The sequence below is a fragment of the Magnolia sinica genome, chromosome 9 (assembly GCF_029962835.1).
Source record: "Magnolia sinica isolate HGM2019 chromosome 9, MsV1, whole genome shotgun sequence".
Lineage (NCBI taxonomy): Eukaryota > Viridiplantae > Streptophyta > Magnoliopsida > Magnoliales > Magnoliaceae > Magnolia > Magnolia sinica.
In genome coordinates this window covers 38,563,599-38,635,687 of record NC_080581.1, presented here as the reverse complement: position 1 = coordinate 38,635,687, position 72,089 = coordinate 38,563,599, and the positions used below count along the sequence as shown (strand labels likewise).

The window sequence follows — 72,089 nt, the reverse complement described above, 5'->3', positions numbered from 1 at the left end:
AACTTACATATATTTTCAAAGATAGTCTCAACAAGCAGAGTCTAGGGTTGAAATTTCACCTAAAATTTCACTATTAATTATTTCTAATTGTTAAAGCACACGAGAGATGTTGTTTCTGATCAACGAGATGTATTTGAGGATTCGAAATACAAAATCCTAATCTCAATATGCTCCATTTAGTACTGGAATTTTTTTCTCAAACCTTTATACATTCGCTTCTAGTTAGTGCTAATTGCTAAAAGTTATGAGAAATATCATCTCTAACTAATGAGATTTCTTAGTGAATTTTCATTGTTAACTCCTAGTGCGGGTTTTAAGTGTAGGGAGTGCTTAAATTTGATCTAATGTACAATGTAATGGGTAAGGAACTGCTTACAATGCCTAAACTCATTTCACCTATTGTCTACTGAGTGTCTTCGCAATGTCATTTCAACTAAGGAAAATTATGGTAAAATTCAAATCCTAAGTTACTAAAAAGTTCATTGGAGGTCAAGTTCAAGGACCGTTCTTGTTTAGTCTAATATACATCATAACAGATTGTTTGTTCTCCCATAATTCCTAAGTTTAGTTCTAAGTTCAAACAATCATTCTAAAAGTTTTTAATGGGGACCTACGTTTTGTTTCTAGGTTTCATGGTTATGCAGTCAATCTCCTAGAGAACTTAAAATATTGAGTCTCTATCTTCTCAAATGTCATAATTCCAAAGTGATTCCAACCAAGTTTGAATGCCTATTCTAATGATTTTAAGGGGACCTAAGTTTCATTTCTACGTTCAAACAACTAAATCTGAAATTTCCTAAGGTCCTAAACTTTTACGTCCCTAGGTTCGCAATTTTACTTCTTCTGAGGGAATTCTATATAGGTTCAATTAGCTATTCTAGTAACTGGAGCAGCATGTGGCTTACATTGAACACCCGGTAAAGCTCATATGTCATGGGTGGATTTTATGCATCATGGCATCATGGTACCCACGTACATCCCTTAAATTTTGTCCAGATTGCTCTTTAAATTGTACATATTATCAAATCATTATATTAAACATCAACACATGAATTTAAGATGGATTCTTATAATTCCTCTAAGCTCAAATGACGGCCCACAAATGTGTCATATCAATCTCAAGTATGGTTAAGCAATTTGGAATATTTAAAAGTTCATTCAACATTCAACAAATATTCTACATTGTATGGTGTATAAGACAAAATAAAATGTAATTTGACGGTTCATGTCATATCTACTAGAAATATACCTATATTTAAGCAATCACAAATGTACCATAAGGGGATACAAGGCTAAATTCTCTACACATGGTTAATTAGAATTAGAGTAATAAGAATTTAAGCATTACATCATATACATTAATACTAAATATCAAGCACTTGATAAATTTGAGCGAGGTTCGGATAAAATGGAATAAACCTCAACTAGAATTAAGCGCGGCAAGCATGGAAATGATTAAGGCAAACATGAAAATTCAGCGATGCAACCTATAAATTGAACGAAGCAAACTAGAAATTCAACGAGGCAGCCTATAAATTGAACGAGGCAAACTAGATATTCAATGAAGGAAAAGCGAAAGTTCAGCGAGACAGGCTAGAAATTGGGCGAGGCAAACTACAAATTAAACAAGGGAAAAATGAAATTGATCGAGGGAAGTTCGAATTTGAGCGACACAAAATAAATAATTGAGCAAGGGAAGCCTGGAAATTTAGCGACGCAACCTAGATTTTGAACGAGGCAAACAAGAAATTCAGCAAGGGAAGAGGGAAAATTGAGCGAGGTAAAGTATATATTGAGCGAGGCAAACTGACATTTGATCGAGGAACGCTGAAATTGAGCATGGCAAACTGAAAATTGAGCGTGACAAACTAGAAATTGAGCAACACAAACATGAAATTGAGTGAGACAAGAATGAAATTCATTGAGGCAAACATGAAATTTATCAATACAAACATTAAATTGAGCGAGCTTAGCATGAGATCGAGTTGGGCAAACATTAACTTGAGCAATTCTACCATGAAATTGAGTTAGGCGAACATTGAATTGAGCGAGCCTAGCATGAAATTGAGTTGGGCAAACATTGAATTGAGCGAGCCTACCATGAAATTGAGCTGGGTAAACATTGAATTGAGCTAGCATAGCATTAAATTGAGCTGAGCAAACATGAAATTGAGCGACTCTAAAATGAAATTGAGTGAGCCCTAAAATGGAATTAAACAAGTTTCACATGAATTTGAACGATCAATGCATAAAATTGACTAAGCCTAACAAATGAAATTGTAAGAGCCTGACATAAAATTCACCGAACTTCACATAAAATTCGATGAGTAGTCGATCAATTGTCGTTGACTTCCACTCGTCTCAATTTCCGTGAGTTCTTTCTTCAAATTAAAGTGTGCAATGGCTAAGTTTGACCAAGCACCTTTGCTGAATTACAAGATGAATTTCCACAGGTACTTAGTTAATCGTTGTTCAATAATACAAAGGAAAGAATCTATAAACCACACTAGGGTTTTGTTTTTTTTTAATATCTGTACCTCCAGCAACCGTAGCCTCGCTCAATGCAAGTTGAGGACGAATGCTTTCAAATGAGGGATTAATTTGTACCTTTCCGAAGATTGGAGGTGCAACCACTTTGAAGGATTCTACGTAACCCTCACCAAGATAGAAAATGCCAAATGTAGAATGATAATACGGAGATGATAAAGTTCGAATTTTAGTAAGGAAAATGATAAGTAAAACGGCCGTGCGTCGGTTTTTCGTTGCAATGGAACGTAGGGATGTGTACTGAGAAAAAGCGCAGGTGTTTTCTGTTAAAGGATGTGGAAAAGCAACGGCAGTAAAAAGGAGGGGTAGTTTCGTCCTAAAAGTCGCTGTCCGCACGTGCTAGTCTAACTTGGTAAGTTAAGTTTGTCTTCTTTCATAAAAACCGCTGGGTAAAAGGTTTTGTCTACAGTGGTCATTTTCTCCCCATCCGGGTTGCTCATCTGGCTTGTTTTTTATATTTTTATGTTTTCCCGTGGCCTAACATCGAAGGGCGCGCTTCGTAAATGGACTAGATATCATGCACCGAAAAGCAAAACCAGTGGGAGCATTGGAAGCGGATTGGCTGGTGTACCTCACTGCTCGCACCAGCTTTATAGCCGCTGTATTTACGTCACGTCAGCAAGTTTTATGAGTCTAATCATAACATATGTGTTATATCCAAACTGTCCATCCATTTAGCGAGCTTGTCTTAAGCCTTGAGACAAAAAATGATATAGATCTAACTATCCAGTGGACCACACTTCAAAAAGCAGTGGGGGATTGAACATCTACCATTGAAACTTTTTTAGGGTCACAGAAGTTTTTGGATCAATATGAACTCTTAATTAAGGGTTTTTTTGACCTTATGAACAGATTGGATAGAAAATAAACGTTATGGTGGGCCCTATGAATTTTTTAACGGTGAAAATCATTATCTCCGCTGCTATTTGTGGTGTGGTACAGATGATCTTTAGATATGATTTGTTTTTTATATAATGGTCTAAAATGATCTCTAAAAATAGGTAAACGGTGTAGATATAATAAATACATCACTGTGGGGCCATGTAACTTTGATTTCCTTTCAACCGTTCGCCCAACTTGGAGCTCGAGGAGCGTCAGTGCTCGTCTTTGCACGACACGTACCTACAGTGGCTATATAGCTAGTGTGAGGTACACCAGCCAATCCGCTCCGGGCGCAATGGAGGAGAGGTGAAAGAGAATCCCGAAGTAGGACGGGATTGGCTAGTATTTCTCAGGGCTCTGTGGGCCCACATGATCTATGTATTCCATCCACGCCGTCTATTAATTTTTCCACATCATTTTATGGTTGAGCCCAAAACTGAGGTAGATACAAATCTCAACTGAACCACATGACAGGAAACAGTGTTTATTAAAGGCCCACCATTAAAAACTTCCCGGGAGCTCAGAAAAGTTTTAAATCAAGCTGATATTTTCTTACCTTTTCATCCAGGTGTCTGTATGACATAATCAACAGGTTGGATGTCAAATAAACATGACATAACCTAGGTTGGATGTCAAATAAACATTACAGTTGGCCTTACGACGTTTAAATGGTGGACATTCAATCACCAATATTTTCCTTAAGTGTAGTCTACCTGAGATTTATATCAGCCGCTTTTTTGGGATCAGACCCATAAGGATGCGACAACATATTTTTTTAACACTTAAATAGAGAAATTTACTATATCAATATCGGGTCATCGTGATGTATGTTACTTATCCACGCTGCTCATTTGTTATGCTGGCCGAATTTATGGCATGAGCAAAAAAATAGGATCCAAAGCTCAAGTGGACAACACCAAAGGAAACAACTTGAATCAAATACCTACCATTAAAAACTCGAATCAAATACCTACCATTAGGGCTCTTAAAAGTTTTGGATCAAGCTGATATTTATGTTTTCCCCTTATCCATGTCTGTGTGACCCTATAAACGGGTTAGATGATAAAAAAAAACCCTTATTGTGGGCCTAGTGAAGAAAATAACTTTCAATGGTGGATGAATTAAGGCCACTATTTCCTTTTGTGTGGGCCATTTGAATGTGGAATCTGCCTCATTTTTTGGTTCATTCTCCAAAATGTTCTAATAAAATAGCTGGACGGTGCGCATATATTATATACATTACAATGGGTCCACATATTTAAGTCAACGCTTTTATTTCAATTTTCGAGGTGGAAGTACTCTCATATTTTCAAACAAGGTGAAAGAGTAATAATTACTTATTTACCATGATTTACATGTATCATGGAAAACCAAACAGGCCCATCTGGTGGAGTTCAGACTAGCAGCGGCTCTAGCAAAACCCCATCCGGTCATGAGAGGCTCCCTCCGAACTAGACGTGGATCGGGTACTACCTCCACTAAGGGCGCCGATTGCGTCCTCCCGCTGCCCGTCACTATCCATGAATGGGCAGTTCTTTGGGTGCACCATGCTGTATCTGTATATCCATGTCGTCCATCTCTTCTCTCATATCATTTTAAACTCTAAGCGCAAAAATTAGGCAGATCCAACACTCAAGTGGGCCATACCATAGATGACTCTTGCATTTAATGTAAATCAAGCTTATCATCTGGTGTGGTCGACTTGAGTGTTAAATCTTCTTCATTTTTGTACACATACCTTAAAATTATATGAGAGAAAGGATAAACCGCGTGGATTAGCAAATACATCATAGTGGGCCCGCACAAAGAACTGCCCATTCGTAGCCAGAGACGGGTGAGGGTAGGACGCAATCTGCATCCCTCCACTAGGACCTAGTGGAGACGGACGGTCTTGTCAGGGGCACTGTGAAGCCCACCATGGTGTATATATTTTATCCAACCATTTATTTATTTTGACACATTATTTCATGACAAGAGTTCAAAAAATAGGTAGATTGAAGACTCGAGTGGACCACACCATAGAAAGCAGTGGGATTGACAGCCTACCATTGAAAACTCCTCGGGGGTCACAAAAGTTTTAAATCAAGCTGATATTTATGTTTTCCCTTCATCCACGTCCATATGACCTTATGAATAGGTCAGATGGTAAGTAAACATCAAAATGGGCCCTAAGAAGTTTTCAACGGTAGGCAATTAATCCTCACTACTTCCAAGGGAAGCAGCCTATTCTTGATGTCTTAAATCTCCAATGCCATTAGGCATGTGTCGATGCCATCGACAAATGTTCAATCCCATTGAGAAAATCTTTTTTAAAAATAATAATAATAATAATAATAATATTAAAAATAAAAAATAAAAATATGTTGGTTGTTGGAACATTTTAGTGTTTCTACTCAATGTCATCGAAGTAAGTTCGATGCCATCGACAAATCCCCGATAGATGGTCGATGCCATTAAAAGTCTCATCAAAGATGTACACGGAATTGCGCAAGTGCACAAGTTATTTCTTATTTCAGTTGTAACAATATATATATATATATATATATATCAGATATAATTGGAATTTGGGTGAGAGAGAGAGAGAGAAGTGTATTATGGCTTTCTAAATTATTCATAAGGGTTCAAAGGCATAATTAGGGCTTGTGAAAGAGATTTGAGGCTTGTTTGAATTGGTAAGACTCTTATCTCTTGGAATTTTTTCTTTCATAGTATATGACTCGTCGCTTTGTGTCGTGGTTTTTTCACTCAAGGATTTTTCCACATAATCTTCGAATTGTTCTTGTTTGAACTTGTTTGTGCGATTACATGTACTTTTTTTTTTATTTATCTTTGGGTGTTTCTATGGTTTCCAATAAGTAGTATTAGAGTAAATTATGAGATGCAGATCAAATATGAAAGCAACGTATCAATGGCATTTAACCTGAAATTCGATGTAAAAAAAATTCTGATAAAAACAATTTTAAACTATGAAAAGTAAGATGAATAATATCTTAATTCAGTAAGGATTAAATGATGCTCTCCTAGAAATGCGACTGGAGTCCATAACAAAAGATGACTGGAACAACATGGATAAGAAAGCTAAAACATCTATCTAATTGTGCTTAATTGATGAAGTCCTCTATAACGTTATGAGAGAGAAAACTGCAGCAAGTATATGTGTGAAATTAGATAATATAAGTGCGAAGAAATTTTTTTGAGAATCACTTGTACTTGAAGTTTCAATTGTTCAATCTGAATATGGTGCAAGGGGCTGATGTTGAAACCTGGATTAGTAGCTTCAAAAGGTTATTTGCAAATTGTTGAATGTGGAAGAAATGATGAAAGTTATGAATCAGGCATGCATTCCGTTGAATTCTCTCTCAATTTCATGACTCAATGACTCTTTGTGCACCAGTAAAATGATCATTAGCGTCGAGATCATTATCTTAACCCTTTAGTCGAAGGTGATGAGAAAGAAAAATGGTGATGTGGGTGCTTCTATAAATCCACTGGTTATGAGGGAAAGAAATTCTGAGCGGGACTGTGGATCTTTGTGATCGAGGTCAAAATAAAAGGGTAAGGGCAAAGGAAAGTTGAAGTGTTGCAATTGTGGTATGTCAGGGCACATGAAGAAAGATTGTCAGAATCCTAGGTCGAGAAAAGAAAATTTAGATAGTTCTTCTATGAAAGCCAACATTGTGGAATCTAGTGAGGAAACGAACGATAGTGACATGTTGACCACATCAAAATGCGGGTACTTCGACGAAGAATAGATTTTAAATACAGGGGCTTCATACCACATGACCTATAACACCCTGTACTTTTCAGTACTCGGATGTTAATATGGAAACCTAAATTAGTTTATATGTGTGTGGGAACACACGTGACTTACTTTATATATCACCATCCTTAAATCAATTGATCCATCCGATGATTTTAAAGATGGACCATCACATCATCATAGAAGCCTGTTTTTTAGGATTTTAACTTTTATGATAGATAAACCTAACCGTCCATGAGTTGACTTCGAGACCTGGATCATTGAATTCACCCTTCATTGGGTTTGCACCGTCTCGTTGGATGAACCATCTTTTGAAGACACTACAGGATCAACCCCTATATCGTACATGAACATTCTTTGGGATCCCTAGAACCCGTTTAATCGGTAATGTCCAAGTGCAGAATGATCTGACCATCAAATTAACATAAATCCATAATTAGAACCTAAACGGTATAGCCCACCTAATCTATGGATGGCCATCCTGACTTGGACAGTTGAAGGTAGTGATCGGTGTAGATTCCACAAAATGAATCTATGGACTCCACTATAGGGCAATGCATGTGCACAATGTGTGAACACCCACAAACGCTAACCCAAAAACTTCCAGAGAAGGAAGCTTTCTTCTTTCCTTTCTTACATTTCCGCTCGTGTGCCATTTAAATGGATAGAGCCAATTGTGTGATCAGTGGCCCACCTTCATTGATCATGTAGAAGATCTAATCCGCCCATTAGGTCCATAACATGTTATTGTACAACATTATGCCAAATGACCACCTAATTTGGTAATTAACTGCTAAAAAGCCATTGATAATCAAAGTTAAGAGGATCTAGCCATTAGATCGACGTAAACCAACATTTAAAGATCGCAACTCCCTCGATATGGCCCACTCAAGCTTTGGATTTGCCTCATCTTTGGTCAGATGCCTCGATGAGAAAAGTAAAACCTGATAAACAGTGTGGATTCGATCACACATCACGGTGAACCCCACACAAGCATTGCGTGTGCATCAGGGGTGGTGCACTCAATGTGCACTGAATCGAAAGGGGTAGTCAATCGGGTATGACCCGATGAATTTCGAAGGGGGAAGTGATTCTCCTCCCTTTTCAAATTTTTTCTCGTCAGCGGACGGAACTGTCCATTTTCGATCTTGTTGGCCCACCATCAAGGACAAAAGGAATGATTTAGATTTTCCATCTTGGGGTCTGACCAAAACCACGTCGTTCATGCAAGTTCATGCACATGTGCATGCGCATAACAACGGGGTCACAGTGGAGTTGCGTGGGGTCCGAAATTTTCAAAAACAGAAATTTCCGTTCAACAGGCTGGCAATCCACGTCCTTTTGCGTCTATCCATCTTAGCCATTCAGTTCGAGTTATCTCAGCCCTTCATTTCACATGGATTAGGGTTTCCTCCCTTAGCAAACCAAAAACCACGGTTGGTTTTGGTTTTAGCGGCTGTGTTTGGAGGAAGTTCTGAGTAGATCACATCCAGGCCATTAAATCTAATCCAACGGTGCGAAGAGAGTCTGGAACGTGATAAGAGGGCAACAGGGATCAAACAGCAATGCCTCTCCTCCTCTTATTGCACCACCATAGAAATCTAGTCAATTTCCATCCTTCTTCGAAACCATAAGGAAAGTCTCCATGAAGCCCCACTCCTTTCATCCTCCAACGTCCCTAGGACCCATTAGGTCAGCCCAGAACATCCGGATCAAGAGAAAACACATCGAGGATGAATCTGCCATTAATACTTAAAGCTTCTTCCTCATACGCCGGTGCCACCCTAGACCACAGTCGGGTTGCTGGTCGGGCTTGAGGAGAGGTTTTGGAGAGAGGAAGAAGATAAAGGAGAAGGAGAAAGTAAAAGAAAGAAATAGAGAGATCGAGAGCTCGTTGTCGAGGCGAGTGGGTTCGACTCGCTGAGCCGAGCTTGGCCCGAGTTAGATGCGAGTCTAGTCCTATCCCAATGTGGTCTAGTCATGAGGGAGAAGGAGAGAAAGAACATGGAAGGAGGAAGGAGATGAGAGGAAGAATAGAGAGAAGGGAGAGTGTGTGTGGTGGTTGTTTGCCGCACTAACACGACTCGAGCGAGTTGTGGACCGAGTTGGGTTTATTCTAGTGGCCTTTAGGTTGTGTCTAGGTTGAGTCCAGATGCACCTGCACTTTCAAGGAGCAAAGAAGGAGAAGAAAGAAGGGAATCATAAGAGGGGTTGCTGGTCGAGCCCTCTCGCAGCTCCGCACCTGTCGAGTCGAGATGGGATTCTGACTCGCTGGTGAGTTATGAACTTGAAATGGGTCGAGTCCGGTCCAAATTTGTTGAACCTAGTTCGATCCAAGTCATCCTAGGGAACAGGGAAAGAAGGGAAGGAGAAGAGAGAGGGGGAGAGAGAGAGAGAGAGAGAGCCATAGAGCGAATTGACTCGAGGCCAAGTCGACTTGCTGAGTCATGTGTGTTGGAATCCAGTTGGATCCGGATTCCTTTGTTGATCTATCTGGGGAGAAAGAGAGCAATAGAGAAGGAGAAGGAGAAGAAGAAATGTAAGTAGAGGGTTGAGTTGTTGAGCCGAATAGGTCCAAAAAGGAGTCAAGTCGTTGACTCGCTGACTTACGACGAGTTCAACCAAGTCCTGCAATTTTTGTTGTACCTACCGGACATGGATTAAGCGAGAATAAAAAGGAGAGAAGAAGAAGTTGTCGTTGAGTCGAGTCAACTCGCTTAGTCACCGAGTCAATTCAAAAATCTCAAGTCTAACATTAGTCTATACAATGGTCGATTTGTCAAGTTCAGCCAAGATCAGCTTAGTGCGATTGAGCTTAGGCGAGTTCAGCTAAGTCCAGTCAAGTGACATTAGAGCACAGAGTTCAAATCGAGGTCGAGTCGAGTTCTAGATTGAATTGACATGGTGGATTGAGGATTCAAATCTAAGGGCACGTGTATTCCTAACAACCTTATAGGCGATTCAAGACAGAAGGTGATGATTTTTCCCCTTGACCTTTCCTCTTCCATGTTAGCATAGTTCAATTTTAGTTTCAACTGATAACTGATATTTCTAATTCATGATTACTTGTGCTAGTTATCGAATCGGATTATCAAAATTATATACTCAACATTTATCTTGTATGAACATTTATATGTCGTACTTGTATATCTTGTCATGCTTGTAGATTGCTTATGGAACTTTAATTGCGACATCTATCAATGGAAAACCCCACATATATATTTACATCCAGACTTGAGATGTAACTTAACTTATTGTGATTATAATGGACCATCGACCTAGTGGCTACTTTGACGATGGATTAAATGGAAAATTAAGGTGGGCTTACCATTCATGAGTTGTTGTGCCTATGTAGCTTTTGGGGATGATCCATTTTTATAACATAAATTTGGTACTTACCCTCTGTGGCTTTGATTTGATATTTTCCCCTTACAGCTCTGATATGATAATTGCCACATATGGCTTCGATTGTATATTTGCCCTAAGTTGTTTGATGGATTATTTTTATGTGACCATATGATGGCAAGTCCCACTTATCAAACTATAATTAGCCACTAGTTGAGAAGGATACCATTAAACATCCTAATGTTGTAGTCTAGGGAACCGGAGATGGTGGTATGGGATACTATGTCCGACCTATCGGGCTATGCTGAGTGACGAGCCCCCATAGTCTTTGAGCTTTCTTAAATTGATTGCTTGCAAATTTGAATAATAATGTCCGGGTTAATTATGCGTTCATGGCACTTGGGCGTTATTAGGTGCCTGGTTGACTTTTTGAAAGATCAGTGCATCGTTCGAACAACCCTTTTTTTCATTTTGAATGAACCAACTATTTGAAAGGTTCATTCTCTAATTTGAGCGGGTTGACTGTTCGAAAGACTTGTTCATTTGCAAATTGAGTGAGCCGACTATTTGAAAGGTCCATTCTCTTGCAAAAATGGAACGACTAGAAAGGTCCATTATTTTATATGAGTGGGTCGACTGTTTAAAAGACTCGTTCATTGGCAATTGAATGAGTTAACTGTTTGAAAAATACACTTTATTACTTGAATGAGCAGATTGTTTGAAAGGCACATTCAATTGCTTAAATGGACCAACTATTGGAAAGGTTCATTCTCTTATATTAGCAAGTCGACTGTTTGAAAGACCCATTCCTTTGTAAGTTGAACGAGTCGACTGTGAAAGATGAGCTATTGATATCCTAGAAGGGGGGTGAATAGGACAATATCAAATTCTTTAAAATAAATAATATCAATCGCCCAAAGTATTAAAACCTTAATTCCAAATAATTCGTAAGATAACTTTCTCACCTAGTATTTTAGGCAGGACAACTTTATATTACGATGTCTTTGAAATCAATCTTTCAAATTAGTAAGAGAAGATAAAATAAATACATCATTTAACACAAAGAATTAAATAAATATAACATTCACCATAAATAATGAAATAAGCAATCACCATAGAGGCATAAGGGGTTATAGTGGTTTGGTACTTAAACTCACACCTACTCTACTCCTAAAATTACTACCCTCGTAATTTTGGCTTTCACTATATGAAAATTTTCACAAGTTCACCTTAACAACCTCTTATAATTCTTGTGATTTTCACAGGCTATCACAACAAAACCCCTTTGTGATTTTCATGGGATGTTACAAATCAATCTCTTTGTGATTTTCACGGGCTATCATAAATCAACCCACAGAGATTTTCAGGCTATCTCAGAAAAATTTAAATAAAATAAAGTAATTAGCAATGTACTTATCTTCAAATGATGATTTGAAAATGTAGTCGAAACTTGAAACAGTGATCTTCTTTCTTGAGTGTGGAGGAGGCAATATTTGCTCAACCAGAAAGAATATATGTATCTAATGTATTTCAATAAATTGAAAACCCTATTGTTGTAGATTCAATTCTCTATTTCTCAAGAGGATTATAGATTACTATATAAAATATATTTGAGATTAGCTTGGAAAAGGGAATTAAATAAGCTAAATGAAATTTATAAATATCATACGAATAGCTTGACGAGGACCTAAGCTTCTCTCTTACTTGTAGAAGATTTTTAAGTGAATTTCATTATAAAATAGAATAAGAGAAGGTCCCTATTTATAGCCAAAGGATTTGGATATAAAGTCAGCCTAAGAATATGTTCGGCTGGCTGGATTTCAACGATTCTGTTCCAACGGCTATCGGATTGCGCGGGATAAGATTTATCCAAAATTCGACTGGCCAAATTCCTTCGAAAATCCGAAAATCCTTTGTTGGAAAATGACCCAAACTTTCCTCGGGCTAGCCAGACTTCAAGTTAGGTTGGCCGAACCTAAAGTTAGGCTGACTAAATTTGCAACAAATTTTTCAAATTTTCAAATATGGAAAATTGCCCAAACCTAAAGTTAAGTTAGTCAAAGTAAGTTAGGCTAGCCAAACCTGAAGTTAAGCTGGCCGAAATCCAATGAACTTATACTGAAGTTAACCCATTTTAATCATTTTTTGAAAGCACTTAACCTAGGATTTTTCTAGGGTCATTCTACCTAGTGATTGGCCTATACAAAAATCTTTTAATCTTGATAAACTTGAAACGGATCAACATCGTTTAAATCTTGAGATGTTGAGTTGATCTTCATGAGATGCCATAGACTATTGTAATGTACTTACGATACGACCGCTTTCTTTTCTACGAAATTTGACAACTTCATGATATGTGCTACAAATATAAGCACTTACAAATTGTTTGAAAGACCCATTCTCTTTCTTAAGTGGAACGACTGTTTGAAAGGTTCATTCTCTTACGTGAGTGGGTCAACTGTTTGAAAGACCCGTTCTCTTGAAAATTGAATAAGACGATTGTTTGAAAGGCCCATTCTCTTGCCTAAATGGTCTGACAATTTGAAAGGTTCATTCTCTTATTAAGAATGGATTGACTATTTGAAATACCCATTCACATGCATGAATGAGCTAACTGCTTGAAAAGCCTATTCTCTTGCATGAATGGATTGACTGCTTGAAAGGTCCATTCATTTGGCCAACTGGATGTGCATTCCTAGTTGATGTGCATTCCCAGTTAATGTACATTCACGCACACATGCATTTAAATAAGATTACATTATGAATTGTTTTATATGTTTTCTTATTTAAAATTATGCTTAACTAATGCAGTGGTGTGTAATCTTGAGGGGAATTCACACTGAGGTGGTCACTCATTCATCGAATATATAACCATACATGTAGTGCAGGTAGTTTAAATGATCATGTCTAGATTTATGAGGAGCAGGGTACAATTATCAAGGATGCATGGCTGCATTTGCCAAGAGAAGCTACGTGATTTTGCAACTCAAGACTAGTTGCAATTTATTTTGTTTCACATGTTAAATTATTCATTTTGTAATTGTAACTATTGAGACATTGGTTTGTATAAGGCCTATGGGCGGCTGTCGTATATTCTAAATGTATATGTGAATTTTCTTTAAGTTTGATTTGTTGCTCTTCTTCTAAACTACCAACTCTGAAAAAGAAAAGAAAAGAAAAGAAAAAAATTTTACCTAAAATTTAGCTATTTTTAAATGTTAACACTTAGGTTTTCAGAAAACGAGTCATATACTCAGGTTTCAAAGACCGAGGCATTACATGACCCCTCATCAGAGTTGGTTCATCAGTTATAATAAGTATGATGGTATCAAGCGTTTATGGGCAATGATAATGCATGTGAAGTGATAGGTGTCGATTCGGTGCGCATCAAGATATTTGATGGCATGAACCGTATCTTGACTGAAGTAAGACACGTTCTTGATTTGAGGAAGAGTCTGATATCTCTGGAAGCAGTCAATGCACTTAGGTGCAAATTCACCGAATTTGATTATGTCCTTAAAGTTTCAAAAGGGGCACTATAGTCATAAAGGCACTGAGCAATGGAAACCTTTACAGGTTAATCGAGAGTACTTCATCGAGTAGAGTTGTAGCGTTTGTAGCGGATTTTACTTCTGCATGTATGTGGCATGCATGCTTCGGCCACATGAGCAAGCGGGGCATGAATGTACTTTCTGATTGTTGTTTGATTATAGTTTTTAAAAGCATTGATTTTAGTATATGCGAGCATTGTATATATGGTAAATAGTCAAATTTATCTTTTAAGTCTAGGAAACATCTCTTAAGGGGGGTTTTAGATAATGTGCATTCTGATGTGTGGGGGCCGGCGCCTGTGGTTTCTGGTGGAGGGTCGTCATGGTTTGTCACGTTCATTGACAACTATTTCAGAAAAGTGTGGGTTTATTTCAAGAAAAATAAATTCAATGTTTTCACCAACTTCAAGCAATAAAAGACGATGGTGGAAAAATAGTCAGGACGAACAGTGAAAGTATTAAAGACAAATAAGTTAGTGAATTCACTTTTGGGGAATTCAATCGGCATTATAAGGATGAAGGGATCGTGAGGTACAACACAGTGCGCTACACACTAGAGCAAAATGGTGTGGCTGAGCGGATGAATCAGACTTTCTTGAAGAGGACCCGATGCATGATCAGTCATTCTGGGTTGGGCAATGAATTATGAACTGAGGCTATCAACACAGCTTGTTACTTGGTGAATTGACCCCCTTCACAGTCATTGAATGTAAAATTTCAAAGAAAGTATGAAGTAGTCAGTAGGTATACTACTCAGGACTGCATGTATTTAGTTGTAATGCTTACTCTCACATACCATCAATTGAGAGAGATAGTTAGACCAAAGAGATAAAAGTGCGTCCTTGTCTGATATGTTATTGGTGTGAAGGGGTAGAAGTTATATAACCGGGTCACATGGAAAATCATCCTTAATCATGACGTCAAATTTGACGAAGGATCCTTATTTCGTAAGGATAAGCAAAAGAAAATAGAAAGGTTGCTTGTGGACGCTCAGTTAGATAGTAATGAGACACATGCTAATACTGAGATGCAAACATAAGTACAAGAGCAGGTGGAGAAGCCACCTATGAGAAAGAATTAGCCACAGGATTACAGGTTACCGACGAGATACAAGGATAACTCAAAATGTCGTCTATTTTTAAGGGGACTCTTGATGAGCTAAATGCCAAAAAGTAGAAAACACCGATGAATGATGAGATTGACTCCTTGTCCAAGAATGAGTTGCGGGAGATGGTGGAGCTTCATGTCAGTCATGAAGCGATCGAGCGCAAATGGATCTTCAAGAAGAAACAGGATAGGTACAAGGCAAAGTTGGTAGCGAAGAGATATGCTCAAAGAGAATGTGTGAACTTCATTAAGATATCCACACTGGTAGTGAAGCAAGTATCTATTAGATTCGTATTGGTGCTGATTGCTCAATATAATCTCAAGATGGAATATATGAATGTGAACATTGTTTTTCTTTATGGGGAATTAGAATAGCCGATTTACATGAAGCAACCAAATGGTTTCGAAATACAAGGAGCAAAAAACGATGTTTACTGGTTGAAGAGATCATTATACGGCCTGAAATAGTTACCTATATAGTAATATAAAAAATTTAATTCTTTCATGATGAGTTAGGGGTACCAAGAGTGAGTATTATCATTGTGTCTATTATAAGTCATTGAGTGATGGAAAATCATTTTCATGGTTTTGTACATCGATGACATGCTTATCACCAGTCATAGCATGCCTGAGATCGGCATATTGAAGACTCAGCTATTAGGGACATTTGAGATGAAAGATCTAGGGGCAGTAAAGAGGATTCTAGGCACTGACATATATATAGACAGGAAAAGGAGCAGGCTAGGATTATCTCAAGCTAAATACTTTAAGAAGGTATTAAAGAAGTATGAGATGGACAAGACAAAGCCAGTCAGTGTTCCCCACGCAGCTCATTTTAAGCTTTCTTTTGAACAGTGCCATAAAACAAATAAAAAAAAAGCACATTATATCTCATGTGCCTTATTCGAGCATAGTTCTACAACTTGATGTATGTCATTGTCTGTGCAAGATCTGATATTTCACATGCGGTGGGTGTTGTTAACAGATACATGTCTAACCCTGGCAAGCAAAACTGAGAGGTAGTGAAATGGCTACTTTGATATATTCGAGATACGCAATAATATGTCTTATCATTTGAAAAATCAGGTGACAAGTTAATAGGCTATGTGGATTATGATTAGTAGGAGTGGATAATAGAATGTCGACTTTTGGTTACTCGTTTACGCTAGCAGGTGGAGCGATCAGTTGGATGTCAAAGCTTCAACCTATTGTGGCTCTTTCTACAACCGAAGCTGAGTATATGGCAGTGACAGAATCGTTCAAGGAATGTGTTTGGTTGAGGGGGATGATAAATCAGTTGGGGCTTTAGCAGGAGGCCGTGCTAGTCAATTGCGACAACGAAAGCACAATCAATATGGTTAAAAATTCTATTTATCACTCACATACTAAACATATTGATGTGCGTCATCATTTTATCTAACATGTGCTTAAGGAATGAGGCGTGATTTTAGAGAACATCCACATAAGCGTGAATTCGACTGAAATGCTTATGAAGGAGGTTTCCACAAAGAAGTTCAAGATTTGTGCAACTTCTCTGCACTTAGCGAAGGCATAAATAGAAGACAAAGTGTATATGAGAAGCGACGATGAAGTCGTGATGGAAAGTGAGTTAAGAGTTTTATGCAACTTCTCGGTGGAGATTGTTGTTGATGTCTTAAATCTATAAGCGGTAGAGTCTGTCAATGCCATCGACAGATGCTCGATCCCATCAAGAAAATCCGAAAAAATCTATGTTGGTTGTTAGAATGTTTTAGTGTTGCTACTCAATCTCATCGAAGTTCGATCTCATCGACAAATCCTCGATGGGTGGTCAATGCCATTGAAAGTCCCATTGAAGATATGCGTAGAATTTTGCAAATGCGTAAGTTGTTTCATATTTCGTTTGTAACACTATATATATTAGGTGTAATCGAGATTTGGATGAGAGAGGGGTGTATTGGGGCTTTTTAAATCATTCCTAAGAGTTTAAGGGCATAACTAGGGCTTGTGAAAGATACTCGATGCTTGTTCGAATCGGTAAGACTCTATCTCTTGTAATTTCTGCTTTTATAGTGCATTACTTATCGCTTTGTGTCGTGGTTTTTTCTCACAAGGGTTTTTCCACGTAAAATCCTGCATGCATGTGCAGCTTGGCACCCATACATGTTCCCACATGCCAAGATTAGTGGACAAGTATGATATCTGAGCCGTTCATAATATGGCCGAATGTATAGATGCCTCGGATATACACATAAGCTATTGACTAATAATGTACATGATCTAAACATAAAATGCATGAAATATAAGGTTAATGATCAGAATTGACCCAGCGCCCACATGTTGAGTGGTAAAAATGTCCTTTGAATAGTCTCTCTAAATATTAGTCAGTTTTCCTGTCTATTTCATCTAATTTATCTATAAGTCCTGAGTATTTGCAGGTATTTTTCTTTTTTCTTTTTTCTTTTTTTTTTTCTTTTTAAAAAATGCTATTGGGTTAATGATATTTAATGGTTTTATGTCTGTTTTTATGCTTAGTTTACTACTTGCAGATGTTACCTTGTCGTGACTGGATCTAAGCTTTGGATATTCATAACCTTTGGTTGGGTTTGAATTGGGTCTAGGGTTGGGTTGTGGTTCCAATCATTTCTTTTAAAGTTAGGTTGACCTTAAACCCAACTGAGTTGCACCTCTGTTGTGGATCTCTTAGATATTGAAAACATTTTATTGGCTTGTTAGGGCAAATGATAGATTGCTGGTTTTTAACTTCATAAATTGTTTGGTTGATTACAACTAGTCCTTAGTGATGAATAGAACATGATCAAAGCATTATTACTAGTGATTGTATATTTATAGGGATTTCTTATGGAATAACTTTGTTGCTTTTGGATAAAGAGTGAAGTTGACAAAACAGCCCAGGTGGGCTATTTGTGAGACCCGAACCAAGTTCGCATGTATGCATGTATGTGTGTGAGTATGCATTTCGTATATTTTGGTCTAGCGGTCCTACCGGTCAAATTCCGGTAATCCGCGACCTTCGGATAGTGTTTGTGGTTATCCTTGAGTTCGGTCACATAGACCCGACTCGGATTGACCCAAGACCTATGCCATTACGACCGCATTGTCGCCGCGGTTCCAACACCGCGTTTCGTGCGTAAATCTGACGTGTCCATCAAAAGATATAGGCTGCGCATTATTTGGGCCATTGATCATGATGTGGGGCCCACTTTACCCATGTGCACGTTTCCTCATATGCATTATTCCCCATATAAGCCACCTTTACCCTAGCATTTATGAGTCCTCTTTTCTATAACAATCATGACATAGCTATTATGAGTTTTCTCTAATTTAGGCTAAGATAACATCTTTCCTAGCAACTAATGATGGGTTGCTCTAACCCAAATCCTTTTTTCCAGCAAAAAGCTAGATTTTCTCTTCTCAAGAGAGGAAAAAATCATTATGTCCCTCCTCTTTCTAGAAAACAATCATTTCCCTTCTATGGCTACAACTTTCCCATATCTCTCCCTCTTTTTTCATTTCTCTTTTCCTCTCCTTGCTAAGGCCCTTAGATGTCTATGAGAGAGAGCTTTCTCTCCATCCCCTTTCATCCAAAAACTCTCCAAATCTGACCCTCTAAATCATATCATCACCATTGAACCTCCTTCCTTGAAACTTGAGGAGCATGGTGGTTGAAGAATCTTGAAGATCCAACAAGTGGGTGAGCATGTAGGATAGATTGCATGGTTTTTCTTTAAGGATCTTTTGTTGTTTCATATGGAGAGTGTTGGACTCACCACATCAATGGTGGAGGTCCTACACCACTCCTTTGATAGTTTTTTTTTAGCCACCACTTGCATGCATGCGATCTTGATGGGGCCATTCTCCATGGACCCCATCTTAATGAGATTTCTTTTCTTCTTCTCTTCTCCCCTTTCTGTGGTTTGGATGTGATAATTATGTGGCCCACCTGATGTGCTATGCAACTAGGATTTTCAGATTTTGGGACATCCAGGCCCAAGTTGCTAGACACCTAGGCCCAACTGTTTTGCATAGTTTTGTTGCTTGATTTGTAAGGCCCTTGTACCTGATTTTATGGATTTTCTTGGGGAGGGGCTGGGCCTGGGAGTTGTATAATACATCAGGGTGGACCCCACCTTGTGAAATCTGTGATTTATTTTCCATTTATTAATTTTATGGGCTGATCTAGACAGTAACATGTTGCTGTCCAGATTGCTGGAATTTTTTTTTTTTTTTATGCTGTAATGTATGGGTTGTAGGCCTTGTTTGTGGCTTCTTTTTTCCTAATTTTCTAGACTTTTCTTTGAGGTGTGGATCCCACCTAAAATTATGTTAAACCTCACCCTCAAATGTCCCTGTTTGATTACCCAAAAGGGTGGGCCAAGGAGGGTGGACGGTCAAGATTTTTCTGGACTGTCCAGCCACATTGTTTGCTGAAAGAACATAAATATCAGCTTGATCTTGAAATCGTGGGCCACCTTTGTGGACCTCACCTTGCTATATACTTGTATAGAAAGGATGGCCTTGCATTTTTCTAAATTTGCATAGACCTGGGCCTACTCAAATGGGGTGCACAAGTCAGGGGCAGCAGCATGTTTCAGCAGGAATTATTTCTGGACCTTATTGTCCATAATTTGTATGAATTAAATAAAATATTTATACTAACTTAAAAATTCTAAAATTTTGCATATAGGTATCCCACTCATGGTAGGACCCACCTAAAAAATTTTGGGGCCAATGGACGCCTGTACACACCATGGTGGTGTCTGGACCGGCCCACTATAATTTGGTGTCCAGATCAGTCCAATTTTTAGGACAGATTGATTTCTTTAAATGAATTAAAATATTTTTAGATGTCCAAATATTCTGAAATTTTATGGAGGTGTGGTCTACCCATGGTAGGACCCACCTACTAAATTTCAGGGCCAATGGACCCCTGTGCACACCGTGTCAAGGGCCGGACTGACCCACCACTTTGGGACGTCCAGGTCAGTCCAATTTTCTGGACAGACTGTTTTATTTAAATTAATTAAAATACTTAGGAATATCCAAAAATTCTGAAATTTTGTGGAGGTGTGGCCCACCCATGGAAGTGTCACCCTTCAAAATTTCAGACCCAACGGACATTCGAGATGACCGTGGTGCGGCCTAGAGTGGCTCACCAAGCAGGGATGCCCAGGCTAGGGCGTCCAACCTTGGCGGGCCATCCAACCTGCTTTGTGGGCCCACCTAGACGTGTTGTATTCACTTTGTTCAACTGGTAGATCCCACTATAATATGTGTGGGTCACCATGGGTTAGTAACCCGTTTATATTAAATAAATTTCTGTATTCTAGCAGGCCCAGGAAATGGGTGGGCTGGAATTCCAGCAAGGGGCTCAAATTTTGCTGCATGGTTGACCTTTTTGGGGCTGATGTGGCCCATCAGATTTAAGGGAATGTTGCATATACTCTACCCTCCTTTCCTTAGACATTTTTGGGCTTAATTAGTGCCCCTTGAGGCCCACCTTTGTGGTGATATTGTAAGTTAGCATTAACTAGATTTTAGGTAGTTTTATAGGCCCAATGGACTATAAACCTCTTCCTTGAGCCCAACATTATTCAAGGGCTAACCTTATTGAATTGTGAGCCCAATGGGCCATCTATAAGCTGATTATGTGTATTGTGGGCCTTGGTGCCCTCATGAAGTACTTAATTATGGGCTGACTTGTAAGGCCCGCATTTATGCATGTTGTGGAGGGTCTTGTTAAGTCTTTGGGCTGGTATGGCAAGGCCCACACTGTCAATTTAGGCCCTACCTATATGTATTCTTGGGTTTATGGGCTGCCCTCTAAGTCTACCATAAAGCATAAATTGAATGGCTTTTGGGCTATTTCCTCAAGGCCTATTATGTGATATTATATATATGCATAGCCGCCCTTTTGTGTTAGTAATTAGGCCTTGTGGACTAAGTCCTTTTGGATAGGCCCATTGATCTTGGGCCTATACTCTCCCATCTATTGTGATGGGCTTAGGGGCAAGAATATGCAAGAAGTTGGGGGCCTTTGGCCACCTATTAAAATTGACCCTATACTTGGGCTAAAAAGTGAGGCCCAACTCACTTGTGTTAAATGTGAGAATTGCCCATGTAAATGAACTACCGGGCTGCCCATGAAGCCCACCATAACATATGGGTTTATGACCCTTATGGTTGAGCCCAAACCTCACTTGAGGGCCCACTATATGATCTATGAGATTGGACTCCAAGTATGGCCCATTAGACCATACATTGCTTAGGCCTTAGACCTTACATTACATGTGTAGTGGGCTACCTTTTGAGACCCAATTGAGGTTGGATGTCCTCCTTGGTGGCCCTAAGGTAGGCCCATAGAGGCCCTTATAGGTAGTTGAAGGTCCACCTTGGGCCTGGCTAGGACCATTCCTTTTTAAGATCATGACTCTCTCTTAGCTCGTGGGTCATCCCAAAGTATTGGGCTCCCACTAGAGGATTTTTCTTCTCCTTAGAACACCTGTCTATATGCTTAGACCTTGACCCTCCTTAAGATGGAGGATTCCATATTTCACAGGTAGCACACTTACATTCTTGTGACCCATATGCATCATTTGTATGAATTGATTGCAATGTGTGGTGATCATTGAGGGATGGAGTTTCTCCCCTCGTGCACATTGTGTGCCTGCAACTAGTGCATGATTTGTGTGTGTGACTTATGCATTGTCATCGCATTTCATGATGATACCGCCCTTGCTTCATCAGGGCCTTGCCTCCACAGGGACGTTCGTGTATGGCCGTATGTGTGGACACCGAAAATATTATTTGAGCATACCGGGTGCATAGGATGCCCATGGGTGAAATTCTCAAAACTTCCATGGTACCAAGGGAATGCTCCAACACCGTGATCGAGTGGAAACTATGAGTGCACGAGAGCCTTATACCGTTAGGCCGCGACTCTCACTGTAGTGTAGTCGGTTGGGTAGGGATGTGGCCTTATCCACCCATGAGGGAGGGCATTATTAGGCTGAGTCTGACCAGCTCGTGAAATGGGTCCGCTACCGCCAGGCCTTGATGGTGATTGGCTATCCACAGGCAAGTAGTGAGGTCTCTTATGCTCATTTGACTGTGCGGGTCTGTAGAGCAGCAGTCATTCATCAGTGTATTGAATTCCGGTGATTTTCTTATGATTGGAAACGTACTTGATATATGGTTTGAATATGAGCACTGGCATTACTTGCATCACATTAGCATTGGCTATGCAAGCCCTTCATGCATTGTCTTGGTATGGCACCCAGTACTCATTGTACGGTATTCATGATAAGCCTTCATAAGGCTAGTGATATTCACATTGAGCATGTTCTTTCCTTGTACCTCCTGCTATTCTTCTGTGCACCATTGACACACACTTACACCACCCTCTAAGCTTCTATAAGCTTATGTACAATTGATGCGTGCAAGAGACCCTAGGCAGGCGACGTAGTAGCAGAGCATGGAGTAGAGTTGAGCTCGAGGACTCCAGTGTTGCTGACCCTTTTCTCTCTTTTCCCATTATCTTATATATGTCCTTTCGGACTTGATGTAAGCTTGTAAAAGTTCAAATTCTTAGTGGATTTTGTGATGCGTATCCTTTGTTATTTCCAGAAGTACTTGCTGTGATCTTGGGTATTCTCGCATCGAAAATGATTATACTATTATGGAAATCCTCCTTGTAGGATCCCAGGATCGGAACTTACCTCAAGAGCCGAGAATGAGGTACTACGAAGGCTGTTGCAGCCAGAACCGGCCATCAGGTTCCTTGTGAGTCCGGTTACTGAGTCTGGGGCGTGATACTATTGGAGGAGAGTTAATGTTCTATAATTTTTTAGTAATCAAATATTTCATAATAACATGAGTGGATTTTTGGTCTTGGGTTATGTTTGTAGTGATCATGCGTGATACCTCAGTTGGGGCCTTCACACATAGGAGTACAATTGTCTATCAATTCATCTAGACCTAGTTTTAGGCTCGGATTGAATATATATATATATATATAGACACACGCGCGCACGCACACACACAAATTGCATTAAGTCTCCCAACCAACAGTATCCATCATGATTGGATTAGATTGACTTGATCATGTAAAAACCAAACTTACCCTCTAACCTGAAATTGGAAAAAAAAAAAAAAAACACACCTACTTTAAAGGATCTTAATGCTGGGGCTTTGATACATCTTCTATGCTACATTAGTGGCTAACATATAGGTAAGGGTGTATGGTTGAATCTTGGAAGATGAGTGGGCATGGGATGGAGGTTGGAAGATGAGGAGGCATGGCTTGGAGTAAAGCAAAAGAGTCCCAACTTGTGTGAGCCCCACCGTAATGTTTACTTGAAATCCACCCCACCTAGTGCATCACCCAATTTTAAGCGTAGGGCCCAAACCAGTCACATCCATGATTTTGGAGCACACGATTGGAAATAGTGTACAGGACATTGTCACCGTCCAAACTATCCCTTGGTGTGGCCCACCTGAATCATAATGATCTAATTTTTGAGCCCCATGCCTAAATTTTGGTGTGAAATCTAATGGTTGGAGTGGATTTCATGTAATCATCACAATGGGCCTATAAAAATCAAGGGTGGACGTCTTACTCCCAACTATTTCCTTTGGTGTGGCCCATATGACTCACAAGTCAGCCTTATTTTTTGGCCTGGACCTAGATTGGGATTATATATCTAATAGTCAGAGTGGATTTCAAATATGCATCATAGTGAGTGCCATCAAACACCAAGGATGGGCGCCCATAAAATTCCATTTCGCATATGTGAGAGAGTTAAGAGGACGCCAACCTTGATTTTCAATGGGCCCACTTGATGCATATTTGAAATCCACTCCAACCATTAGATGTGTAATCCCACTTTAGAAGTAGAGACAAAAATCATGTTGACTTGTGATTCATGTGGGCCACATCAAAGGAGACAGTTGGGAGAGAGGCATCAACCCTTGACTTCTACAGAGCCCACCGTAATGATTACATGAAATCAACTCCAGCCATTAGATGCCACTAGAACTGGGCATTGGACCGGATCGGATCGGATTGGGTCCAACTTGATCCGATCTGAAGTCTCAATGTCCTTAATCGAACTTGATCCGATCCAGGACCGAGTCCGGGTCACTGAACTCGGACCGATCTGATACATGGTTGGCCTGACCCGAACCGAGTCCGACTCGGTCAGGGAAACCGAGTTGGATCGGGTTCGGAAGTATTCGGATCGTATGAATTTAATCCAATTGTTTCACATGGTGTGATCCACTTCAGCCTTTAATATACCTCCTTTTTATATTCAAGACCTAAAATGATATGTCAAAATGGATGAACGGCTTAGATAAAACATATACATCAAGGTGGGCCCCACATGGCTATGAAAGAACTACTCGTCTATATATCCTTACTTTTATTGGATATATATATTAGATAGTTTAGTATTAACGTGCACTGCACTAAAGTGCAATGATGTTTCACAACGTTTCACGCAAGTGCAGCTGTGCACCTGACTTGTTGTATTGATGTTAGCAAGTTTTGTGGGTCTGATCATGAGGTATGTGTTATATCCAAACCGTCCATCTATTTGGCAAGGTCATCTTAAAGCTTGAAACGAAAAATAAGACAGATCTAACTATCAAACGGACCACACGAGATGTTTAACGGTGAAAATTATTCTCTGCTGCTATTTGTGATGTGGTCCAGTTGATCTTTGGATATTATTCATTTTTTGGATAATACTCTACAATGATATCTAAAAATATATGAACAGTATAGATATAATAAATACATCACTGTGGGGCCCATATAACTTTGATCTCCTTTGAACCGTTCCTACAACTCGGAACTCGAGGAGCGTCAGTCTCGTCTTCGCACGTGCCTAGCCAGCTAGCACGCTACGGAAGCGGATTGTGTACTATGTAACTCCGTACGCTATGTGCAATGAGTAAACTCTGTGGGGTCCACGATGATTTACATATTTTATCTAATTCGTCCATCCATTTTAACAGATAAGTTTATGGTTTCATCCCAAAAATGAGATATATCCAAATCTCAAGTGGACCTCACCACGGGAAATAGTGTGAATTGAAATTCTATCGTTGAAAATTTCTTGGGGCCCACAGAAGTTTTGGGTCAAGCTGATATTTGTTTTTTACCTTCATCCATGTCTGCGTAATCTTATGAACAGGTTGGATGACAAATAAAAATCACCGTGGCCCTAGCAAGGTTTCAATGGTGGAAGTCATTATTCGCATTGTTTCTTATAGTGTGGTCCACTTGAGCATTGGGAATACTTCTATTTTAGACTCAACCACTTAAATGATCTCGAAAAACGGATGGAAGGCGTGGATAACCCAATACATTCATGGTAGGCCCAACTGAGTTTACCCTGTATGAAAGAAGCGTACTAAGTAACTCAACACACAATCTTATTCCCTATTTCCCAGGCTACAGCTAGCTGGTGCGTTGGTACTGACGTTAATAGATTGTTGCTCCCTTTGTTCGGTGATCTGTGGGCCCCACCATGATGTATGTATTTCATCGATGCCGTTCATTCATTTTTACATATCATTTTAAGGCTTGATACAAAATATTAGAGGGATAAAAATCTTAGGTGGACCACACCACGAGAAAAAAATAATGATTGGATATCCTCCATTAAAATCCTCCTAAGGCTCCGGATCGGGTCGGATTGGGTTTCAGAATGGATCAGTCCAGATTGACCACGATCCAATCCCGATCCGAAAATCATTCGGATCTAAAATACATAACTCGATCTGCCCCGATCCAGGCCATCGGTTCGATTAGGATCAGGTCAGATTGGGTCTAATCGGGTCGGATCCACCGGATCGGATCTGTTTTACCCAGCTCTAGATGCAACACCAAGCTTTAGGCGTGGGGCCCAAAAATCAGGCCCATACTTGATTCAGGTGGGCCACACCAAGGGACAGTTTGGAGGGTAATGTTACCTTGTACACTATTTCCAATAGCGTCATCCACCTGAATCATGAATGGGACTGATTTTTGGACCCTAGATCTAATATAGGATAGCCCACTTGGTGGTCAAGGTGTATTTCACATAAACATTATGGTGGGCCCACCTGAGCTGCTGATCACTCATTGCTCTTTAGAATTGTTATCCATGCAAATCCTAATGAATCGGGCAAGGCTGAACGCAACAACCAAAAAAAAAAAAAGAGAGGCAAGGCTGAACTCAGGCGATGCTAAGGTCTATTGTATACAATCCAAGCCCAGCGGAATTAATAAGCGGGCTTGAATTTTAATCCATCGCCTAGTACTCTAGCCCAAGTCCGACCCAAGGTGGGCCAGCTCGACCCATTTGATGGGGTTTTTCTCATGGTCGACCGGTCATGAGCCTTACACGACCGGTCGAGGGCTAGTGCACGACTAGTCGTGGAGTCGAGCCCTACTCGACTCAAAGTCCAGTGACTTTGGGTTATTTTTTTTTCAGGGTGCTCGATCGGTCGTGGCCTCGTCTCGACCAGTCGTGGTTACGCAGATTCGTTCCGCGATTTTGCGGATTGCAGAAATCTGAGTCCTTTTGCAACTGGGATGTGGAAAGGAGTTTCCTAAAACTATAAATAGAGGTTCCTAGGATTTTTCTAGATATATGAAAAACATAAGAGGGCTATCAAAGGTGTGAGAAAAAGAGAGAAAGAGAGAGAGGAAGCTTGTAGAAGGGAGGTTATGCTCATGGAGGTTATGCACTGTGCAATTTATATCTTAGCGCTTTTACGTCCTCGTAATTGGTGAGATCTCTCCATTTTTCCTTTTATTCTCTCATTGTTTATGCACTCTTGTGTGAGTGAAGACAGTTGTAATGTTCTACTTCATAGTGGATTGTTGATCTAGACGAGGTCCCGTGGTTTTTACCTCTTTAAGGGTTTTCCATGTAAAAATCTCTTATGTGGTGTGTGATTTATGCTTTAATTTATTTCATTGCTTTATTATCATAATTCTGGTTTGTTTCGGGAGGCTAGATCCTAAGGTTTAGTGCAAGGCTCCCAACACCATTAACAGCCCTACACAAGTTATTGGGTTCACATGTTAAGATTCAGATGAGACTTAATGTACTTCAACCAAGATTCAACTTGTTGCTCGGAACTAAGTTTAGCTAGATCTCACCTTTAAGATGCTCCATCAAGCTCAAATTAGTTGGTCAATATCATTAAATGTTTTCAAAAGATTTAATGATGAATTTCAACCGATGGATTTTTTAAATTGTAGATTAGTTCAAATTAGTTCTTATCAAACTTAACGGAAATTTTACTCTCCATTTTAGAGCCTTGCATGGTTTATAGAGGCATGGATTGGATGTCATAATAAAGTAGAAGGACATAAGTTTATTTGGACACGTGAATTATGTAGGAAGATGAACTTTTAATGACATAAGACATACTGAATTGTGGTAGAGCACTATGAAAGGTATTTAACTTGAAACTCTAGATCTCTTCTTATATGTAGATCCTATTTTTGAAAAGGAATAAATTCCAAAGCCAAAATGACCCACCCCTAAGGAGAAAGAAAAGAGAGATCTCTTACAATCTCCTTGATGGCCCATGTAATCGACATCTTTCATTCTTCCAACCACTCTCTACAACCCCATAGTGTAGGGATTGGTTCGTCTTATAAAAAAAACTCACGGACATAAGATATGATCTTAATCATTGAAGGACTTTTTATTTTGGTTATATCTAGATAGAGTATTGATAATCTATCGTGAAAAAAAATAAATTTGTAAAGGTTTTACACTTTCATCTTTAGAAAATCACTACAAAGTTCTATTGTAACCTGATATTCTCAAGTATCCTAAATTCCATAGTCACTTAGGTATAATGTATCATTGATCTTGATTGTAGTTATCTTGTGTATTTCAATAAATCAGTGAAGAACTGGGATGGTTTAATCTCCACCATCAGGTCATTGTTCCATTTTTTTTATAAAAAGCCCTGCACCACATGAGAGTAGACGGATAAACATTTGTTTTACAAGTTCTACTATTAAGCCTGATTGGATATTTGTATTGGAGGATTGCATCAAGTCTCCTAAACAAGGTCATCATGCACAGATTTGATTGATTTAATCATGCACTAGCTTAGACTTATCCTTTGATTGGAATCTACAAAATTGATCTTATTCTTAATATGACTTTGATGCATTTACTGACGCCATAACACATGGTTGACACACGGATGAGAATGAATACATGCATCAAGGTTAAGGACCCTTGACCTTCGCTGCGGACTTCTTATATGATGATTATCAAAACTCCGTCAAGATTATCTTTGTTGGCCCACACATTTGGAAGTTTTGAAATGATTTTCCAAAGGTTTTTAGACATTGGATCTTTTGTTCGAATCGCTAATTTTAGCTTTGTCATACTTTGATGGACAACCAATGGTCATATGAACTATTAGTAACCCATGGACGACTGCAATGGTGGGGGGACATGGTCTATTTAGGTGCATGGATTGATGTGGGGTATGCACTTTTTATGTAGGGTGTACAGCGAAGTGCATGAGATGGTGGACTACGATACTTACAATGGGGCACCATGATTCCAACCCCTTTTTGTGTAGCCCTGGCACAGAGAGAGAGAGAGAGAGAGAGAGAGAGAGAGAGAGAGAGAGAGAGAGAGAGAGAGCCCTACAATAAGATCTAGATTTTGTTGGCATCCAATTCTCTTTGAAGATAGATCATGGAGAGACTTCTTGGTTTTGAAAAAGAATAGCATTGGCAATAGCTCCTTTTGTCGCGTCAATCTAGGGTCTTAAATCTGGGTCATCCATTTTGGTTTATTGTTCTAGAATCTAGAAAGTACGCATTGGGTAAATCCTAATTCAGAAAAGTAAGTTTCTGTTTATGTTCTTCAAAACCCCATCAAGCTGCTGCTTCCTCATGTTACCATGCCAAACGCATGTGATGATCACAATGGTTGATCTGATGGGACAACACACAGGTAATCCATACATGAAGAGACAAGAACATTGATCACAATGGAAATCTGATCAATGCTTGCAAATGAATGGTTGAAAGTATTGATCAACGTTCAAGAACAAAAGTCATACAATATGGATGGTCAGAGTTGTCCGATCATCGTAAGTTTAGGCTTATAGCCCATCCATTTAGTGAAGGACCAAGTCAACAATCAACCACATGGTGGCTCATGCGAACCTAACATGCAACTCTGATGGGCAGACATTTTTGGGGAGTGGTCCATCCACACGAGTCCAATCATACCAACGATCTGGATAACCGTACCATGGGACTGTACAAATTGAAAACCTGAGCATATATTATGCATCCTTCAATTGAGGATTCTGTAATTATTCCTCACTGTGGGAAGGGAAGAAGAGCTGCTTTCATAAAAGTGCTGTGTTGACTATCTCGCTGGTGGCAAAGAGAGAAACAGGAGATCTGGGAGCCGATCCTTTTCATAAGCAAATATTATGAAAAATAAATGGAAAAGAAAGAATTTATGGAAAGAAAAACCTTTTAAAAAAAGAGTTTATATGAAGATAAAAGAATTTCAAACTTACATAAGAATTGTTTTTACGAATCAAGGGTTGGGTCCGACAAGGCTCTGTTGAGATTTCCTAAATAATTTGAGCAGATTGATGTGCCGGAACCGCAGTCGCTTCCACCTGCTCCTCTGCAAGAATGGATGCAATCCCAATATATGCTGCGGCATGAAGTCATGCCTCGTCAATATGCCCACAACAGGTGCTCTCTGCAGTAGGTTAAAAAACAGCACAACCCTTATTAGAGCTAAAAGGACTAATGCAATATACAAGCATTCATGTTTTCATACCATCAACCTGAACCATATGAACAGATAACAAGCTCATGAAGAAGAGCCCTGATATTGTGCATCACAGGGGAAAGATACGCAAATGTTCATCAGGCAGGCCCCACCATGTACATGTTGTGGCACGCAGGCCATGGGTGTGCAGAAAAGGGTACTAAAGAGAGTTGACTAATGGTACACATTGCCCCAAGCTATCCTTTCCATGATCCAGGGTGTTTGACAAAAAAAAACAAAAAAAGGACAGAACACTAGTCAGCAATAGCATGTCCATGACCAGCTAGCCGTGACAATATGCCATGGATTGCCAGTCACGACACAACTTTTCTCAAATCCAAACAATGCCCTAAGAGTAATACAAAGACTGCTTACGACAAAAATGTCAAATGCTAACAGCTAATATCATAGTTAATTAGTCATCAAGCACTCAGTTTCTACACGTGGCATACATGTATGAGATCTTGCCTGTTCATCTTCTGTATCCTACCATGGAGTTCAGATGAGCCTAGCCATTGATTGGGATATTTCCCATTATATGCCATCTGTTTGTTGCAGCAGGCCATTTGGAACCTGCAAAGAGTCCCCCATTCAGTGGATGGGATCACTGGACCAGTGTGATTTTTAAGGTACCAAGCCACAGCAGGGCCCTATAGGTGAAAGGTCCAACGTCTGATACACGTTCCATATGCACGGGTACTAAATTCTTGAAAATAAACTTGGAATTGATAGCACTGGAAGCTCTCCACAAGCAAAGAACTACCAACAGCAGTAGGATAATGGAAGTAAGAATCGCAGAGGTGGTGAAAATGCATGAGAAAATATCACTTACACCAGAAGACTTGGGAACCACCAACAAGTGCCTCAGACCAACTTCTCGGAAAAGTATAAGTGCTTTCGCTAGTGACATCGTCTCCACAACAGTATAAGGTGACGTGTTTGTAAATGGATGCAAATCAATGAACATTTCCATCTCTTCAGCAGTCAGTTCTATATCTTCTATCTGGTCATGCCTGCCCGAACCACGTTTCGCGAAATCCTCAGCTGAGAATTGCCTCGAGGCATCAATGCTGGCGAGCATGCGAGCATGCAAGAAATCTTTCTTCTTCAATAGTACTAGAAGATGGGCCCGGAGGACAAGGCCAAACAACACAGGTGAATCCGAAAATGGGGGCTCATCGATCACAGGGAACCCATGATGCCTTGTAGCTTTGAGGACATGGACTATATTGCCAACCTTCTCAATGCCATTAAAGAACTGCAACGGGCCCGTGATAACATCGCTGACCATCAGTTGCCTCATGTATGGCTCTGCATGAGTTTCTAGATAAGGAAATCCCTTCAGCTTCACAAGCACATCATAGATATTGCCGTTAAAGATGTCGGCCACAGTTTTGGAAATGAGCAAAACCAGCATGACCAAAGGCAGCAGCAACAGATTGTTAGTCAGTTCCAGGAGAATAATGCACAAGGACACAGTATTTCTCATTGATCCGCCAAGAAAGGAGGCAGACCCAAGCACTGCGAAGAGGCCATGATCGAGATTTGAATGTGAACCCATCAGCATCCCCACAAAGCGTCCATAAGTTGCACCCGTCAAGATAACCGGCACAAAAAGACCAGAAGGCACCACAATGCCGTAACTCAAGATACCAAGGAAAAAAGAGGAAATGAAAAACAAGAGGATGGATAAGTATTGGAACTCATTGTTCGTGCCAGAACTGTAAAGGTTCCTAATGGCATCATCGTTTGTGTTGAAAAATAGGCTGGCAAGATCATTGTAGTGACCAGGCAGGCATTGGAACTTCTTGAAATTACCAGACCTGCCGATTGTTGGGCAGGCTTCTGGTGATTCAGCAGGGCAAGGTCTACAAGGTGCAAGCCATGGCAACCCAAACAGGCAACAGGAAGTGAATATTGAAACTGAGCAAGCAAGAAGCAATTTATAGGCAGTGCCTTTCCTGAAACAGGAAGGAATTAGCAAGGAATTAATAAGAAATGCATTCAATGCTTCTACAGCTAAGACTAATTATATGATTCTTAACCTAAGGATATGCATAGTATCCTCAGGTCATCAGTTTGAACACATGGGGCCCATGGTTCAGTGGTCAAGACTGTTCATCATATGGGCCCAAACATGGTGGGACAGGCACCAAATATCACAGATTAAATACTCCCATTCAACCAATGATTTTAGTTGGATGCAGACTGTTGCCAACTTTCTTTTCTTAAACTCCTATTGACAGGCCCCTCAATGGAGGTGATAGGATTTTCCATCAAGGAGAATTTTGGTTCATGGTCCATCCACCGTGGGTCACGTGAGATAAATGGTCTGAACTTTGAATCACCAAACCTGGGGTCCCAATGTTACAAACTACGGAACCGAGGATAATATATGTATCATTGAGTCAAGGGTTGGATGATTCCACTACATACTGATTCAAGTGTCACCAATACAGAGAGAGGACTAGTGCGTACTCATTGATGAAATTGTAAATCCGAATAACCCTCTCCAGAAGAAAGTTATAGATACTCCCCAGTATTCCTCCAATAATTCCTAGAACAATCACCGGAGGTAAGTCGGTGAGGTGATAACTGATATTTGCTGCGGTCACATCGAACATTATCAGCCCCCCTTTTCCAAATAAGCCGCACTTGTCACTGTTACAGGTGTCAATCAATGCCCGAAGCACAACAGCAACAATAGCGGTTGTGAAGAATGCTCTCCAAAGAAGCGCACTTCTCCACCTGCAGCACAGATGCTCCATTTCAACATTATGATTTAATGCAAAAGATGTTAACTGTTCAAAGACCCATCAGCAACTTACGGCTGCAAGGGATTCAATCAGTTCGTTTTCAGCACCCAACTCTATTGGGCGGCAGAGGATTGGAGTTAACAGAAAATAGGAAGAGCTCTGAGTTTTTCTGTATTGCTGCATTTCGGAAAGGAAATTCAAATTTTGAGCTAGTTTATATAACAAAAGGAAAACATTCCTAGTATCTTGTTTATCATCGGTGTGCTTGGATGCAGTATCAGATTGAACCATAGTTCCAAAACTTGGTGACTCGATTCAAAACTTGGACAAGTCATCTCGACTCAATGAGATTTCGAGCCATCACTGTGAAACTCGTTAGCAAGCCAGACTCAATTCTGACTAGTCAAGTTGACTAGCTAACTCAGTCAACTCAACGCGACAAGGAGAGAATCATACTGAGTCACATGGTTATTCATGGGCTTTTTTTTAAATGAACAAAAAGTAAATGCTGTGAACAACATTCGAACAGTACACAACAGTTTGGAGGGGAACATTGTTACGATATCATCCAGTCTCACCATGTTTCCTTTTAAGTAAGACCATTTTTTAGCTATATTATTTAAATCTCTATTATTGCTTCAATCATTTCTCAACTTCATTATTAGATACCAAGTCGAACAAGTTGAGTCTTCAAGTCAACTCAAACTGGCCGCATATAGAGTAAAGTTTTTGAGTTTTGAACTATGTATTGAACTGCAATAATTATATCAATAAAGTGACTAGGCTCCAAATTGCAATTTATTTCATTTCCAAATTGGACTCAAAAGGTACACAACCATAGTTTGTGGGCTACTTACTATTATAATAGAAAATGTCATTACAATTTTTTTTGGATGCCAACAGGGTGTCCCCGCCCCCTTTTGAGGCAAGACTATTCCCTGCAGATGCATGCAATCGCCTGCCAACCACATGCATCGGGTAATCCATGGGGAGGAGACTCGAACTCAGAAATGCCATTACAATTGGGGCACAATTTGGAGATTCCTCTTGTTGAACTGAATATTCAGAATTATACTGAGTGTTGGAACCAAACACAGCCTTGGTCTTCTTTGCCATATTGACCTGAATCATTTATTGATTGGCCTAGTTAAAAAGTCCAGATCACTAAATGCACCTCCCAATGTTGAATAAACAGGCTCATATAGATGTGTATCATAGTCAGATCTTGGAATGTAAAAATGACAAAATAAATGAAGTACACAGGTTTAAAAATATATATATATATATACCATGATGACACTTCTTCAAGAGCAAATAGTACACCACCAACAGGTGCACGGAAAGCAGTGGCTATTCCAGCAGCTGATCCACAGGTTACAAGATCACGCCTGTCTCTGTCATTTTTGAAATACCGTAGCCATCTGCATGTCAAGCCATATTTTTTGGACCCACCCTGGCCGAGCAGTGCTGCAATGCATGCACCAATATGTACCAAAGGCCCTGCCTTTCCAACATGCAGAGACGCCGATACAGCACAAATGCTACCAAGAATCTGTGATTGAATCAAAATACAGGTAAGGCCTTTACCCCTTCTAAAATCTGGTGTTTTACTCTTCGGAAAGATAACATGTGTCATAACCAAGTGCACGGTGATGAAAACTAATAGATAACTGCCTTTCGTACAAAAATATGTATTGGATAATATACAGAAACGCAATAACTAGACATATATCACCAGCAAACATAGTCTTTAAACAGAAGTGAATAGATCGCCACCAAATAGCTATTTTGTAATGTCTAAATAGGATGCACACAGAGAAGTTTAGAGGGATATGAGTTGAATTCTTCCCAAGCATTGCAATCTGAAAACCTGGGAAACTGAGACAAGAAACACTGCAAACTTTACTATCAAGGAACAGAATTTTGTGCACAAAGTGAGAAAAAAAAAAAAAAAATTCGAAATCCTTGAAATGCTGTGCCTACAGAGACTAGCACCATTCATTATGACGACCGAAGAAGAGTTTGCACACTCACCATTTGAATCAGTTCTGGAAGATGGATCATGAGCTACCAGAATAAATGAATGCATGCAATCATGTCAATGATTACTAAAGAACTCACATGCATAGACTCATTCATACACAATATTAGCATATAAATAGATAGGAAAGAGAACTGAGAACCTACACACTTTCAGGTAACCAACAAATAAGCATTCTGCCTCTGGCAGCAAAACTTATGTAGGCAAATAAAACAAACTTCCTAGTGTACAACCAGTTGCAGATGATAAATCCTCTATGGAACTAGAGATGACTAGGAACCCATGTTAAAAGATGACACTTGATGTGACAATAGGGCACTTGCTGAATTGCCCACTACACGTGTTAAGCATTTTCAAAGTGCATCATTTTAGAAACCTAAACATATCGGCTTTATTTTTTTTTTAAGGAAAAGCATTTAATAAGACAAGACACGTTACCTTCCCTGTGAAAAAACTTTGAAACAATGCCTCACCTCTAGTTCTGGTCCCAAATAGAGCAGGAAAAGAAAAATGAAATGGGCTTAGATATGTCATTCGACATTCTTTGTTTGCACAGAGGTAAGAGACTTTAGTCAACTCTTTGTAGCATTGACTGGAGATAGAGAAGCATGGGCACTTGCTGTGAGACATGGTGGGTGGGTTGTAGGGTATATGGCACCTTAATGCAGGGGCATTTCACACTACGCTCGAGTGGGGTTGCCTATGGGATGCAAGGGCACACTCGGGGTGGGCAGCTTGTGTGAGGTGGGCCCCATCTGTGTGAAGTGGGTAGCTCGTGTGAAGCGAAACCCATGTGAAGTGGGGCCCACGAGGGGCATTCGGCCGAGGCCCTAACCCATGCGATGTGGGGCCTGGGCTATGAGATAAATGGATTGATTCGCCATGCTCTATCAGTTCAAGCTTTTAGAGCAAGTGGTTAATTGTCCTATATCAAAGTGGTATCAAAGCGGGAGGTCTCATGTTCGAGACTCCTCACCAAGGGTGACTAATGCAAGGGCATTTTCACACTGGGCTCAAGGGCACAACTTCTCATGTACATACTAGATCCTCCTGAGCAAGTATTGAGTCAACTCGCCCTTGTATGTCATGTGCAATATTCATGTTCCTTTAGTGAGATTGAGAAGAAAGAGAATATGAGGAGAAGCACGAAAAAGAGAGATGAGGCAAAAGAGGTGGTGACACCCCAAGCCTCTCCGCATACTTAGGGCTTATGTGACAGTACAAAAATACCCACCATGCTTAAGATATTAGATAAACTAAAACCCATTTGCTTAAACTTTATTTTACCACATCACCTTTAAGGACTAAAGATGAAAACAATAACATGAAATAACAAAAACCACAATCTCAATGTGAGGTGGACCACATGTGAGATCATGATCTGTCAAACTCAACACTCCCCCTTGAGTTGGAGCATATATATTATGAATACCCAGCTTGACAAAGAGACGATCCAAATGAATGCAACCAAAAGCTTTAGTGAATACATCCGCCAACTAATTGTGAAACTTGAGGAACGGCATACAAATTTTCTTACTTGCAACAGTTCCCTCTGATGAAGCGACAGTCAACTTCAATGTACTTGGTTCTTTCGTGATAAACCACATTATTAGTAATATGAGAAGTGGCGTGATTATCACAAAATAATATTCATGGGAACATCAACCATAAGCCCAAACTTACTCATTAATATACTCAACCAAACAAACTCACATGTAACATGAACCATTTTCCTGTACTCTCCACTTATACAGACCACCTCACTTTGCTTTTACTTCTTCATGTAATTAGTTTACCTCCTACAAAGTTACAGTAGCCTGCAGTAGATCGTTTATCTAATGTAGAACCAGCCCAATTTGCATCTGAATACCCTTCTACTTGAAGATGGCCATTGCACTTATACAAAATATCATAATCAAGAGCACCCTTCAAGCATCAAAGCATTCGAAACACAACTTCCATACAAGGAACATAGACAGCCTACATAAATTGACTGACCACAGAGTGATATAAGGTCAAGTGATCATTAAGTAAATTGATTTTCCACCTAGACAACAATGTCTTCCTGAATCATCAATCAATTCCCATATCCACATTAAGTTTCTGATTTCGGTACATAAGAGTTTCGACTAGTTTAGCTCCAAAAGGACACACTTCGCCACAAATTTCATCGCCTTGGACAGCTTCCTAGAGCACATGCGAGAGTTGAGAGAGCTCATCAACTCTAGGGAATGTTCCAAGTGAAATCAAAGCGGCATGCAGTGTTCAAATTATCTCCGATATTATCTTTATCTCCAGCTTGGTGACATCGATAACACTGGTAGCGATACTGATAACACTGGTAGTATTAGAAATTTTAGGTATTAGCAATGTATCGCTAAGTATCGCCAACGTATCAATATCACTAATGTAATTACCAATATTTTCAACTATGTAAATTCTAGGTGTCGCTTGTATTGCCAATGCATCGCCAACATTTTCGATTATGTATTTTCTAATTAATGCTTGTATCATAATTGTATCGATGATATTTCAACAATATCACCAACATATTGATTTCATCAAAATTTTGTTTATTATAATTTTTTTTTCATGGGCATATGGTTATATGTAGTGTTCAATTTGTCATTGATAATATTAATAATATTTTGATATTATTGATATCACAACATGTGGGATATTGAGACCACAATCTTTCGTTTCCTTTCCAATTGTTGATGATTTCTTGGTGAAATATCATGTGTTGTTGATATTTTGCATTATCGATAGATGTTTGGATAGTTAAATAAGGCAGATGGGACGGTTGGACTGATTTCTTATAACAGTAAATACTTTTAAGGCCCCATTACATAGAAATTTGCTATATATGCATTCTTTTTACAATTTTTTTATTTCTAAATATGCAAATAAGTACATTTAAACATGTCCTAAAGTTTCGCTGAAAATTCCACCATTTTTCCCATGTTTCCCCGCATTTCCGGTTATTAACGATATTATTGGCTATATCGAGATTGTTTCCGTATACCTAGCCAGCGAAACTTGTAGTGATACCGATACTTCGAACACTGGAGGCATGAGAGCAAAATGAGGGATCAATGAACTTATTTTAAGTAGCCCTTCTAAGACCGCATGCAAGGTGTGGGTATTTTGGAGCCCATATATATAATGCTATGGATGATGGATAACGAGACATATCTAGCGATTGATTCTTTTTATGAGTCCATGAGGGTCATAAAAGATACCATCAAAGAAAAATCCCCTAATTCATATAAATAGGTGCATAAAATAATTAATGACCGCTGGAAGAGGACACTTGACCATCCACTTCACAACGATGGTAAACGATGGTAAGTAATTAAATAAGTTAGATTTAATTTTCCATATGTTTCAATACTTTACTGGTTTTTTGCATAGCATGGACTCTTATGGCCCTTTTCTTGTACTAATATGTGAATATGTGCACTATGTTCATTTTTAGGATAGTTCCTGAATCACGAGTATCACTATAGTTGTAGACTCATTGAGGATAACAGCTTAAAGAATGCGTTGCACGAAGTATATAAGAAGTTATTCTCCAACTCTCCGGGAAAAGCTAATTTTAATAACAGGTAAACATGTTTTGCATTTAGCTTTGGTTTAAGGTCTTGCAACGCTTCACATTCATTATTAATATTAAATGACATCCACATATTGTCGCCTTCCGCAATGCAACAGGTAAGTTTGGGTGCGAACGTGCGAGACCATCGAGGAAGACAACGATGCCATGTGACTTGTTACGTTAATTAAATCTTAAAAGTTAGTTTTCAATTTTCATATTTTAAAACTACGTGTGGAACTAAGGAAAAAATGATCAATTTCGTAGGTGAATGGTAGAACATTTACAGGAGCAACTGCAAGACATTGCAGTGACTGGCTATTCGTGTGCTTACACAGACAGAGTCCTCATCACCATGTGAAGATTGGAGCACCTTCTCTCTCATTCACACCAACAAGTAAAACAGAGTGGGTTACAAGAAGCTTTAGAAGTTAGTTTACTACCATTACAACAAGAAAGGTTGTTATGTGCAGAAGGTAGAAGAAAAGCAAAGGACTCATTGGACTAGATGATGATTGGTCATCATGCATACTATGGAGATACAGAGGACCCACTTTACGAGTGGGTTAAGTTAGATGACTTGGATCGAGCAGATGGCCAACCAAAGTCACATGTAACAAAGAGGGCGGCGTTACAAGTCATTGATGTTGACGCTCATGTAGAGAAGGCTAGATCTGCCTTCGAAGACCCATTGAAGAGGAATGCAGAGGGCAGTAAGTAGTAGTCACTGTCTCAACGGATATGTGGTGGCCACACTTTATCTGACACTAAGAGCGATGGAGGTATGAGCTTGATGATGATAATGACAATGGTGATGATGGCAGTGGCAACGAGGCTAGTGGCGGTGCTGATGTACGTGACAAGAGTGGGACTCAGCCTCCGAGTTCAGACCCAATCTATAAATCAAAGTCAGAGTCAGAGGCCATTTAGTGTAACGTCTCAGAAAAATCCATACAAAGACCCGAGGACCACCTCAGGCAGAAATCACTAAGGACCAAATTCTTTAGAAATTAGACGAGAATTAACTAAGTGTTAAACTAGATTATCTGTGAAATTAGCCCTAACCACTTTAAATACGAACTACAAGACCCAAAACTAGCAGAATCGTTAACGCTACTTTACCTAAAAACGTAGGATCAATTTCAAAACCCAGTTGCTCTTGGGAGCATCATGAAACTCCGTATCGGACCTGGACCGCGCGTCGAAAGTCCGATTACCTCAAAACTATACGGTTATGACCGCCTTGCTAGGCTTGACAACCACCTAGAAAATCAAATCCTATTAGTAACCAGAAACGCACAACTTGAACCCGGAGCGAAGTGTGTGACAAACGCAAATATCTTTAGGAAATGAACTAAAACTTAAGTGAATTGAGTCGTTCGCTTGCGGGCCAAATCTAAGGATTCAGACCGTCAGAATCTGACCCAATTACACCCTCGGATCAGGGAAAATTTCTAACACATGCCAGTGCACTTGTGGCTCTGATCGAGTACCGGTGACCATTGAACTGAAACTAGTCCCCCACGACCGATCTACTGATCCGATCGAACCGAGATCTTAACCTGGCATAGATCTAATGTCTGGGAGCTTACTCCTGATCGTATGCAGAAAATGGGCCTCCAGATGTGCTTCGTTAGACCGAAACGGCCACTCCTTGGCTATAACCTAAGTATACCATGGCCCTGGGTCCATTCCTATCAGTTCTGGGCCTATATAAGGGCCTTAAACCCTCTCTCTCCCTTCACATACGAATTTGCAAACCCTAGGAAAGAGAAGAGAGCAAAGAGAGAGGAAAGAGAGAGTAAGAGAGAAAGCAGGAGAGAGTTCCTGGGATTCGATCCCATCGCTCCACGTGCTGAATCGGCATGTCTGTATCGCTATACCGGCGATTCTGATCCTGTTGTGGGGTAAGAAATCCTAACCCTAATCTGTTTTAGATATCCAAATAGAGGAAATGATGAAATAGCTAACCTATTTCATACTATAGGTTGTCGTTGTGCTGTAGACAAAGACTTAGTGTTTAAGCTGAGTTGGTTACAAGTCTACCGGTGAAAGGTGCGGACTATAAACGTTTAGGTTATGGTTTTCAAGGCTTTCAATGTCAGTTAATGATTTATGACTGACTTGATTGCTATCATATGTGCTTAGATACGTTGTTTTCCGTATATTACACACATATGTAAACTATGTTGATTTTAAATGCATTTCATGTGTTTGTTAAAATGTTTGAATGGGTATGGAATTATGATTTGTGCTTGTCATGATTTATGTTTGAGAATACATGATTGATGTACGTGTGGCAACTCCCTTGTGAAAGGATTTGCTATAATATACATTATTAACTGATATATTGCATGTATGTTCATATGTGTAGTCTAAGTTTTGATAAAATGCTTGAATGAGAAAGTGCTTGTTGAAATTTATTTAATGAGGGCGTTGAGATAGGATTCTCAATTCCCTTATCTATAGTTACAATTTCCTTTATGTAACCTATCTTTCTATTACGTGATTTATGGATGAAATGCCTATGTATGTTAACATGTACACTGTGTTTGTTAAAAATGCTCAAATGAGATTTATATTTGGATTTGGTTGTCACATGCTGTCTTTGATTATCGCATGTGAATGCTATTGTTTTGGAGTGTGATTGGGGCTACGATGTAGTCCAGGCAATCGGTAACGGTTTACGATCGGTGGCCGAACTGTTTTAGCCACGACGAATACATTCAATGAATCCAAGTCGTACGGAGATTAACGACAGTGGTTAGGCCACAAGGAGTGCGTATGCGCTCCATGTCGATTAATTCAACGCACGCTTGTACCAGTCGAGCTTGTCAAGTAACCCGATTTGCCCGATGAATGTTCACCATGTTTGGACACTACTGCTTGAATCTAAGGTACCAAACTCACCAGTGAAAAACCCGTTTAACCTTAGTACCTCGATCCGCTAAAACTCATGAGCCGGGAATGGTGGTATGGGATACCGTGATCGAGTTGTTGGCCTACGCTGGGGCGACGAGCCTCCCCGTAGTGACCAGTGAGCAAATCAAACTCGTGAGCCGAATACGGTGGTATGGGACACTGTATTCAAGCTATCAGCCCACGATCAGGGTGACGAGCCCGTAGTAACCTCGGGCATACACTAGGACTACGTTAAGGTGACGACCCTTTCCGTAGTTACCTCGAATATAAACTAGGCCTGCGTTGATGGTGACGAGCCTCTCCGTAGCGATTTAGAATTGCTATTGTATGTGATTAACTAGGACTGATGACCCTAGATGGATCATTGTTTGGGTAAATGATATAAAGGAAGGTGCCTTAGCTTCCCAATCTTGCTGTATGAATATGCTTAATTAAGAACTTGGCTAATCACGCACATGCATCGCATTGCATATACCTTTGGCGTTGGAGTTGAGCACTGAGGAAGGGGTGCATGCCGCAATCGTGAGATGATGTCGCAGAGGGAGTGCAGACGAGGGCATACATCATTATCGCATATCATCTTTGCATTAACAAGAGTACTTAGAACATGAGTATTGTACTGCTTTATCATTACTGCTTGACTGAATTGATAACATGTTAACCTTTACTTTATAGCTCCACTAAGTTGATCACTCACTCCCACGTTCTGGGACGGTGCTTTAAACACCAACTAGACCTTGTTGTAGTTGCAGATGCAAATGATGGCGACGCTTACGTAGAGGAGCTTAATTTTTATGATGACGAGGAGTTCTCCTACATGCTATTATCAGGCGGGTCTATTGAGGCCATGTTCTTATCGACAAGAATTACCGAGAGGCTGACTAGTGACATTACACATTTTGTATGTTTCAGGAATTATACATGTAATTATTTGACCTGGTGCCATGTTTATACTTTGGGGACTCACCACCATTTATATGCTTTATATAACTATCACAGTCTTCCGCTTGTGTAATTTAACTGTCTCTGGAGTATGATATGTTGTTTGGTATAATCTCATTCATGTTTAATGCACTAATACGGACAACATTTAATCATCACTATCTACGTTGCATAAGTGATACATTGGAATAAGTGATGCGTTGGAACTCAGGAGTTGGGCTCCTACTCGACCCCCGATTTTCAAGGCGTTACATTTAGCCAAGGTGTACCAAATCAGTTACGTATCGGCCCTAACAGCCGATACGGCCTATAACTGTATTGTTTACTGTAGGCACCATTACACCCACCATTACCGCCTCTCTTAGCCCATTCACCAGGAGGGATTTGATCACACTACTTAGGACGAAGACCATGGTTCTCGTCCTCATCCTCGTATTATCCAAAATAAGGTTTACACTCATCATTTTCTCAAGAAGAAGAAGCAACTGAGTGGTGTAGAGAAGGCTCCTTAGCACAGAACATGGGAAGTATGGACGTTAGTGGTGGATAGGGTGGCTTTAATTCTGTACCACAAATACAATATGGATATGGATCATATGGTGATTATAGACCTCATGGATATGTGATGAGTGACTCCAGCAGTTATGACACAATTTTTCGAGTACCAGCAAGAGTACGCTTCTGCATACAAGCAGGGATATCCATAGTATGACTATGAGCAAATAAATTCAGGAGTTTCATATGTTCCCACCACATATCTAGTTGTAGACCCATATCAGCCGCAAACGGTAACGATTGTACAACACCCACAGATGGGGGTATTGATCAAGTTCGAAGAGGATGAGTACTAGCGTTATCTCAAAAAGTATCTTCACTAGTATCATTCTGCTATGACTTGGGTATAGTATTGTCGATTGTGGAGGAGCAGTACTATGACCAGCCCCATCAAGATGGAAATGATGATTTTGGGCCACGCGCAACTCTCTATGGATCTGAAGCACAACCACATACATCATAGGTATATTTCCAGTTTTCTACATCTTTTGCTTTCAAATGTATTGTTTGTGTTTTCATACATGTCTTAATATATTTATAAATGATATGAATTGATTTTGAATATAGTTGCATCACTTATATCAAACAGTGCATGGTTTAGGACCCTATACAAACGAAACCTATGATGTGCAATTTTCTGTGATCTTTATATTTCTAACTGTGTATTGATGTCTTTCTTAACATCCCTAAAGTTTTATTGAAATTTTTGACCAATTTCCCAATGTTTCGTCATGTTTCCCCAAAAACAATTATACATTACGAGATACATCCAACATTTCCCATGCAATAATCGATATATTTATGTAACCCAAGGGTGCAATACCTCCGTCGATACCGATACGAAAAACATTGATTGCAACCAATATCATAAATTTTGATGCAACCAAACACAACTTAAAATAATAGAAAAAAAAAAAAAAAAAAAAGAGGAAAGATTAAGTATAAAGATAAAGAAAGGGGAAAGGAACTGATTTAACACTGTTACTTGTATTATTTTACTATAATCATTAAAAAGATTAATCATTAACTAATTTCTACTAAAAACAAAAAAAAAAAAGAAAAAAGAAGTCATAATCATTAAAAACATTAATTGATATTAATATTTATTGAAAAATAATTTCTAGTGTAAACTAAGTAGCAGGTAGCATATGCAAATTAGCGTGCAGTGTAGGCTACAAGTAACTTAAGCTATTTTTACAAGCTACATAGCATTAAGGCTAAGTGATGCCATGTAGCATAGGTTACATGCTACACAATGTAAGCTATTTAAAACAATGACTTACACCAACTGCACGCTGAACACAGAAAAATGCCTCTGTACTAGATGGTACTTCACTACCTCCAAGAATCTAAACCCGTGTAGGTTCGAACTGAAGACGAAAACTAAAAAGAAATTTGGCAACACGGAATTCCTCTTGCTACCATCTCATAGTCTCATAATCAATCGACAGGGACTGGTATATGTTCAGTTCTTCCCACATATCCTGCAATCCTGAAAAATACTTCCCTACACTCTTGCGGCCTTGCCTCCTCGTTGAAGCGCAAAGATATTTCAAAGCAACTTGTATATACAAGTTAAATTCTTCTCATTTGAATACATCTCTTTCAAAGTTTCCCAAACTTTTTTTTTTTATCATTTTAAAAAAGATAACATTTGTACTAATATGCAATTCCATGCTATTTTATAGCAAGGCTCTACTCTGAGCATTTCTGCCACCCAATCTTCATAATTTGTTGCACTTCCATCAGGCTTAAGGGATGTTAAATACTTTAATTTCCATCTTAGATAAGTAACACTTTGACCAATACAGCCATTGTAAATAATTCACACCTAAGTAATTTAAAGATTCATCAACTCAAATAAAGTTAGAAGACTACTCTTAGTATAATTATTGACGTCCATATTTAAGGAAGAGGAGATCAAACATGGAAAAGAACTTGAATTCGAACTCACCCAACAATTGCTTTAAGAGAGCATAAACCAATGGTTGATTGATGACAAATATGAAGAACCCTTCACTTTCATTCATGGTCTTGACACCCTCACTTGATCTTAAAATTTGGCCGTAGATGCACAATGACCCATCACGATTGGATGTATGATGAAGTGGGCCTCAAGCACACTACGAGGCACAACTACACAACTGATGGGGACATCAGAGAACCTACTCAGATGTACCAAAGACGGAGACAACCACTCACATCAGCGCAACTTTCTTTGTGGATGGATAACGAGTTCCAAATGGGGCCCGCCGGGCCATTTTGTAGACCCTACATGCATTGAACGTGCATCAAGAAGACCCCACCTTGGGATGATACATGTGAGCTGCTTAGGAAGCTATTTTTGTCATAGGATTTTTATTTCATATCGATCCGACCGTTGGATCTTGTCGATTAGGCCATTGGACCACCAGATCTTTTAGATCATGACCCATTGGACTCTGATATTGCTTTCTCTATATTATTTGTTATTTTTATGAGTTATTTGATGGTTGAGATTGATAATATATGTTTTAGTTTTCTTATTTTGGATGATGGGTCACTTTACTTAAATGAGTGGCATAGTTGTAATTATGCTGGATTTTAATTCCGAAATTTTTAATTATAAAAGCACAGGGTGGGTGAAGTTCCAACCCTAGTGGTGTTATTGAGAAGAAAAAAAAAAAGAAGAAGAGTGAAGCTCTCTTGTGTGAAGGAATTTTCCTTGTTAGGAAAAAAAAAAAAAAAACCCCACCCTTCCAATTAAATTTTGGAAGGGTAGAAGCTTGTTTGGTGGTGGATTCCAAGGTACATCCTTCCTCTTCCTCTTCTTCAAAAGGTATTCTTCGTCTTACATCCTTCCTCTCTCCTCTTCGAAAGGTATTCTCTTCTTCTCTTGTCTTCCTCTTTTCCCTTCCATTACAACCTTCTAAACCCTAGATCTTCAATTTCTTATTTTCTCCAATTTCTAAAACCCTAATTCCAAAATCCTCAATTCTCGAGAACCCTAATTCTCCATATTTCAGATTATCCCCTTCCTAAACCTAATCATAAAACCTACTAGTCATTCCCTTGAGTGTGAAACATGCCTACGTTAGATTGGAAGTCCCTACTTCCAACTAGGCCACTCTTGAACTATTTTATATTTTCATACACCGTGTATATGAAAACCTAGGATCTTCATGTTATAAATCTGAATTTTTGAATCTATTATGAGGATATTTTTGATGTTACATGTTGATTGCTGAAATTAATGTGTAATTGATCTCTTATCATGCATCCTATGATAGTTTCCATCATCCTGCATCAACAACTCACCATATGGTGGTTGAACAATGAATGGAGGCAATTTGTGTAAAGCAAACGCCAGATGATTTAGGGTTTCACCGTAATACCTTATAGACAGGAAAAAAGAAGAGAAAGAAGTGAAAGAAAGAGGCAGGAACAAGATACCAGATCTTTTACCTCTTTGATACCATGTTCCTTGAGTGAGATTGCGGAAGGAGAAGGAGAATATTAGGAGAAGCAAGAAAAAGAATGAGAAGGCAGAAGAGGTGGTGACACCCCTAGCCTCTCCATATGCTTATCATTGGGGCTTTCATAATATATTTGAAAGTAAAAAAAATGCCCCGGTGCTTAGTTATTACATAAACCAAAGCTCATTTAAGTTAACTCTATTCTAACATATCACCTTTAAGGGCTAAAGAGGAAAATAACAATATGAAACAATAGAAATCATAATCTCCATGTGAAGTAGGCCACACATAAGATCATCGCTGAAAGATCATGATCCATCAGTAGCTCAGAATATTGTATCTTGATGTCGGCCAAGCCATAGAGAGAAAGCCTATTAAATTACATAATTTTGCATTTGTGTAGTGCACCATATTGGATGCGTTAAACCGTGTCTTATGTGCACAGGCAGTGAATCATACCTAACCATATCTCTTAAGATAAGATTTGATTACAGTGTATACCCTTTTCTCTTAACCTTGTAATTTCTTTAGCTATAAAGAAAGATTCACAAGGAATAGAGAAATACTTCTCTAAAATCCTCTTCTCCACCAAACGCCTCCCCTTTTCTCCCATTCCTTCTCTACGTGCCTTCAGTCACCAACAATTGTACTTAAAGGAAAATATTGCAAGTTTTGCAACATACTACTCCAGTGTTTGCCCACCTCCCTATGTTTTTGCTTCGCTTACTTTTTTCACCTTCTAGGAGCATCGTCATTCCAACCTCCTTGCCTAGTTGCCTTCCCAACTCTAGTTGCTTTAAGGCAGGGTGCAGCTGTAGCATCTCTAACATCTCTACAACTAGTCACTTCTGCCTTGCTTAATATTGCCTTCGGCTTCCTAACTCTAGCAGCTAGTGCCTACTGCCCACCCTTCCTCTGCTTCAAGAACTGTGTGAACGGAGAGTGGGCGGAAGGGAAGGAAGTCCTCACATAGAGTCACACACTTGAGCATGAGAGATAATATAGGAACGTCGTTATGAGTGGATCCATTGGATTGGTTTGTCAATAGCGTGCTACCATTCCTTTAAGATACCTTTCGGCTTCAATAGAAACTCTTCCCTCGTCAATTTTGACGGATATTGATAATGTACGGTAACTCAACTTTGAGTATTGAATTGACTTTGTTGGTTGAGTGAAGATATAATGGTTCACTCAGTAAAGGAAGCACAATTGATAGCACTTGGCTCGAAACCACCTAACGGTGGCTCTTTACTCCCTCAAGACTTGCTTCTTATTGTTCCTTCACCCCACCCTGATGTAGGACACATGATTTAATGCTAGCATACAATGTAGAGATTATGAAAGAGTCCATAAAGTAATTCAATTAACAAAAGATGTCAACCCACCAAGTAAATAAGAATAAACAATAGGAAATAAAATTTGATTTAACCTAAATCACATAAATCAATTAAAACTAAGCCTGATGGAAGGATAGAACTTCCAATTTGGCATAGGCACATTCCACACTCACGGAGCAGATTTGTAGGTTTTATGATTAGGGTTAGGAAGGGAAAAATCTGAAATTTGAAAAATTAGGGTTTATGGGAATTGGGGATTTTGGAATTAGGTTTTTTAGAAATTGAGGAAAATAGGAAATTGGGGATCTAGGGTTTAGGGTAGGGGTTATGGATGGGGAATCAATGGGTTTTGATGGGGGAAGCAAGGAGAAATCAAAGAATTGAGCAATTGTCCATACAGTTAGCCTAGGGGCTCGCATGTGTGGGTTTTTTAGTCCTCAATAGTTTATTTCGGTTGGGGTTGAAATTGGATGATGAAAAGTTGAGAAAAAAATATGATTTGGATGGTCTTGGATACGAAGGGAAGAAAGGAGATAAAGTTTTTTGGGAAAATACTTCTTTTGGATAGAAAGGAGGAGAGAAGGAAGATGATAGATGGAAGCCTCACACCTCCATTGAATGGGGAATGGAATCATACCACACCCAAACTCCAAATAACATGGACTATTCTTCAAATCACATGAAGAAGAGAAAACACATAGCTTTTTTTTTTTTTTTCAAAATAATGGCATTAGGGCTTCACACACCCATCTTTCTCTTTTATGGTCTCAAAATAAACCTTTTACAAAAAGACGCTCTCAGATAAGATTCTCAACATAAAGACGCTTAATAAATTAATCTCTAATCTCAACACAAATATAAGATATACCAAAAATAACTAAGTGTGTAAACAATCTAAACAACTAAACTATTTCATGACCCATGGGGGTCCACGATCACGATGTCCAATGATGATCCAACAGTCCGATCATCGTGTCCACCCAATCCAACTATCTGATGTGTTCATCAAGATCCTATATGTAGCCCACATGCATCTTCCCAGTATGGGGTCTTCAAAGATGCACGAACAAGCACGGGGGGTCTTCGATGTAACTATGAATGTGAATTGGGTCAAGTGCGCCCCATGTAATGGTCGTCTAGCCATAAGGAGACTGGTTCAGCCCTCCTCTGGTATGGTGCTCGGATGTCCTCATCACACCCCACCCCTACCCCTATGGAGATGAGGAGCTATGATCACGAGCAAGGCAGCGCTGCTCTAGAAAGAAAAGAACCACCTAGAATCAAACTTGGACCCCAATCTATCAAGTTTATATTCCAAAGCTAAGATATTCTACTTCTTAGACAGGTTGTTATAGTCCAGTGAAACGAAGTTGTACGTATCTAGGGATGTTACATTCCTTGAAAAAAAAAACTTATTTCAAATCACCAACTAATACACCGTACAACGGCTCTTCCTAATCTTCCTCTCCTAGTCATTGTCAATACTCTCAAGGAAGAGAAGGCACGCACGCATATCTCTAGTGAATATTGAAATTATACTCCAAGCAGTAAAAAAAAAAAAACACCAGCAATGCTACCTGAGCATCACTGCTCTTCAATTTCTACATAGGATCACATGGATCTTCTCATTGCCCTCTGCAAAGGCACTCCATCTGATACTTATCGAGCTATTGGTAACTGTGTGTCATATAAATGTCTCCCCATATCAATCTTATTTGTCCTCCATATCCTTTGCTTCTATTCCAACAATTGTTGCAGATACTCTGATTGATCCAAACTAAAAAGCAACCATGGTGGAAGAGATGACTGCCCTAGACAAACAGAGGATGCGGTACTTGGTTGTTCTGCCTAGGAATAAGGGTGGCAATGGGCTAGTTAGCCCTACCCGACCCAACAAGCCCAACTTGACTTTAGGCTAGGGTTGGGTGTTGCGTGCATGGCCTAATCAATTTTTGGGTCAAGCTAGGACCAAGTCATTTTAGCCCGACCTAACCTAGCCCAACCATAACTTTTTACATACATGTGTCATATACTATATATATGCAATTTTAGTCCTTAGTTCGACAACCAAACGATCTTGAATGTGGACCGTTACTCATTTGGTTTCATTCCTCTTTTTTTTTTTTTTTGGGTGCACGTGTGACCCAATTTATAAATAGATAGATTAGGAATTCAAGGGGGAAAATGTTAGTGCACCGATTTATGCACTTTATTTGTCAACCACGTGAGCTCATGTGTCATGTAGTCAGTTGAGCCATTGGAAGCTGAAGACGGAAGACACAAGTGAAGTTGGAGGATCAAGGAGCAAAAGAATAAGTATATAAGGTGCCTTGGTAACCCTAACCTTTGAACCAAAACAACCTAAACCTCTAGATGATCTTAACCCTAATAGGTAAACCTTTTATTAATCATCCCTTAAGCCATAGGAGCCTAAATTGACCACCCTTATATTAGCTTTTAGAGGTCCCGAATTGCTATAATAATTGAACAAATTCCAGTAACCTTCGATCCCACCAAAATTAGTCAGAACAGGACAGCAAGCACAGCCTTGAATTTCATCCTAATTCAGTTGTAGCCGGACAGACCTTCAGCCGAACTCAGTGCCGCCAAACTGTGAATTCGATCCGACCAACAATGGTCAACAAGCATTCTTGAAAAGAAGTGTATTTCGGCTTCAGCCAAACAAACCTTTAGCTGGATTCGGTGCGACCGAAGGTCATGTTCAGTCCAACCGAAGGCACTAAAATTTGTCCAGCAACTTTTGTGGTTTTTCCACAGGCTAATTCGGTGCGACCGAAGACAACTTTGGTTGGACCGAAGACTAGCAATGACAAATCCATTAAAGCCTTTTTCCTATAAATCTAGCAACTGGATCTTTATGGAGATGATAAATTTTGGCATTTTAGAGACCCTAGTGCATCTCAAGCTCTATCGAACCTCCTAAGCTCTATCCCAATGAAATCCATGCTCCCTTCTTAGTGATTCTTCACTCTAATGAACATTCCATGCTCCTCTACAAGAAGATCATGATCTCATCAAACCTTTTCTAGAGTTTAGACACCATTTCTATTGGCAAATTCTAGTGTCTATCAGCTTCTAAAGTGTTCATCAAGGTTAATCCCTTAGGCATTACAACTTCCCATTGGTTGTAGAAGATTCTACCCAACCTCCCATCACCTTAGTCACCTCAAATGAGCACTACATGCAAGGTAGTTGATCTTAGAGTCGAAGCCGTGACAAAGCATTGGCATCATGATCGGGGGAGTTAATTAAAGCACGGGAGAACATCAATCAAGCAACCCAAAACGGCCCATCAACGAGGCTCAACTAGTGTCATTGAGTAAGTCCATACTTTCTTTCCTTGTGTAGGATTGAGGGTAAGAGTTTGTGACCAAACTCAAATAGGTTCTTGTGTAGGACGTAGGCTCTTGTGTAGGGTCGAATCCACCAGACACAGGTGTGTACGTGTTAGTCTTCGTGGGCGCCTCCAATGGGAGTAAACGTAGGTCCTTCGACTAGGACTAAGGTTCGTGGGAAGCCTATAGAAAATCAGGTAAGTTTCCGTGGGAGCTGGTCCTCGTGTAAGATTGTAAAGGCTAGAGGTGAACCTGATTTAAAACCTCCGATAGTGAAATCTGGTACACTCACAGGTTGAGTGGGTCCACCGGGAGTAGAGTAGGGAAACCGAACCACTATACATGCATGTGTTTGGGATTGTCTTTGAGTAATTTCTTAATTATGCTTATATGGTGAATGATTAATTATATGTATGCATGATTAGATGAATGCTAGGAGTAGATAGGTAGCACATCCCACATACACTATCATGTTTATAAACTAGTTGCTTAATTGCCACATCCCTTGTAGTTTGTGATTGGACCCACTAATGGCTTGGAAGCCTTGTGTTAAATTGTTTTACTTTGTTTAACTTGCACTTTAGTTTAAGTTAAGCATTTGTGTTTTAAAAGGCATAATTTTTATTTGGTCCTCTAATCACCACTCCCCCCCCCCCCCCAAAGGACATAGCCATCATTCCTCAACTCCACCAAGCTTCCGCGCATAGTCGTGGTATCCTATTCCACACAATTTCAAGAAATATGGATTTTATCAATTTTCAGGTTGGATTGGGCTAGGGCCTAACCATATTTTTAGGTCATGCTTAGGCCTACTATGCTAGGCCAATGCAAAGTTGCTTGGCTTGAACCTAGGGTCTTAAGTGTCGGGTCAGGCCCAAGCCTAGCCTAGCCTAGAAAAACCTAGCACATTGCCACCCCTAACTAGGAAACATGTTGTAGGTTGTAAATGGGCCTTTACTCTTAAGTACAAATCCGATGGCTAAATTCGCCTACTTGTTAAGGGTGGTTTCACACAAAATATGGGGACGACTGTGACGGAATTTATATGGTCCTTCCCTCCTAGGTTTCGCTCTAAAAGAGTAAGGAAGGAAAAGTTTGTAAACTTTGTAAGGCCTTCTATGGTGTCTCAAGCAGTCACCTAGAGCCTGGTTTGAGAAGCTTGACATAAGTTGTTGCCAATTGAATTTAGGAGTACATTTAATCATTCTATGTTAAACAAATAGGATAAATGGTCACATTGACTATTCCCGTCACCTATGTCAACGACATCATCCTCACTAGGACTAACACACAAGCCATAGACTAGGTTGGGGAATTCATAGCCCCATCCTTTGAGATGGAGCTTGGACAACTCAAACGCTTCCTTAAGATTAAGGTTGCTCACCAAGGTAATCCATATTGGTAACGGCGGCCATAACGATTACTACTATTACCAATACGAGGGTATCCTCGTAATGGCCAATATGGGTTGTTTGTTGTAACGGTTGTTATGCCCACGTAACAATTGGAAATATATATATATATATATATATATATATATATATATATATATATATATATTCAAAAAATTCTTTAAAAAATCCAAATTAATGTAAATATTCCAAATATGTATTCTTTTTTTTTAAAAAAAAAAACATGTTTATAATAGTGTAACAGTCCACTCTTTGGTGAGAGTGTTGTATCAAGCTCTCTAGTAAATTTATGGGCATGGTTATGTGTCTCTAATGTTTATACATCACAATCAAGTATTAGAATTAGAAATTGGGAAGAAAAAAAAATGCATAAATACCTCTTTTTTCAATTTTTTGAAAAAATGGCCCCTAGAACTTCGATTTGTCAAAATTGTGTGAATCTATTGTTGAAATCCTAAAAACTATGGTAAGGGTGGTTGAAATATGTTATAGAATGATTTAGGAAAGTTTTTGAAATGAGAAGGGCGGGAAAAGAGAGAGAGAGAGAGAGAGGGGAAAATTGATTTTAATAGAAAAAAGTGATTGTTTTTCGACAACTACAAGGCTTTTTTGACCGTTATAGGGATAATGGCCATTATGCCCTGTAACGGTCGTCACAGCTCCCATAACGGCCATTACAGTCCCAAAAAACCAACCTTCCCCGTTTCACCCTCATATTGTGTAACGGTCACGACATATACAGATATGTATTGGCCATTACAAACTTATCGTCATGAATACAAAACACCTTGTTGCTCGCTTGGGCTCTTTTCCCAACGTAAGTATAGACAATCTTCTCTCAAAATTCAGATCACTAGGCCCGTCCAGTTGAAACACCTATTGAAGTAAATCATAAGTTGCATGATCGATAGCCTGAAGGGGTAGAAAATCTCAGCACGTATCGGACACTTGTTGACTAGTTAATTTATTTCGTCAACACCTGTGACATAACTTATGTGGTTGGGATTGTGAGCAAGTTCATGCAAAACCCCAACTATTATCATCTTGAGGTTGTACATCAAATTCTCCAATACTTAAAAGAAGCCACATGTAGAGACCTCCTTTATTCAAACCACGACCACTTCAATATCAATGTATTTTTTGAGGTTGATTGGGTTGGATCCATGATGAGGACATCCGAGCACCATACCTAAGGAGGAGGGCTGAGCTAGTCTCCTTATAGCTAGATGACCATTACATGGAGCCTACTTGGCCCAATTCACATTCCTAGCCATTTTAAAGACCCCATGTGCATGTTCATGCATCTTTGAAGACCCCGCACAGGGAAGATGTACACGGGCTGCATATAGGAGGTTGATGGACGCATTGGACTGTTGGATTGTATGAAAATGATGATCGAACCGTTAGATCATCATCGGACATCTTAATTGTGGATCCCCATGGGCCATGAAATAGTTTAGTTGTTTAGATTGCTTACATGCTTCGTTATTTTTGGTATACATTATATTTGTGTTAAGATTTGGAAGTTAGGAACAACTTAAGCATCTTTATGTTGAGAATCTTATCTGAGAGCATCTTTTTGTAAAAGGTTTTTTTTGAGACTATAAAAGAGAAATATGGGTGTGTGAAGCCCGAATGCTATTAGATTTTGAGAAAATGAGAGAGAGAGAGAGAGAGAGAGAGAGAGAGCTCCCTTGCTTTTCTTCTTCTATCTTCATGTGACTTGAATATATCATCCATGTGATTTGGAAGAGATGTTGGTGTGACACCGATCTTCATTAACGGAGCTGTGAGGTCTCCATCTATCCCCACATCCTCATCCATTCATCCACCATCAAGGTATTTCGTTTGAAATTCTTCGATCTTCCCATCCCAAACCTTCACCTTTCTTTTAATTCCCATTATCCATATCTATCTACAAGCCAAACCCTAAAACCTTATAAATCTAGCCACACGTGTGACCGTATGGCCACACGTGTGAACCCCTCGGGTTGGCCATACGGCCATACCTTGTCATTTTTTGTTTCCCATCACCCTTAGATTAAAACTCTCTTCTTCCATTCCCGAAACCCTAACCCTAAACCTAAAATCTCTAACTTTCCTACTTTCCCAAATTACCAAACCCTAACTTTTCCCATTCTTCAATTCACCCAAAATCTTTACACCCCTTCTATCCAAAACCCTAATTCCCACATTCTAACCTATAAATCCTTTAATCCCTTTACCCAATTTGATCCCATGAACCTTGTTTCCTATATTTCCCCATCCCCTAACCCTAATTTTATCCTAGGTTGTATTAGGTCTTTTGCTTTGAAATAGACTTTACCCTATGCTAATTGGATGTCCCTATATCCATTAGATCTTAGTTTCCTTTTATTTAATAATCTTGTGTGCCGATGTTGGTTATCTAAGCTAGGATTATGCATGATATTCTTTTGGTTTTCGAGGTATTTATGAGGATTATGGCAAGGTTTGTGTTTTTTTGTTAATTATCTTAATTTTACTGGTTGATCTCACATAATATTTGCTTCATGCATCGGTCCTATATCAAATTTGGTATCAGAGCCATAGGTCTAGCATAGGATTTTTGTGTTGCACTTAGGTTAGAGTCACGTCTAGGGTAGAACTTACATCTGGGGTTATTAAAGCATACATTGCATATAGAATCTAAGATCATATTGCATATTTTTGTTTTTAGTTTGCAGTGTCCCATTGCGAAATTTTCAGCTAGCATTTTCAACTTATACCATTGCTGAATTTTCAGCGTAGTAATCTCAGGTTGTCACCTTGCTGAATTTTCAGTTCGTAATTTTTAGATTACACTCTTGCTGAATTTTCAGCTTGGTACTCTCGGATTGCCATTCTGCTGAATTTTTAGGGTAGTATTTCAAGTTAACAACTTGCTAAATTTTCAGATTAGTCTCTAGTGTGTCCAATTTGATCAGTTGATTCCGTAGTTGTCATAACATTACCGTAGGATCTAGGTTTTCCCCTAAGAGCTACCTTGTGTATGCCCACTCGTTATTGACGTGGTTTTGGCCTACATCCCATTATGAATCTAGAACGAATTGTCGAGGCCCCTAACGCTATCGACAACCGGCTAACGGCTATTGAAGCGCACAATAGGACCACCACAACTCAATTGATCATGACCAATGCGCATGTCAATCAGCTTAGGCAAACCCCGACACTAGGGAAGATGTCCAAATCATAAGTCAGGGATCAAATTGAAGGAGTTAAGACTGTGCCACTTGAAAGCCAGATTATAAAAAGTGATGATTGGCGCAAAAATTCAATTTTCCACAATTATGCCAAGTATGGCAGGAAAAACTGTAAGGTAATCATTGATAGTGGCAGTTGCATCAATGTGATCTCTGGTAGCACCGTGGACCGCTTAGGTATGCTAGTCATTCCTCGCCCCCAGCCCTATCGAGTCTCATGGGTTGATGCATCTTCAATTCCGGTTTCTCAGCGTTGTCCCATTCCCATCCAGTTTGGTTCCTATACAAACACGTTGTGGTGTGATATTTTGCCTATGGAGATAGACCACATCATTTTGGGCAGGCCTTGGTTATATGACAAGGATGCAACACTATTCGGTTGCTTGAATATTTTTTTTGTTTCTATATGAAGGCAAAAGGATTATTTTGAAGCATCTCCCGCCCAAAAGCGCACCGGAAAAGGAGGATGACATCAAGAAACGTAGTCTTGAAGATGCAACGAAACTTCAACTTGAGTCTCTTTCTATAATTAATGCCAAAGAGTCTGAAAGGGAGGCTAAAACTGATTTGATGTTGTATGCCCATGTGGCAAGTGAGGTCACACCTAAGGTTATTATGGAGATGCTACCTAAGGTTACACCCGAGGGTAGTGTAGAATTACCAGTCGAGGTGAGTCTAGTATTAGAGAAGTCAAGTGTTGTTATTCCAGAGGACATATCGGATGAGCTTACACCCATGCGGGACATTCACGCATTGACTCTACTAAAACTTCATCACGATCAAATGAGTCCGGGGAGGAAGTGGATCTTGAAAGACAAGTAGATGAGCCTAAGACCCCTATAGATTACATACCCATGTCAGTGTTCCATAAGCCTTCAGAGTCTGCACATGTATCTACACGACATATGCATGACTTGCATGTGGAAATTAGAAAAAGAATCAATATAAGTAGTGAAACATACAAATTGATTGTTGACTCACACCAAAGGTTTAAAGAGTTTGTTATGGGTGATGAAGTTATTATTAGAATACGTCCAAAAAGGTTTCCACAGGGAACCATAAAAAAATTACAAGCTTGTAGCACTGGACCATATAAAATCTTGAAAAGACTGGGTTCAAATACTTGATAGATCTTCCACCTAACATGGGTATCAGTTCCACATTTAATGTGGAAGATCTTCTACCGTTTCATGGACCTTCGCCTAACCCTCACATGAACTTTGATGATGATGTCCCTAACCTGTCCGATAACCAATGGCCATTACCTAACCCCTCTTCTCAACCTTCACCACCCATACCATCCATACCTATGAGAAGAGAGGCGATAAAGGGTTATCTTAAACGAATAAGTGGTTTCCATATGACATGGAGGTTACCAGGAGTACCTTGTTAAGTAGAAGGGCATACCAAAGTCAGATAGTATGTGGATCATAGAAGCAAAGCTTCAATGACGAGACTCGGATCTCCTCAAGCAACACTGCAGCTTTATTTCACTAGAGGCAAAATCTCCTCAACCGAGGGGAATTAATGAGAACATTTGAGCACCATACCTGAGGAGGGCTGAGCCAGTCTCCTTATGGCTAGATGACCATTACATAGGGCCCACTTGGCCCAATTCACATTCGTAGCCATATTGAAGACCCCACGTGAATGTTTATGCATCTTTGAAGACCCCACACTGGGAAGATGCACGTGGGTTGCATATAAGAGCTTGATAGACACATTGGACCATTGGATTGGGTGGACACGGTGATTAGACCGTTAGATCATCATCAAACATCTTGATTGTGGACCCTCATGAGCCACAAAATAGTTTAGTTGTTTAGATTGTTTACATGCTTCCTTTTTTTGGTATACCTTATATTTGTGTTAAGATTAGGGAGTTAGGAACAACTTTTAATTTATTAGGCATCTTTATGTTGAGAATCTTATCTGAGAGCGTCTTTTTGTAAAAAGTCCTTTCTGAAACTATAAAAGAGAAAGATAGGTGTGTGAAGCCCGAATGTTGTTAGATTTTGAGAGAGAGAGAGAGAGAGAGAGAGAGAGCCCTTGCTTTTCTTCTTCTTCTACCGGCATATGACTTGACGATATATTCCATGTGATTTGGAAGAGAGGTTGGTGTGATAATGATCTTCATCAATGGAGGTGCAAGGTCTCCATCTATCCCCACATCCTCATCCATTCATCCACCATCAAGGTATTTCATTTGAAATTCTTCGATCTTCCCATCCCAAACCTTCACCTTTCTTTTAATTCCCATTATCCATATCCATCCACAAGCCAAACCCTAAAACCCTACAAATCTAGCCACACGTGTGACCGTACGGCCACACGTGTGAACCCCTCGGGTTGGCCGTACGGCCATACCTTGTCCTTTTTGGTTTCCCATCACCCTTAGATTAAAACACTCTTCTTCCATTCCCAAAACCTAAAATCTCTAACTTTCCTACTTTCCCAAATTACCAAACCCTAACTTTTCTCATTCTTCAATTCACCCAAAATCTTTACACCCCTTCTATCCAAAACCCTAATTCCCACATTCTAACCTATAAACCATTTAATCCCTTCACCCAATTTGATCCCATGAACCTTATTTCCTATATTTCCCCAATTCCCCTAACCTTAATTTTACCCTAGATTGTATTAGGTCTTTCACTTTGAAATAGACTTTACCCTATGCTAATTAGATATCCCTATATCCATTAAATCCTAGTTTCATTTTATTTAATAATCTTGTGTGCCGATGTTGGTAACCTAGGCTAGGATTATGCATGATATTCTTTTGGTTTTCAAGGTATTTGTGAGGATTATGGCAAGGTTTGCGTTTTTTTTGTTAAGTATCTTAATTTTGCTACTTGATCTCACATAATATTTGGTTCATGCATCTGTGTATGTGAAGTGCACCATACTAAGTGTGTTACACCTAGTCTTGTCTGTACATACAATGCACCATACCTAAGCATATCTCTTAAAATAGGATTTCCTTTTTGCTTATCTTTGTAATCTCTTTGCCCATAAATAAAGATTAATTAGAACGAGAGAAATACTCTCTAAAATTCTCCTTGCCACCATACATCTCACCTCTCCCATTTCTTTTCTCCATAAAAATGAAATGACAAAGGGGTGTAAATTGTTCTATTACATGTTTTAAGTTTTCACCAAGAGGTAATATGATAAGTACATTTAGATGGTTTAGCCATGTTTAATTGAGACCAAGAACTGCACTGGTTAGGAGTCAGTTGATTCAAGTCTTTAAAGGGAAAAGGAAAGGTCCAAAACAATGTTGTCAAATCGCACATGGCATCGTATGTGACTAGCATATGCTATTCGCATATGCAATCGCATATTGCTCTGGCTTTAATATATATAAATAAATAAATAAATAAAATTTGAAAATAAATCTAAAAATTTAGGAAAAACTATGCCTAATTACTACAAGTGATTGGATTGGTTCTTTTACCTATTTCATTGTAGTTTGAATGTTTGAGACTATTAGACCATCTATAAAATAAGTTATATATTTAATTTACTTATATTAAATTTACATAAAATTTAACAAAACAAACAACATGTTACATTAAGGGAGAATTAATTATTAAAAACTTCAAACATAAAAATTTATTGATAACTTGACAACGTGAAAGTTACAACCTAATTTACAAATACAATTTACAATTTACAAAAGAAAAAAAAAAAAGCACTAGTTGCAAAGTATGCCATCACATATGAAGTATGTCATCGCATACTCACATATGCGATTGCATTCTTATCCCATAAAAAAGTATTCCATAGTGGCATATGTGAATATGTGATCGCTCATGACAACAATGGTCCAAAAGGATGTGAGTGTAGGTAGTAATAAAATACTTGATGATCCATTGTTTAACCGAGGATATGGCCCATGAAAGGGTGGAATGGTGGAAAATTTTGGGGAAGAACATCGACAATCTTCCCTTTTTTATACCCATTGAAATTGCAAGTAGGGTGTAAAAAAATGAATGAACACTACTTCTAGGCCGATCACGGATTGGAGATGGTTTCTTGATTTTCCTAAAGATTTTTTTATTTTATTTTTTTGGTTTAAAAAATAGCGAAAAGTAAATAAAAATTCATTTTTTCAAAATAAAAATAAAAATTGTTGATCAACCAAAAATGGCTGATTTATGTATTGATTGATGTGTAGGCTGATCTGTAATCAGCCACACTCTTTATGTTTTTTCGAAAATAAATTTATTTTTTTATTAAAAATTCATTTAAATTTTTTTTTACAAAATGCACAATAGTACAAAGTCAGTGGAATTAATTGATATGTATTGTTTGTGTTTTGGTACTTCTACCATCTACAAGTGCATCATTTCTACCAAACAACGCATAGTCAATAATATACAATGGAAACTCATTATGCATACTTGTTTCTTGTAATCTAAAGAGATGAGATGTCATTCTGGGAATACCATTAGGCCAGCTAAAAATAGTGAATCTGCATGGGCAACTAGTCAGTATCGGCAATGAGATTAAAGATGTTGTCACTTTTATAGATTCAATATTCTCCATCACTGCAAGAGAAGCCCATCATAAGGTGGACTTTTTGACAAAATCTGACTGCATAGATGTCAGCTCAGGCAGGGAAAACTCTAAAATCTTTGTAACAGTTCTTTTTTATTATAATTAAAACGTGAATTATTTCTAGAGAAAGATAAAAGATGTGAAATGTCCAAGGGAGAAGAGTAAGAGGTTTATTGGTCGTCTTGCATATAAATACTATTGTTTCTGTGATTTTTATTTTTTTTTGAGTAAATCCTCTTATTCTCTCTCCTCCCTTTTCATCTACTTCACTATGGAATCTTCTCGTGTTCACTATGTGCATGCACAACTAGTGCTTCTGTTTCTAGGCTTTCACTGCATAGAGAAACCCAACAGTTCCTTTATATGAAAATGTTACTCACAGCCAATACTTTATGCTTAGATCTAGTGTAGTTGCTATTATGTGACCAAGGTTTCTAGTCATAAACAATTCAATGCTCTTATAATATGAGAAGAGCTGCAGTTGAAATTAGACAAGGTTTGTAGCCATAAGCAAGTATTTTTATGACCCATACAATATGAGAAGTGCAAACAGAACTAGAATTTAGAACAGAAAAGGAGCTGTCCAGTTGAGCTTGAAATAAAAATTAATTAAGTGATACTCTTGATTAGTTAGGTGGGTAGCAGGTCCATGAAGTTTTGCCAAGCAATCATGTGTCTTCTGGCTACAAAACTGGCAAAGCAGATTCATAAAACTGACACCAAATAGCTAGTAGAAGGCTTTGATGATGAGTATGATGAAGAGGAGGATCATGATGATACTGTCCATAGAAAATGTAGGAAGACCATTCTATTTTAGAAAGGAAATGGTAGGAAATTACTTATGACAAAGCATTTTTTAAATCCACCTAGTAAAAAGGTCAACTTAATGTTAGTTTAACTAATATGGACACACCATATCAGAATTAGAATCCAATGCATCAACTAAACTTCAAAGTTCAGTTTTGCTTTTATGACTAATTATTCCCAATTTCCTATTTATGCCCCAAATTCATTTTCTGTTTCTTTTCTTTTCTTTTCTGTTTTTTTTTTTTTTTTTCCTCTCTAATTGGGAGGACAACTCATTACATCCCAAGTATCATAATAATGGAAAGCATCCAAATATATATGAAATGTGTATATGATGTATCCAATTTTTCCTGCAAATCATGCTGCCAGGCACCTCAATAAATGTAGGCTTATCAAAGATTTCTATAGCATCAAAGACTCCAAAATGTAGAATACAGAAGTCATTAGATAAATAGTAGAAGGAAAATTGGGATGAGTGATGAAAATTAGGTTATGAGAAAGAAGTAGATTGTCAATTAGTAACAGCTATAGAAGCTGGAGCGACAATATGGCCAAAACAAGGCTTGTGAGTAGTCCATTTTCTCTATGAACTATGGAGGGTATCCCTGCCAATTTTGGATCTCTAATGGCAAAGGCTATGGGAAAGAAGTAGATCGTTGTGAAGTAATCAGCTACAGAAGCTGCAGCAATGATAGAACAAAAACAAGTCTTGTGAATAGGTCCATTTTCTCTGTGGAGGGTATCCTTGGCAAGTTTGCCGCCATTCTATCTATCGATCTCTTTCACACTCCTAACAGTGAACCATTGACTTCATCCCGCCATCAACTTCTTCCTCTCCCTCCCTTTATCTACCATGACAAATAAATTGACCAGCTCTAATCACCTTGGAGGAATCAATTAATTCCCATTATTCATAGCCAAGACCTTGGGTATGTAAAAGGAAGCCTGTCCCCCACTTTCTTTTCACTTCAAATGACAACAAGTCCTTCATCTCAATCTTCATTATTCACCTTGCATTAATGCCAATCAACTAATAAGTTGCATGCTACCTAGCTAAGGATAAGCAACTGGTCATCAGGCTTACCCTGTTCAGAAATGTTTGATTGCCTGCACGACAATCTAAAAAAGCTTGAGAGAGTTACTTTGTAACCAACTTCAGAGCTACAAGCTCTCATCTTATATTTTCATCTCTCTTCCCTGTTTTCCTTTTTGACGTGAAAACATCCTTCACTAACCACATTACTGCTTGCAAAGATTATGGTATAAAAAATCAGATAAATGCATTTCAATCAAACCAATCCCTTTACCACAGCAATTCCCATCATCTTTTGTTGCATATGCAACTGTACAAAACATCAACATTGCACAAAATCACATTACTGCCTGTAAAGCTTATGGTATAAAATATCAGAGAAATGCAATTCAATCAAACTGATCCATTTACCACAGTAAATTCCATCATCTTTTGTTGCACATGCAATACCGTACAAAACATCAACATTGCACAATTTCTTCTGAATGGAGGATGTAAAGAATCGGGAGTTGGGACAATGAATAAGATGTAAAATTCTTACTTTTACGATCAGAGTCCGTGGTGCAAAGATTTCCGGAGCATCCACACCATTCAGATATGCCTTGACTTCTGGTATACCAGACCCAGCAGCGGCAGGAGCAATGTATGCAGTGATGACTGTAGAGAATAGAGTGAGGATGAAATTTGAGACAGCAAAAACTGCAAAAGCCTGTCCATACCTACACATCAAGATTTCAAATTTCCATCAATATTCTCCATCTTAAAAGCAAAAGAAAGGGAGAGAAAGTGCACATTCTAGGCACAAATATCCAAGTTATTAGGTGCTCATCCTCTTGAGACAAGGAACACATCGATCAGGTGATCCCGGGATGGTAGGGCATGTTTTGAGGATGGGAATTTTAAAAGGACTGCCTAATTAATATGGAATTTACATTCTGGTACCTTCTTTGAAAATGTTTTCAAATAGTTACCTCATTAATCAGTATTATTATCGTCTCACTACCTTCCATTACTTTTTGTAACCACCGGTTGGGTGTGTGTGCCAACAAATGGGTCAGCAGCTTGGGTTGGGCCCACCATGATGTTTATGTAAAATCCATCCTGACCACCAGGTGTGTCACCTCGTGTTAGGCCAAAGGCCCAAAAATCACCCCCATCTGTTCTTCAAGTGGACCACACGATTGGAAATAGTGTATAGGGCAATGATCACCCTCCAAATTGTTTCACATGGTATGGCCCTCCTGAATCACAGATGGGCGTGACTTTTAGGCCCCGGGCCTAAATATTTGTTTGACATCTAATGGTTGGATTGGATTTCACATAATCACCATGGTCGGCCTTGTAAAAATCAAGGGTAGACATCTCCCTCCCAAGTGTTGTCTTCGGTGTGGCCCACCTAAATCACAAGTCATCCTGATTTTTTGGATCTAGGCCTAGACTACGATTATGCATATAACGATCGGAGTAGATTTTACATAAACAACATGGTAAGCCCCGCCAAAAATCAAAGTCCTATGCATCCCTTTGTAACTACACAGAGAATACTAGCAGAAAAAACCTTCTTGGATGGGACTTTGCTCTTGATTTTGACAGGGCCCGCTATGATGTTTATGTAAGATCCACTCTGATCATTAGATATTTCGTATCATATGAGGCCTAGAGACAAAAAATTAAGGTTGATATGTGATTCTGGTGGGCCACACCAAAGGAAACAGTTGGGAGACAAACGCCTGCCCTTATTTTTACGAGGACCACCGTGGTAATTTTATAAAATCCACTCCAATCATTAGATTCCACACAAACATATAAGCATGTGTCCAGAAAATATACACATTCGTGATTCATGTGGGACACTAATCGAAACAGTTTGGAGGGCTAGTGTTGCCCTATACACTGTTTCCAATTATGTGGTTCACCTAAATCATAGATGGAGCTGATTTTTGGGCTCTTGGCCTAACATGGGGTGACACACCTGGTGGTCAGGGGGAATTTACATGATTGTCATAGTTGGGCCCACTTGAGCCATCCACACATTTGCTCTCACAGCCACCTTAACGGAAGGTAATGGAATGGTAGCTATATCGATTAATGAGGTAGCTTTTTGAAAACCTTTTTGAAAATGGTACCGGAATGTAAATTCTATATTAATGAGGTAGTTTTTTGAAAAAATCCTTTTGAGGAGTACATTTGTGGTTGAGAAAATTTTCACCCAATGGTCAGAATCTGACAGGCGAAAGTCTTCCTATTGGTCACTAGAATCATTTGAAAAGGGTCTTTTGTCGTATGCCCCATCCATTGTAAGGCCCAGAGGAGGATTGCCCGATATGAAGAAGGAAATGCTTACTTATTTGCCAACATCATGTTTGAAGTCACCACGAACTTGATACCGGCAACGTTCTCAATGGAGATATTGTTGAAGAAACCGACAAGGCCGGCGAAAATGCCAAGAAGGAAACAGAGGGTCCATTTCATTAAAATGTACTGGAATATCTGAGACCGGTTGCGGGTGCGCCAGTCTTGCTTGAAGAATTCATTCTCCAATATCCTAACCAAACAAAAAACTATTCAATAAAGACACATTTTGAATCACTAATCAAATCAAAATGCCATAATTAATGGAAGATGATGGGGGAAGGAAAAAAAAAACAAATTGTCAGGATGGGGATCCAAATTGCATCTATTTTACTTTCATGACAGACTTGAAAGGAACCCAAGCACAACTTGGGGGCTACTTCTTCACTCTGAACACTATAAAATGACATCTTGCCAATGTCGTCACTCAAGATAACCAGCATGTGCCGCGACATGGAACCCACATGCAAAGATGGTTGGACAATCAGAACCATCCATCCTATGGGACTATTTGGAATGGCTGATGGTCCCACTCACCAAAAAAATATATTTTTTATTATTTTTTTAATGGTATCACACTGGAAAATTTGATCCCGACCGTTGATTTATTGAATCAAATGTACACCATTATAAAAATTCCCTTCCAAACCAACAATCCGCATTCAGCACTTATATCTGTGGGTAAGAATCATCCATTCAGCAAAGTTTCTTACTGTGTCCTGCCTGGGGTAGCACCCAAGACATGGAAGGTTCAGATCATCCAACCATCTCTGCACGATGACCAAAATGGCATGACAAACGTCAATGATCCTGAGTTGCAATAGAGGTAAAACTAACTCTAAGGCTTATTTGGTTGCCACTAAAGAGTAATTGTGTATAAGAGATTTTGATAAGGCCCTGTTTGGTAGAAGCCTAAAAATGGGATGACATCCCATTTTAATTAACAGCAATTATGCATTAGAGATTTTGATCTCTAATATATAATAGGTTTATGTTAACAGCGATTATGTATTAGAGGTCAAGATCTCTAATACAAAATTACAGTTAACTAAAATGAGATTAACTAATTTTTAGCTCTAATACATAATTACAGCTAACTAAAATGATATCAACTAATTTCTAGGCATCCACCAAACAGGGCCTATTGATTAAAAATCTCTAATACACAATTATTGTTAAATAAAATGAGATGAAATCATTTGAAGAGAAGAAATAATTAGTTTTCAGCATCTGAACAGAATTCAATTATGCATCCAAACGCGGCTTATCTGTGAAATTCAGCAGTTTGATAGAGAGATCTGAAGATAAAGATAAACAAACAATGAGAAAAGGGAAATGTGGAGGGTTATGTGAAACTTGCTCGTAATCCAAGCTCTCGATGGGGCAAACGTCTGCGCCGACAAGAGCGACCTGAGACGTGGTATTGGAAGTAGATCGACGGAGGGTTAGGAGATTCTGCTGGTGTTGCTGGTATTGCTGCTGCTGCTGATGATGATGAAGGTGGTGGTGGTGATGATCTAGGATAGGCTCACTGAGGAGCGGACGAGATTCTTCTTCCACCATTGCTAGTGTTTCTTCTTTTTCTTCAGATGCGGAATCGTAAGAGCTACTTGTAAAGGTGTGTTGTTAGAAGGGAGCTCAGGACTGACATTTCTTCTGGCAATTGCAAGATTATATTTATTATTATTATTTTTTTTTGCCTTGAGAGAGTTGAGAGATGGAATGCGTGTTGACAGCGTTTAATACAAAGAAAAAGAGGAGCGACTGATTTGATAGTCCGCGCCTCCACGGCACTAGTTAGCGTTTTTGTCACGACCGGGGAAGCGATTTGTGCGGAACCCGTTCTGTTTATAAGGAACGTAGATTAGCTACGACCCCGGATCCAGCTAGGTGGTTGCCACGCTGACCGTGGGGCCCACCTTGATACATATGTTGTACATCCACGCCGTCCATCAGTTTTTCCATCTCATTTTAGACAATGGCCCCAAAAAATGAAGCAGATTCAATTAAAAAGTGGATGACACCGTGGGAAACAGTGGTCATTGAACGCATACCATTAAAAACTTTCTAAGGTCCACCGTAATGTTTATTTGCCATCCGGCCTGTTGTTAAGGTCACACCGATCGGGATGAAGGAAAAACACAAACAGCAAATTCATCTAAAACTTTTATGGCCCCAGGAATCGTCTAAGGTGGGAATTTAATGGCTACTGTTTAGCCCACTTGAGATTTGTATCTGCTTGGTTTTTGGACCCAAAACAAGCTGGAGAAGTTTATGGATGGCGTGTCCGCAATACCTGCATCGAGGTTGGGCCCCACGGTCAGGGTGGCATACATTGAGGGTCGCAGCTAATCCACGTTCGTTTATGTGTGTTACACGGGCTAAGTACGCCACCAGATGAACTCCAACCATTAAAACATTCCTAAGGCCCACTAATCATTCATCATGTGACTCCTACTGGGCCTTAGGGAAAACAGGAATATCATCCCAGTCCGTTTCGTGGGCACCGACCGGGTTTCAACGGTTGGTGTCCAATCCCCAACGTTTCTTATGTATGGTCGACTTGAGTTTTTTTTATCTATCTTATATTTTGAACTCATATTTCGAAATAATATAGCAAAAATGATGGATGAAGTGGATGTCACACCGGGGTTGCAGAAGGCCCATGGAACTTTTGGTTACATGAGCTCTTAATTAGAGTTGTACACGAGTTGAACCAAGTGGAGTTGGCATGGCTAGGCTCAGTCCTCAACCTGGCTAACCAGCTCGGCTCAGTTCTGGTAGCAATTCAGGCCAATTCGAGCCTACATGACATTTTCTCAAACACAGAGTATATCTTTAATTTCTCACATAATGCAAAACAATAACAGCAATTTACAAGTATTTCATCAAACACTTGATGAGTAGAATTAAAATCAAGATATGAGAGTGATTTTATAATGTAAAAGTTTTTTTTTTTTTTTTTATCAATTCCTTCCTCACAACCAGCCAACCTCGCAAAGAATGTATGCACCTGAAACAACGTTTCATTGAGTCATTTCATCAAACACTCAGCGAGCAGCGTCAACATCAAATAATCAAGACACTAAGCTGATTTGATCCGAGTCAATTCAAGTTGAGGTTTGATCAGAGTCAAGTCGAGCTCGAGCAAGCTCGAAGTCGGCTCGAAATTTTTTCGATCTCGAAAAATCAACTTTACTTGGTTCGAATTTAATTTCGAGCCAAGGTGAGTCGAGCTTTTCCGAGTCGAGTTGAGCAAGCTAATTGAGCTAACTTAACTCATGTACAGCTCTACTCCCAATAACAACCCCTGCATATGATCCCAAATTATGGATGGTACATATGTGCCCCTGGATGGATATGGGCCCACTTCCCTTAATTGGGAATGGGAATGAAAATATGGGGGCTAATAAAGCATCAACCATTATCATTATCAAAAGTTTGCATGTATTGAATGATCTTGCATAGATAAGCCGGTAATATTTTAGAATGCTTGGCTGGATGGACCAAGTGGACTTGTAATTCTATTGACAAAATGCAAGGTCTTGGATCCAGTTGAGCCACTTCGACCTTACAAATTGGTATGTGTGGTCAAGCGTATACTCGCAAGCCCATTTACAAAATTGTCTCATTTTATTAACATGGGGTGTTCAAGAGCTGTAGTTGTAATTGTTGTACTTTATTTTTAACTGAAATAACCAATAAGGAAAAGACATGTATCATTACATGAAAAGAAATACAATACGAAATATCTTCAGAAATATTTGGAGCACTTTTCATGAATCACAATTGGTGTTGATTAAATGATATACATCATGCCGTAACCATTAAAGTAGAGAACATAAATAGATGTACAGTATTGTGTAACAAAGAAGTTTATAAATAGAATGAGAAATCAACCTAATAAATTGTCTCATGCCAATCAAATAAACTAATCAATTTATTTTTCTTTATCACAGCTCTAGCTCTATGTTACAAGTAACGATAATCCTTAAAGTTAATTTTTAGTTGTAATTCAAGTCTACGTTCATACATTGGACTCCTTGTAATATCACCTGAATCAATTGTCAGTGTGTCTTTTTCTATTTGATTGTTTTTATTATTTAGTATATCACAAGTAGTTTCGTATAGAAAACATATTATAACTCATCTTTGAAGTAAGAACTCCACCCTTCAATAATGTCTTGACCGTCTCATGTGAGTGGATAAATAGACAACCAATCTTATCATATTTCAATTATATACTGCCGGTGACATTCGATGATAGGCCAATGTAAGCATTGGGGTCAAAGTCCTTTGGTTTGAATGGATAGGTACAATTGATTTTAGCACGCGCCAACACACTATACGTGGACACAAACAGAACGAGGACCAGGTTTTACCGGTCATGCTGAGACCCAACAGATAGGTTAATCATTGATCTGAAAGAATTAGGACTGCATATTAGACTGTTCAAGTGGGATGCGGTGGTCTTTTCGCCGAAAATATAGCTGGTGGGGTATTCTTTGTTGAGAATGTCCCGCAAATATTGCTGCACCCCACAGCTTCTGGTGCCGTCCCATCTTTCCTGCTAACATTTCGTCTGTTCAGGATATCCGTACCGTGAAAACAGAAGAAAAATCTATGCACCTCATTCTTCTAAAAAATCAAATTGGTTCATTTACTAAATAGGCCACAAGTTTATGATGAGACACATGGATGGTTGACCATTGATTCAAGGATGTGGCTCATCTGATGAATGGACCGGTTTGATTTTATTTTATTTTATTTTTTTTGCAAGGAGATCTCCACGTTCGGACCTACCGTGGTCGGACGCGGATCCTAGATAGGTGGGGCCAACCGTGATTTTTGCAAAGAGCCCACCCTCAATGGGTTTTGCTGCTCATGTTAAGGCGTCAGCCCAACGTGTAGATCCAATTGGCAGGTAAACAAGAGAAGAGAAATTTACCACTGTAGACCCCACCTTTTATGCAGGGTATTTTTTTTATTTTGAAACAAAACAAACTTAACATACCAACCTAGACCTTCACATACGGACAGCGAATTTGAGGACGATAATACCCCTGCTTTTTAAGTAAGCCAGTCCATGGCTATGGATTCGGCGCTCCTCTATGGCTATGGATAATAACCGTAGCCATAGGTACCATGCTATGACTATGGATTATAACCGTAGCTATAGATAACATAATCTGTAGCTGCAGATCTGAATATGGGCGGGCTCACCGAATTGGGCACCCCCGCCACTTGCTGCCCTATCCGGTGGGGCTACGCGAATCTGGGGCTCCTATAGCTACGGATTATAACCGTAGCCATAGGTACCTTGCTATCCAAACAAAACAAGTAATTTTTTATTTTATTTTTATTATTATTATTATTATTATTATTTTTGGGTTAGCTTGTTAGTACACACCATGTCAATACACATACTCCATGTTAGCTACCCCCACTAGGGATCGATACCAAGACCTCAAGTGTTGAAATGAGGTATCTGCACTCAGTTTACTAGTTGAGCTATGGATCTGGGTGTGGGGTTTTTTTTTTTTTTTTGGGGTTAGCTTATTAGTACACACCTGTCACGCCCCAAACCCGGAGATCGGACTCATAGGAATTCCGATCGCCGAATGCAATGCCGACAGCTTCCGTAGTATCCCATTCTGTTCACTCCCCAAGTATAGGGTTGTGATGTAGTAATAAACTCGGTGAGACCGAGGTCGAATCCTAAGGGACTGAAACCTGTACGTAATCTGAAACTAAATAGAACTAGAATTAGACTAAGATGAAATCTAAATCACATGAATTTGAGGAAATAATGGTGAAATATTAATTTAAAACTTAAAGAATTCAGAGGTAGGAAACTAGGGATTCAGAGGATCCACTTGTAGATATGAGGGAAGTCTACGCTTGATTCATGAACTCAACTGAACTTCGAGTCCCATCTTCATCCAGTTGGAAGATATATCACTAAAATCGAATCTGAACTGTTGTTGATCTAGTTTTCAAACGATAAGACGGATGTAAATTAGAATGGATTCCATCACAAAACCATGCCCATAAGACAAAGCAAACAACAAAATTAAACCAATCCACAGCCAATCTGAGTGAGGTATGAATGTTAGGAAGAGTTCCGTCATCCAACCATGTCCAAGGGGCGATAGTGAACAACAGGGTTTCCTAACTGCATAATCATAATAATGAAAAGGAAATACTCAAAGCCATCGCAGATCTATTGTAATTTCTGTCACAACAAACCATTAAAAACTAAAAGTATTCCTTAAAATCAAACCAAAATCAACATCAGTTTAATAATGAATCAAAGCCATAGAGTCTTCTCATCATGCCACAAGCTTCACCTCTTAGCCCTAACTAAGAGGTTTAGCCAACCATGATTAGGCTAAATCTCAAATAAATATAAACAACAATTAAGCAAAAGAGAAGAAAAAGAACTCTTTGAAGATCGCCCGTACTCCACCCGTTCTTGGCTCCACGTTCCACCCCCCTGCCCCCCCCCCGGTCTTTCTCTCTTCTCCTTTTATAAATAACAGAGATGGCGGTGGGTGGATGCTGGAGTCGGTGTATAAGTCGGTTAGAAGAGAACAAGGAGTCACGCACTCTTCTTTCGCAGCAATAACGAAAGTGGATCCGGTTTCCGCATGCCCTGTTTATACAACAAAACGCAACCGACCTGCGTTTGGATGGATTTTGGGACAGCTGGTTGTCCTCGTCGTCTATTTGGCCTTCATGGATGGGGATGGTCCCACCTTTTAGGGCTTATGGACGGTTCAGATCGCCGGTCCGATCGCATAACAACCATGAAATCGGATGGCGATCGGACGTGCGTTGCGTAATGAGTTACGCAGCGCTACGCTGACCTCTGTGGGGCCCACTTATTCTGATCTTTCGGGAGATCAGATTCATTCCTCTGATTAGTGATGTCGAGTTAAGCTATGATCCAAAATTCGAATTGGATCCGAGTCTTAGGTGGGTCACACCATCAACCGACGTAGCGATGACTATGTGTCGCTGTGAGCTTATTATCATGTATGGATGCTTGGAAATGATGAGATTCTGACCGAAATTCCTTCCTGATCACATTAGATGGCTTGGATCATCCGTCCAGATGATGAAAGTGAGCTAGTAACGTCTCAGCGGATGGCTGTGCGTGAGAGAGAACAGAGACTCTCTGCCTCTGTTTAGGAAAGTCGGTCAAACCAACTCTAACCGTGCGAGTAGGTCCAGTGCACGTTGAGTGCACTTGTGCACTATGCACTAGCAAAGCCAGTTGGGTCCACCTGTAGTGTTTATGAGAGATCTTCTCTGTCCAACTATCTTATCTTATCATATGTTGAAGCATATTCAATTATCAGGTGGGCCCCATATCACTGTTTTGGTGGCTGACCTGCCCGTTGGGCCATTTCCACAGGGATCCACGGGTTGAAATTTGATGTGTACAGTTCATTTATGGTCCTCAGGTCACATATGGAGTTTCGAGCCGATCAGATGGTGGGAACCCTATGATCTTACATTCTGGACGTCTTTTAAGCCTGTTTAAGATGAGTGGCTGGAATTTCTCTGATCTCTGGCATGTAAATCCTCGATCTTGGTCCCATGGAGTCCCGTCCAATGCCTTGGTGGTGCCTGAGCGTTAAATCCATGCTTTTAGCATCCTTTCCAGTCCACGCTCCTAGATTCACCTTGCATCACAAACACGATTAA

General features: G+C 39.4%; 1 protein-coding gene across 2 annotated transcripts; it reads right to left on the bottom strand.

The window, feature by feature from the left end:
• Positions 1 to 29,317: 29,317 nt before the first annotated feature.
• Positions 29,318 to 66,141, bottom strand: LOC131255377 (putative chloride channel-like protein CLC-g). 2 transcript variants are annotated; one of them, XM_058256071.1, is made up of 8 exons: positions 65,737 to 66,141; positions 64,369 to 64,569; positions 62,566 to 62,743; positions 34,072 to 34,334; positions 32,505 to 32,774; positions 30,859 to 31,987; positions 29,764 to 29,954; positions 29,318 to 29,654 (listed from the first exon to the last, which is right to left on the bottom strand). In XM_058256071.1, the coding sequence occupies exons 1-7, from the start codon at positions 65,937 to 65,939 to the stop codon at positions 29,784 to 29,786; spliced, it is 2,415 nt and encodes an 804-aa protein (XP_058112054.1). In that variant the 5' UTR covers positions 65,940 to 66,141; the 3' UTR covers positions 29,318 to 29,654; positions 29,764 to 29,783. The 2 variants fall into 2 exon arrangements, with proteins under 2 accessions (XP_058112054.1, XP_058112053.1); XM_058256070.1 differs by having other exon boundaries at positions 29,318 to 29,954.
• Between the last annotated feature and the right edge of the window lie 5,948 nt (positions 66,142 to 72,089).

Excerpts from the sequence above, each read along its gene's own strand:
- LOC131255377 (XM_058256070.1), bottom strand. The coding sequence starts at position 65,939 with ATGGTGGAAGAAGAATCTCGTCCGCTCCTCAGTGAGCCTATCCTAGAT. Across the intron at positions 64,570-65,736 it reads ATCGAGAGCTTGGATTACGA|GATATTGGAGAATGAATTCT; the intron begins GCAAGTTTCACA and ends TTGTTTGGTTAG. Across the intron at positions 62,744-64,368 it reads AACATGATGTTGGCAAATAA|GTATGGACAGGCTTTTGCAG; the intron begins GTAAGCATTTCC and ends CTTGATGTGTAG.